Genomic DNA, 55433 nt, shown 5'->3' with positions numbered 1-55433 from the left:
CAAATGGATCTTGGACAAGTCTGGTCTCAGTGATGCTCAGCTACCAATCATCTTCTTCTTCTTCTTTTTTTTTTTTGTGAGGCAATTGGGGTTAAGTGACTTGCCCAGGGTCACACAGCTAGTAAGTGTCAAGTGTCTGAGGCTGGATTTGAACTCAGGTCCTCCTGAATCCAGGGCCAGTGCTCTATCCACTGCGCCACCTAGCTGCCCCACACCAATCATCTTCAATGTAACCCCCAGTCTCTTGTGATCAATCAAAAGTTCCCTATGTCATTTCATAAAGGAGCCAGAGCACATAGGCAGCTCCTTTGGAGGGTGCTCAGTCCAGCCAATCTGAGATTTCCCTGATGGGCCTAGCTACATAACAAAGGAATCTTACGTTTGAAATACACATAAGACATACCTAGAGTGGTATGGGATAAATTTTGTATGTGTATGGCTATGTCTTTATATGGGCATTTGCATTTTTCTTTTATTCTAATTTTTAAAAAATTTTATATCACTCAGGGGACATGTGAGATTAACTGCAAAGAGGGGCTAGATATCATTGTATCATCAGTCAAGTAGCAAGATAAGAATTAAGCCTACAAAAATTACCATCCTGTCTGTAGTTCACTTTTTTTTCTTTCTTTCTTTTTTTTTTTTTTTGCGTGTGAGGCAATGAGGGTTAGTGACTTGCCCAGGGTCACACAACTAGTAAGTATGTGAAGTGTCTGAGGTCGGATTTAAACTCAGGTCCTCCTGAATCCAGGACCAGTGCTTTATCCACTGTGCCACCTAGCTGCCCCTGTAGTTCACTTTTTTTTTTTGGTGAGGCAATTGAGGTTAAGTGACTTGCCCAGGGTCACACAGCTAGTAAGTGTCAAGTGTCTGAGGCTGGATTTGAACTCAGGTCCTCCTGACTCCAGGGCCGGTGCTCCATCCATTGCGCCACCTAGCTGCCCCTGTAGTTCACTTTTAAAAAAATAAATAAACCCAGTAGTCAGAATGAGAAAGAGAAATTCCATTCAAAAATAACTACAAACACTAAAATATGCTTACCATTTGACCAGTAATACCACTACTAGGCCTTATGGCTTCAAATTATCTGCAGCAATTCTCTTGGTTATAACAAAGAACTGGAAGCTAAGAGACTTTTTATTTAGTTATTTACAAATTAAAAGATATGTAAATGGGGATTGGTCAAATAAGGCCTAGTGCTCATGAGCATGTACAGTGGGGGTTACTTGATACAGTTCTCTGGTGTACTTTGGAGCATACATACATTTTAAGTAATTATTTCCTGTCTGCTTAGCCCATGGTTAAGAAAGGATTTTTGATTGGCTGCTGAACCAAAACTGAGCAAGCATTCAAAGGGCATTAACTGGCCAAACTGACACCTCTTTCCATTACTGACCTGTGTTTGATAGAGAAGTAGGAGCTGCTTCAGCTGGGTAGGGAAGGGACCTTAGAGTTCTCTCTTACTTGGAGCTAGCAGAAATCCATGAGAGCATGGACTAGCTTTGATAAGTGAGGTAAAGGAGAATTGGAGAGGGCTTTGACCTCTTAAACTCTGAAAGATTAGAAGTCCATATTAGGGGGGCAGCTAGATGGTACAGTGGTTAAAGTATTGGCCCTGGATTCAGGAGTACCTGAGTTCAAATCAGGCCTCAGACACTTGACTTACTAGCTGTGTGACCCTGGGCAAGTCACTTAACTCCCATTGCCCCGCAAAAAAAAAAAAAAAAAAAAAGTCCATATTAGAGTTTGCTGCCTTTGAAGCACCAATGAGTGGCCTGTAGGATAAATCCTAATAGTGAATAAGACCTGGCAGCTAGGATGTCATTTTCTGGAGCAATTTTATCCACTGGACATGCTGCATTTAGAAGTTAAATTGGGGAGCAGCTAGGTGGCGCAGTGGATAAAGCACCAGCCCTGGATTCAGGAGGGTACCTGAGTTTCAATCTGACCTCAAACACTTGATACTTACTAGCTGTGTGACCCTAGGCAAGTCACTTAACCCCCATTGCCCCCCCCAAAAGAAGTTAAATTGGTGGAGTAAATGTAGCAAGTGCTTTAAGTTTGAGACTACTCTCTCCAAGGACTAAGGTGGTATAGGGGGAGAGTATGCCCCTGGTTCAGCATAACAGTTTATATTTCTGTTCTTGCCATATCTCCTCAGTAAATATCCCTTCATAAACACTATTTGGGGCAGCAAATTTGGTCTCAGACATTTACTAGTTGAGTGACCCTGGGCAAATCACTTAACCTTGTTTGCCTCAGTTTCCTCATCTGTAAAATGAGATGAAGAAAATGGAAAACCACTCCAGTATCTTTGCCAAGAAAACCCCCAATGGGGTCACAAAGAATTTGGACATGACTGAAACCACTGAACAACAAAAAAACCAAAGACTAATTAACATTAGTTCATTAAATGATATTGGAGCACTAGAGGTTATTGATGATATGAAGAGTATTAAATGTAAATGGCAATTGATATTGGGTATAATATACCGCAACAGAAACTGGAGATGCACTAAAGCATTAAAAAGAATCTTGAGGGAGAAGTGTAGCTAGCCTTGCTCTGGGGAAGTGTCAGTCAGTCAATAAACATTTATTAAGTGCCTACTGCATACCAGACACTGTGTTAAGCTTTGGGGATACAAAAAAGAAGCAAAAGAGTTTCAGTCCTTAAGGAACTCAAAATCCAATGGGTGAGGGAAAAAATAGCAAACAAACAAGCCATATATAGGATAAGTAGAAAATGGTTGCAGGCGCTAGAAAATTACCCCCAATTTTATTCCAGATTTTTGGAACTCTGTCCCAGCTAGAATAATCCAAAAACTCATACTCAAGTTGGCCCCTTTCTAACTAGAGCAAAGCAGAATTCTGTGGTCCCGCATCTGACCTTGGGGAAATCAGTTAAATTGCTTGAGAGGAGGAGTTATTTCATTTGTGTTTGTAGCACCTAGCCTGGTGCCTGGCACATAGACAACTAATAAAAGTTTGGTAATTAAACTCCCTCATCTATAAAATGATGATGTTGGATTAAATGTTTTCTGAGATCTCATTCATCTCTAGACCCACAATCCTATAATCTTTTTTGTTTGTTTGTTTTGAGTTTTTTTGGTGGGGCAATGGGGATTAAGTGACTTGCCCAGGGTCATACAGCTAGTAAGTGTCAAGTGTCTGGATTTGAACTCAGGTACTCCTGAATCCAGGGCCGGTGCTTTATCCACTGCACCACCTAGCCGCCCCCTCCTATAATCTTAAATTGGAGATGCTGTGGGCCTTGGATAGGAAGAGATGCAGAGTATCCCAAAGCCAAGAAATTTGACCCTCCTACAAGTGCTTCCTTGGGTAATCTCCCTCATCCTGGGCCCTCTGTATTACAGTGGCAATCTGAAGTCATAAATTACATAGAGACAAGAAAATCAAATAACATGAATTATTTCCTTTTTATGAAATGTAAATGTCTCTTGTTTCTGAAGCCTCTCAAATATTTCTCTTTATTAATCAATTACTCTTTCTTAGGTCCATATGCTTTTTTTTTTTTTTTTTGGTGAGGCAATTGGGGTTAAGCGACTTGCCTAGGGTCACACAACTAGTAATTGTTAAGTGTCCGAGGCCAAATTTGAACTCAGGTCCTCCTGAATCCAGGGCTGGTGCTCTATCCACTGTGCTACCTAGCTGCCCCGGTCCATATGCTTTTAGTTCTGAAGAATTAAATATAATATAATATCTCAAGTGAAGGTATCATGTCTGTTATCAACAAGATACATAAATATTAGGAATATTCTGTGTTTAACTTCCCACAATTTTCTATGGAGATGTCTGAAATGTGGGGAAAGAAGTATTTAAGCCTCCTTTTACTAGCCAAATAAAGTAGCCCCAGACACATATCTAGAAAGAACAACAGAAAATCTTCATCAGCATTCAGTTCTTAATAGAAAAAAGGAATATTTGAACAAAAAATATTTTGTGTGGGCTCATTTTCTCCCATAACAGTTAATGAATATTGTAAATGATGACATATTGTAGAAATAATCAGGTGAATCTATGACTCCTCTCATGAAAGCAAGTATGCTTTCTGGCCCCTTTCAGTGGGATGTCCTCTGACTCCTTGCTGAAGGACATGCACTATGCTGAGATGCCACAGCAAGTCCTGAGAGGTCCCCAGTGACTGATAGTGTAAAATGGGATTGTGTTCATGATTGGTGACCAAGTGACATGGAAACAGAACCTTCTGGAACCTCCTCCTTTACTGAGATATAAAAACAATAGAAATAACACTGTCCTCTTTCTCTTTGGGGCCCTTCTGTCTGTGTGCATGCTTCTTCTCCCTTGAACTTCTAGAAAGGGAGAGAGGTATTTCTTTTTTTTTTTTTTTTGGCAGGGCAATGGGGGTTAAGTGACTTGCCCAGGGTCACACAGCTAGTAAGTGTCAAGTGTCTGAGGCTGGATTTGAACTCAGGTACTCCTGAATCCAGGGCCAGCACTTTAACCACTGCGCCATCTAGCTGCCCCAAGAGAGGTATTTCTTTCTCCTCATCTCTCCTTTCTCTACCTCCCCCCAGGAAGCAACACAGTTACAAGCACATAGCAGCAAGAATACATGATTGTCTGGGTGAGTCTGCATTTCTGGCCACCTTCTTCCACTTTCTGTTTTCTTACCTGAGAAAAAAGGATATTTCCAGTCCTACCTCATGATTTCAAAAGTTTGAGAGTTTCTGGAGCAGGTGCTGGCTACCCAGCAGAAAGTGATTTCTACCACAACATGATTCTCAAAGGAGAAGATGATTAATAATGGCATCTTTCTGAAATCTCAAGAACTAAAAAGCCATTCAGTCCTCTGCCCCCAAGATGAACTCATATATGAGCTCAGAGCAAGAGCCCCTTATTAGCAAGGGATTCCAGGATTATGGGTCATGTTTGAGAAATGGTATAAAAGACATGATCAAGGATATATGTGACCAGAGATAAAATGAGCTGGTCATGTAGCAATATAATCAATCAATCAATAACATTTATTAAGAGCCTACTATGTGAGGGGACAGCTAGGTGGCACAGTGGATAGAGCACCAACCCTGGAGTCCGGAGAACCTGAGTTCAAATCTGGCCTCAGACATGTGACACTTACTAGTTGTGTGACTCTGGGCAAGTCACTTAACCCCAATTGCCTCACAAAAAAAAAGAGGGTCTTCAGCCTGTTGGTACATCATTTATGGAAGATTTCTAGAAAAACATAGATAAGAATTCCACCAGAAGAGAAGGCCAGGAGGGATAGCACTCTACCAATGTATGAAAATCAAGGATCCACTGACGTCATGAAAAACAAGTAAGTAATATTTAACTAGAAATGACAGGTATAGTAGAAACTCGGACTTTAAAAATAACCAGAATGTTTTATTTGAAACCTATGTATATGTATGTGTATGTATACAACAGTGGGAAAATTGTTTTTAGTTGGCACCTAAGAATCATAGCCAGATATGTGATATATATAGCATCTGAAAAAGGGATTAGTAGTGTTCCTATTAGAAGGCAGCTGAACTCTTAGTTTTTAGAGAAACTATATGTTGGAAAAACATAAAAGCAATGGTTTTGCTTTGTGGTTAACCATAATAGCCCCTTGAAGGATTATAATGAGTCATATTGTGGAACAACCATGAAGTCATGAGATTTCTCTGTCAACTGAAATATAGTAGCAAAGCTACTGGGTTTTGCTGTTATTAGATATAACTAATAAAGGTGAGAATGCCTGCTAAGACACTGCACCCATTGCATAGCAGCCCTGGGGAAAGCAGCTAAATGACATCAGAACACATTAGTGGTTCAACAGCATCAGAAGCATGAGTTGCCCTTCCACATATGTGCCCTATCCACATATTCTCCCTATGTGTGTGTTCCTTATGTGTGATCCTGAAACAGAATCACTTTTTCCCCTAATGGTGTCTATTTAGAAGAAAGTATACCCCAGATTTATGGGAGGAAATGTTCTATTACTACTTTTCTTAATATGCTATTTCATCAAGCTACAGTCTTGAGTAGATATGGACCAACCGTGCACCTTGAACCCAAGGTAGCTCTGGGAGAGGGGATGGGAGAACCAATTAGAAGGGGCATGGTAGTAGAGTGCTACAATGGAATCTAGCTGCCGAGTGGGATCTTAGAAATTAAGTTCAACTCAGCAGAACATTGTACACAGTAACAGCAACATTGTGTAATGATCAGCTATGATTGACTTAGTTCTTCTCAGCAATACAATGATCCAAGACAAAGCCAAAAGACTCATGATGGAAAATACTATCCATATCCAGAAAAAGAATTAATGGATTCTGAATGCAAATTGAAACATTATTTTCACTTTGGTTTATTTTTTTTCACTTTGTTGTGTGCGTGTGTTTTTTTTTTCTTTTTGCAAACTGTTTTTTCTTTCACAACATGACTAATATGGAAATAGGTTATACATGATTGCATATTTATAACCTATATCAAGTTACTTACTGTCTTAGGAAGGAGGGAGGGTAGGAAGGAAGGGAGAGAGAATTTGGAATTCAAAATTTTATTAAAAATAAATGTTAAAAATTGTCTTTACACATAATTGAAAAGATAAAATACTACTAAAGTGGAGAAAAAAAGAAATTAAGTACAATTTCATCTGATTCTGTAGTAGGTTGTCAACTGTTTGTTTGGGTAACTGATCCTCATACACCAAACTCCATTCCCATCTCATATTTTGCCTTTGAAAATCTTCCAAATTATGCTTCTACCACAGGAAGTTCTTAGTTTGATGGACATTCACCAAGGTCAGAGCTCAGAGGGACCCGTGAAAGAAAGAGCAGAGCCAAGACACTAACCTGGCTGACTTGGGGGTCTTCCACAGGGAATAACCAACTACCACTATTCATCTCTTAATCCTCTAACTAACTGAATGATTCCACTTGTGGAACCATGTAGGCAATTTTGGGAACACAACCAGTTGTTTCTCCTTCAGAGAGTCAAATTCCCTGCTCTGGAGAGAGAACGTCGTATTTATTATGAAGTGATTCTCCTTCCTTCACTTCTCTGCTGTCATCTTCTCTAACCTCCTGACTTCTACATCTTCACCTACTTTTTTTCTTTTATTTTTTTTGTCTTGAAACCCATCTTCCATTTTTGAAGAATATAAGCATGCATTACAATCATCATGAAGATAGAGACACTTCCCCAGAATTCACCAGCACTGACGTGGCATTTTGTCACAGTAGTTCTATGACAGATTTGACCACAGGATTAACAAACAAGAATGAAAGATGAATGCAGACTGAGTATAAGTAAAGTACAGCTTGTTGGCCATATGCTTATCTTGGCCATGGGTTGAGATTTTATGTTCTACAAAATGAATCAGGCAGGCAGAAAGGAAGGAAGGAAGGAAGGAAAGAGGGATCTATTAAATGTTTACTATGTGCCAGGCCCTATGCTAAGCTCTGAGAATACAAATACAAGCAAAAAGAAAGGTAACTTGGGGTAGCTAGGTGGCACAGTGGATAGAGCACCAACCCTGGAGTCAGGAGGACCTGAGTTCAAATCCGACCTCAGACACTTGACACTTACTAGCTGTGTGACCCTGGGCAAGTCACTTAACCCCAATTACCTCACTGAAAAAAAGAAAGGCAACCTTTTGGGCCCTTCCACCAAATGGAGGCTATAGGAGGAACTCATCAATGAGAAAAGTCCCTAGGGCAAGCCTCATGGAGGGCTATATATAGAAGGCTGAGAGGCTACAGGGGTAGTTGGCTACTCTAAGGCCAGGAGGCCCCAGGGAATGAGGGTAGTTCCAGGCCAAGCCAGCAGTAGAGGGGACATGGTGTTGAAATACAGAAAAAGTCAAGACCAGGGCCAGGAAGGGAATGAATGAATCAGAATCCTATTTTTTCAATTCTGTAAGTTCCACTGTGGTTTTTTGTTTTTGTTTTTTTCTTTTTCAAATTCTTTGTTAAAAGGGATTGCTCTCTGGGCAAGGAAATAGAGAGAACTATATTTGGAAATGAAGATGTTATTTTAAAAGGCAGAGATTAGGAAAGAGATATAGGGAACTGGCAGATGAGGAAGTTCCCCATAGCAATGCAAACCAGCATCCTCTCTGCAATTGTTAGAGAATTACCTAGTATGCTGAGAGATTGTAACTTTCCCAAGTTACACAGCTAGTATGTGTCAGAGGCAGGGCATGAATCTTGAACTTCTGGGTTCTGAGACCAGCTCTCCCTGTATCATACTACTTCAATGTAAAAACAAATGATATAAATTAAATTTATCAAATAATCAAAATCACTGATATCTGATATCTATGCTTCTTGCACTGCCCTCTTACCTTGCTATGTCTTATTTACTCTGGCTATTACAAAATCAAAATGACAGCCTAATATAGTAGACAGAGGGCCAGATTTGGAGTTAGGTAGTGACAAGGGTTCAAATTCCACCTCTGACACTTATATACTCTGTGACCACAACCAAATTGTTTAGCCTCTTTGGCCCTCAATTTTCTCTTTGAGTTATCTACCAATTGGTAGGAGCTATTTTGCCCAACAATATGCCAATAAAACTGGCAATCTAAAGGAAATGAATGAATACTTATGTTTTTTTGTTTTTGTTTTTGTTTTTGCTTTTTTTGCGGGGCTATGGGGGTTAAGTGACTTGCCCAGGGTCACACAGCTAGTCAAGTGTCTAAGGTCAGATTTGAACTCAGGTACTTCTGAATCCAGGGCCGGTGCTTTATCCACTGCGCCACCTAGCTGCCCCCGAATGAATACTTATGAAAATATAAATTGCAGGGGCAGCTAGGTGGCACAGTGGATAGAGCACCGGCCCTGGAGTCAGGCAGACCTGAGTTCAAGTCCGGCCTCAGACACTTAACACTTACTGGCTGTGTGACCTTGGGCAAGTCACTTAACCCCAACTGCCTCACCAAAAGAAGAAGAAGAAGAAGAAGAAAATATAAATTGCCCACATTAGCAGAAGAGGCAATAAAGAATCTAAATAACCCTATCTTAGAAGAGTTATCTACTAAGTTATGACCAGGTTATAATTGCTTCAGTTCCAATGAAATTGCTCCATACCAATGAAATGACAGACCTTTGGCATATTGACACATTAAAAAATAACAGTGTTCACAATCAGAGTCTAGCACATCAAGGGTGCTTAACAAGTTTTGAATTTAGGTAGCTACCTGGCACAATGGATTGAGTGCTGGGTCTCCTGGGGGACAGGAACAGAATTACAATTCTGATCAAGGCAATGATCAACCACTATTCCAGAAGACCACTGATAAAGAAAGCCACTCACTGCCTTTGATACTAAATATGGAGAATGAGACACATGGTTTTGGACATGGCCAATATGAGAATGAGTTTTGCTTGAATATGTATATTTCTTCCAAGGATTTTGTTTTTCTTTTTCATTTTACATAAAAAGACTCAAGTAAAAAAAAGAGAGAAAGCTCAAAATAGCGTGCTTCAGTCCGTGTTCAGTCAATATCAGTTCTTTCTCTGGAGGTGGATAGTAGGCTTCATCATTAGTCCTTTGGGATTGTCTTGGATCATTGTATTGCTGAGAAGAGTTAAGTCATTCACAATTGCTCATAGAACAATAATGCTGTCACTGTATACAATGTTCTCCTGGTTCTGCTCACTTTACTATACTGTTTTTCTTTTTCGAAGGGAAGAGGGACAAAAAAACCCAAACCAAACCAAAACAACAACAACAATAACGGGAAAATAAATTCTGGTAAACGGATTTTTTTTTTTTTTAGTGAGGCAATTGGGGTTAAGTGACTTGCCCAGGGTCACACAGCTAGTAAGTATTAAGTGTCTGAGGCCAGATTTGAACTCAGGTACTCCTGACTCCAGGGCCGGTGCTCTATCCACTGAACCACCTAGCTGCCCCTTTTTTTTTTTTTTGCGGGGCAATGGGGGTTAAGTGACTTGCCCAGGGTCACACAGCTAGTAAGTGTTAAGTGTCTGAGGCTGGATTTGAACTCAGGTACTCCTGAATCCAGGGCCAGCACTTTAACCACTGCGCCATCTAGCTGCACCCCCCCCTTTTTTTTAATTTAAAAAATCTTGTACTCACATTGAGAAGTTGGGTCCTCAAAGGAATGGCTGCTACCTCAGGTTCTAGGGGCAACTAAAAGGGTGATTGCTCCTAATACTATAGCTCATGGGCTTTCACCATGATGCTTCTCATCAACAATTAACCAATGTACTCAATTAGGCATTAGACAAGGCATTGACTCATAGTAATAACAATAGTTACATAGAATTTCTAAAATCTGGAGCACACTTTCCCATTACCATGCACAGAATTCATGGAAGTTGAGGAGTGGGGGAAATGAGTATATATCTCTAAAAGGTAATGGCAGTGAGACACATATGTAAGGAAAACATGTGGCAAAGACAATTTGGAACAGCAGAGCCTTGGGGTCTTTCCTTTTTCTAGATAGTCCATATGAAGTTTGCTGTGGGCGTGGCAGTGGGGATGAATTGCTCTGTTGTTTGACTGAGTTCTCTTTTCAAAGGGCATGGCATCTCTGTTAGATAGGTCAATCCTCGGTTGGGCTAGACCACAGCTGCTCTGGACTTACTTCTGCAAATTGCTTGGTCACTGGGCTGGCCCTTCAGCAGGTATGATATCTCTGTTAGAGGAGTCAATCTGTTAGAGTCCCTGGACAGCTGTAGGCTTCACCATCTCCAGCCTAAATTTCCATGAGGTTCTAGACTTACACAGATCAGGTTTAGTCTTAAGGGATCCTGACCCTGAAGAGAGAGGATCAAGCTCATTGATGATAATCTCTAGTTTATTTTTGTCTCCACCTCAGAGTTCCAGGAAAAAATCTCTTAAACAAAGCTTAGGTCTAAGGTCTTTCTCTATTCCAGAAAGCATTTTCAATTCACAAAATAGATTTCAATTATGACAGTTATTTATTTCCTCCACAACAAAAGAAATACTTAGAACACAAAAACCTCATAAGCAGGCATTAACGAATATTAAAAATGGCATGGTATGGTGACTGTAGCACCTATTAAACTCTCCATGGGAGGAAATTCAACTCTGTAGGCCTGTTCAACAGGTATTTCATATTGATATCAGCTCTACACTGTCTGAACAACTCACAAGACAAGAACTTCTGACCAGCCAGGGTAATTATACTTTTTAAAAGTTCTTCAGTGGGAGAACCCTCTTGGAAGAGGTAACCTTTTTCCAGACTCTGCCTTGGCTGAACTTTTTGTTATTTTAACATGTAGGTAGCTGGCCCCTTTCTTGTGATTAGGGCAGGGAAAGAAAACCCTCTTAGACTGATATGAAAATAAAGTATTTGGAAGGCTGTGAGGGCAAAGAAGAAAGTAGAGAAAAGATGTTTTTACATACTATCAACCTTCAAAGTTTGACATTTAAAATTAAATGTGTGGTTGCCTTATTTCTGTCCCAAGTGTAAGGAAAATTAGCTAGGGTTTCTAATACATTTGCTACTTATAAATTAGAAGCTTTAGCATCAATTTTTGTTTGTTTGTTTTTGGTGAGGCAATTGGGGTTAAGTGACTTGCCCAGGGTCACAAAGCCAGTAAGTGTTAAGTGTTTGAGGCCGAATTTGAACTCAGGTACTCCTGACTCCAGGGCCAGTACTCTATCCACTGCATCATCTAGCTGCCCCTAGCACCAATTTTGGGCATTAAGCATTTATTAAAGTATAGTAAAAAGAGAACACCTGGGTCAGAAAGTTAAGAAAAGGCCTATCTAGCCTAAAGTTCCAGCCTGTCTTGGTTCTTCCTCAAGTTCTCCTCCACAACCTTGTTGGAAAGACAAACTGAAGAAGGAAGAGAGGAAGCTTTTTCTGCATCCAGAGGAGAGGTGGTTCATACACACTGCTTCAAGCTAATTGGCCAGCATCACCCAAATCCATTGGTTCACTGGACTTGAGGGTGGTCCTGTGTCGAGGTCAGAGTTTACACCCTCTTGAGAACATACCCTCTTGAGGGTCAGGCAGGAGTGGTTTTAACTGAATTAACTTTAAGTGAGTTAATCATCCAAGTCAGTCAGTCAGTCCAATAAATCCAATCAATCCAAATCAATCCCCTCAAGCTGGGGCCTTTGGGCGTTCCAAAACCCATTATTTTCTCACAAAAGGAAGAACTGATATTGACTGAACACCAACTGAAGCACACCCTTTTTCACTTTCTTGCATTTTTTTCTTTTATTCGAGCTTTCTTGTCGAAAAGGACTAATGTGGTAATGTTTTACAACATCACACGTGTATAACCCATATCTGATTGCTTACCACCTCAGGGATGGGGTAGGGAAGGGAAAGAGGGATAAAAATTTGAACTCAAAACTATAAATAAAAATGTTTATTATTTTAAAAAAGTTTTTAGAGATATTTTAGAGAATGGGAATATCAAATTATCAGGGGCCAGAGAATTTAGTTATAGTTTTTGTGCTAAGTCGGGGAGGGGTTCTTACAACTCTGCTAGGGCTCTGTAGATAGATTTCTGAGAGTCTGTGAACATGGGTGGGAAACATCTATGTTTATTTCTATATAATTAGTTTCCTTTTTTTTTTTTTTTGTGAGGCAATTGGGGTTAAGTGACTTGCCCAGGGTCACACAGCTAGTAAGTGTTAAGTGTCTGAGGCCGGATTTGAACTCAGGTCCTCCTGAATCCAGGGCTGGCACCACCTAGCTGCCCCTATTAGTTTCCTTTTTAATCGTGTGTCTTTTATTTTACACATTTAAAATTTCTATTCTGAGAAGGTGGTCCATATTTTTCACTGGATTGCCCAAGGGCCCCATGACAAACACAAAAAAGTTAAGAACTCCTGCCTGAGGGCAATGAGGGGTAGGATATCGTCATATAGGCATATTAAACAATGTGTGTGGGGGGGCAGTTTCTTATGAGTGGTTATTATCTTAAAAATATCACTCTTCTGGTTTGAATAGTCATTTAGTCAAAAAGCATTTATTTAGTGCTTACTATGCAACAGACATTATGCTAAGAGCTGGGGTACAAAGAAAAGCGAAAAACAAAAAAGACAACATATAAATAACTAGATATAGATGGATGGATAGATAGATCAGTATCTATATCCATATTTTGTATGTACATAGTTATAAATATAAAATATCTATATCTATGCTATAAGGATCTGGCATATATACACCGTGCCTGGAATATCATCTCTCCTTATGGAAAACCTGGGAATCTCACTTTGGGGAGTATCATGAAGAGGTGTTAAGGGAAGTGTATTGGAGAGACAAGCTATGTAGCATGTATCCACATTCCATAACTGGTTCTGGTCAGCTAACCACTACATGACAAAGATGAGGCTCTCTGATAGGTTGTAGAGGCATTCAAAAAGATCTATCAGTTTCAGCCAGTCTCGCTTTGCCTCATCCACTTCAAGGGATCTCAGTAACTAATACTAGTGCATCCACTCATGGCATCTAGTGAAGGGAGTGGAGTCTCTGAACTTGGGAGTTTTAGGTTGGGAGAATAAGCCACAAGAATTCAGGAATCAGAAACCACTTCTAGGCTTCTCAATCAGTATAGCATCAATGCCTCAGGAAATAAGGAGTAATTTGGGGGACAACCTTTGACACGTTAGCCCAATAGCAGGATTTATGTGGCAGTTGTGCCACATCTGGACGTGAATTTGGTGGAACCAATGCTAAGCTTCAAGCTTATTCTCCCAGAAGCCAAGGTGGTGTAGGGGAGAAATCTTTGTATGTTTTTTCTTGTTACATCTTTGAAGTAACTATTTCTGTTATGTTGTTGTTAAGTCATTTCGGTAGTGTATGATTCTTTGTGACCCCATTTGAGGTTTTCTTGACAGAGATATTGGAATGGCTTGCCATTTTCTTCTCCAGTTCGTTGTACAGATGAGGAAACTGAGGCAAATGGGGTTAAGTGACTTGCCCAAGGTGGCACAATTAGCAAGTGTCTGAGGCCAGATTTGAACTTAGGTCCGGGCCTGGTGCCATTAATTTTCTTTGTGTCTTCAAGTCAGTCTTTTTTGGCCTCAGTTTTTTCATTTGTCAAATGACGGGATTGGAGATGATCTCTAATGTCCCTTTTAACCTTGAACTTTGATTTTATGTACTGGAGACTTGGAGATTAGCTTTTTCAAAATAGAGCTTAATTTCTAAACCTTTTGCTTCCCTTTCCTCTCTCCTTCAATTATTACATGAAAAACTCAGAATGTATCACAAGGATGTACCAGTACAGTTCCTTGCACAGAGCAAATGTTTAATAAATGTTGGTTGAATTGAATTAGTGCTGCTGAGCAGAGCTGGAATGCTGATGTAGCAAGAGCTGTGCTGGGTGTATTTACTTTGGCTCTGTGAGGAAAGACACATGCTTTGGCCCTAACCTATGGGTGTGTATGACCAGAGGATCTTGGTTGGTTCTCCTATGTCTCTGCAACTAGGGGCTGCGTCATAAAGGATTGGTGAGTGAGTCAGGAAGGACCACCCAATCTGTGGGCTGTAAAGATTAAGAAAACACTTCTCTTTTGAGGAGGCCTTTTGGCAGGGGGATGCAGTCAATGTTCCTTTGGACTTCCATGGTTGGGGGTGGGTGGGATTTCTCCTCCCTATTCCAACATCTTTGGCAATTACAAAAACATGGCAGTGAGAATATGTACCTGCCTAGGTGTCCCTCAAGTCTTTGCCTGGATCTTCTGTTTCGTGGTTCTTTTCCTAAGTCCTGATCACTTTCTTGGTTTTAAAAGTTTACTTTGTCTTTATGAACTGTCATAGCCCAGCAAATTGCTAGTCCTGGTTGCACTTATTGGGAATACAGTGTGAAGGAGAAACATCCCTAGAGAAGAGAGACATTGTTACAGAAGCCCTGTCTATGGCTTGATACTTAGGGTTAGCAAAAAGATAAAGAGAACTATAGAACCTTTGATACCACTTCTCTGACTAGAAAAAGAAAATTTATACTTTGGAAAACCCATCTAGGTAATCAGTTAAATCAGTAGGGTGAGAGAGAAACAGGAGAGTTTAAACAACCCTATCATCACTTTAACACTGCTACAATCATCTTCCTCCTCCTCCTTCTCCTCCTCACTTACTATGTGCTAGACAACATAAATGCTTTACAAATATTATCTTCACTTGATCCTCACAACAACCTGAGAGATAGGAGCTATCATTGTCCCCATTTTATAGATGAGGTTAAATAACTTGCCCAGGGTCACACGGCTATTAAGTGTTTGAGGCCAGATTTCAACTCAAGCCTTTCTGACTCCAGGCTTTGTCCTCTAATCCATTGCAGCAGATCTTCTCTATTCTTCTCCCAATACCTTTACCTTCCTTTCCCCCAAACCTTTTCTCTAAGAATGCATTCAGATTTCCCTCCCCATTCACTTCTTCCTTCATTATCTGCTTTTTTACTTTCTCCCCATTCTTTCTGCCTTTATTTATTTATTTTTTAAATTTTATTTTATTTTACATATAAGGTATTTTTTTTCTGTTACATGTAAAGATAGTTCTCAACTTTTGTTCATACAAGCTTTACAATTTCAGATTTTTCTCCCTCCCTCCCCTCCCTCCCCCCTCCCCTAGACAGCAGGTAATCTGATATAGGTTATATCTATATGTCTATATATCTATATATCTATAGACATATAGATATACACACATATATATACACATAATAACATTAATCCTATTTCTGCATTAGTCCTGTTATAAGAGAAAAAAATCAAAGCAATGATGAAAAACCTCAAAATAGAAAAAAAACCAACAGCACCAAAAACAAAAGAAATAGTATGGTTCATTCAGCATCTATACTCCACAGTTCTTTTTTTTTTTTCTTGGATTTGGTCTTTCTGCCTTTAAATACCCACTCTCCCTCCATACCTCTCTGGGTCAGCTTGGCAGCCTACCTAGAGAAAGAAGATCAGTAGATGGAGGATGGAGGACCAAGAAGGAAACATGGAGTAGGAAACTAAATTTCTGTATATCTCAGAACTTGGTCAGTAACAATCCACGGCCCAACTCCCTGTACCTGGGGAAATTATTTATTTATTTATTTATTTTTGTGGGGCAATGAAGGTTAAATGACTTGCCCAGGATCACACAGCTGAAAATCATTATTCTTTAACCTCAGGGATGCAATGATGTGTTCTTCTTGGGTAATAGAGGGTTATTCTTAGCTGACTCAGGCACATGTCATTTCAGAGTTAGATCACCAATTCCTATCCATTTTCAATACATACCAGGTTTCATCACCCTGACTCAGTATCATGGCTTAAGACCTCATCATTCAGCTGAAACCATTCTCTCCAAAGTTAGTAACAATTGCCAAATCTAGTGGTTTTTTCTCAATTCTCATTCTTCTTGACCTTTCTCATCTTTGAAACTATCCATCACTCTCTTCTTGATACTCTCTCCTAAGTTTTGTTGACACTGATCTCTCCTGGTTCTCTTCCTACCTATCTAACCACTCCTTCTCAGTCCCCTTTTTGAGCTCTTCCTCCAAATCATACATACATACCAACTGGGTGCCCACAGTGCTCGGCTCTCATTTCTCTTCTTCTATTTGATAAACTGCCATGGTTTCAATGATCATTTCTATGTCGATGATTCTCAGATCTACTTATTTAGCCTTAACCTCTGCTGACCTCCCAACATAGTGATACAAACTGCCTATTGAGTATATCAAACTGGATGGAACATTGACATATTAAACTCAACATGCCCAAAACTGAACTCATCATCTTTCCTTCAAAAACTTTCCCCTCTTCCTAATTTCCCCATTATTGTTATTCTACCATCTACATAGTTACTCAAGTTCACAACTTGGATGCCATCTTTGACTTCTCAATCTCCCTCCTCCCAAGCCCATATCCAATCTATTACCAAGGTGTGTCGGTTTTACCTTTGCAACATCTCTCTCATACGTTCCCTTCTCTCTTCTTCTTTTTTTTTTTTTTGGTGGGGCAATAAGGGTTAAGTGACTTGCCCAGGGTCACACAGCTAGTAAGTGTCAAGTGTCTGAGGCCAGATTTGAACTCAGGTACTCCTGAATCCAGGGCCGGTGCTTTACCACTGCCCCATCTAGCTGCCCCCCCCCACTTCTCTCTTCTAACACTGCTACCACCCAGGTGTGAACCTTCATCACCTCATGCCTAGACTACTGTAATAGCTATTGGTTGATCTGGCTTCCACAAGTCTCTCCCTACTTCCACTCTGCCATTAAAATGATTTTCCTAAAGCCTAGCTTCTTAAACTCTGAGTCGTGAATGTGGGGGCCACAAAAAATTTGATAACAGTAAAAGGTTATGTGTACCTATTTTATATACCTATATACCTGGAGTTGAGTAAAAAATTCTTGGGTGAAAAGGCATCATGAGCGGAAAAAATTTAAGAAGCCCTGTCCTAAAACACAGGAAAGTCCATCTCACTCCCATACTCAATAAACTCCAGTGACTCCCTATCCCTTCTAGGATCAACTATAAAATCCTGTTTGGCATCATCCAAAGCCCTTCGTAATCTTCCCTTCTCTTCCCTTTCAAGTCTTCTTAAACTTTACACACATGGCAATTGATGGCCATGTGCCCTCTTCTTCTCTTTCTTTTGGGAGACCATCTTCTCTTTTGGAAGCCTGTCTCTTGCATACACATTACCTCACCATTGGACTTCTAGCAAGGGAGGTGAAGAAATCTGTCCTCCCCAGCCAGCAGTAATGGCAACAATACTGAGAGGTAGATGCTTTGGTTATTCCCATTTTACAGTTGAAAAAACTGAGGCAAACAGAGGTTAGGTGACTTTCCCAGGACCAGAAGTCATGTCTGAGGTTGGATATGAACTCAGGTCTTCCTGACTCTAGGCCTAGCACTATAGCCACTGCACCATCTAGATACCTTATCCTCCAAAGCAAAGCATGGGATGGAGCGTGGCCCTGACACAAAGTCCCAGTTCAAAAACTAAACTAACACTAGAGAGATGCTTAAATCAAAGAAAAAAATCAACCAGTATCAAAAATTACTGCAAAATGGATGGAATAACTCCAAAACATTGCAAGTGTCAAGAAAAAAAATGAATACTGAGAAGAAACGAAGCAAAGAAATTTAAAAATGAATAAAAGCTCTGGAGGAAAGGGTTAGAAGGAGCCTAAGCAGACAGAAGTGACTTGCCCAGGATCACACAGCTTTGTTTGATTTCCGGATTGACTAGAAATTCTCCTAGGAAGGTACTGATTTGCCATATTGTGTTAAGTATTCCTTGATAAGCAGCAGTAGAGGACTGAGTTCAATGGGGATGCACTAAAAGACAGAACAAGAGATTCTGAACTTTTGAAGAAGCATAGGAGCCATCTAGTCCTGACCACACCTGAAAGGATGCTTACTCTAATGTTCACGATAGGTGTTCATCCAGCCCCTGTTTGAGGACTGCCAAAGGGAGGAACCCACTACCTCTTGAGCCAACCGATTTTACTTTCTGACACTGTTAGGAAGTTTTTCCTGATGTCAAGCCTAAAATAGCCTCTTGGCAACCTCCACCCTTTGCTCCTGGTTCTACTTCATGGGGACAAAGAACAATTTGAATTTGTCTTCCATATGTCAACCCTTCAGATCCTTCCAGACAGCATCCTGGTCCCCATGGAGTCTTTTCTTCCCACTTCTTTCAAATATCCTTCTAATGCTTGGTAACTAAAAGGTAGTTGAACACTTATGAATTATCATGAAAAATCTCAGTACTGGAGAACTGGTAAGAAACATACCTCTCTCCCCTCAGCACAGGGGTAGGGGATTTACGAAGGTGGAAACCAGTCAAAAGGGACCCGTGTCAGTTGGTTTTGTTTGAATGCCTTTTCTTTGTTACAAAGAAGATATTCAGTGGTGAGGGCAGGGGAAGGGAAGGGGAAAAGAACTAAGGTATGAAAACAAGAGACAACCAAAATCACACAAAGACTAGAATCCAAGTCTCCTGACTAGAGCTAGTATTCTTTCCCCTACATAAGCTGCCTCCCTGCATTTCCAAGTACCCAGTACAAAAGTTTCCTAAACACAAGAGAACTCACTTCATAGATGGGACTTAGCATGGTTGTTTATAAAAATCTACACCCATGTTGATGTTCCAGAGATGGGGCAGGGCAACCAAGTGGACACAAATAAGGTCCCCATGATCTCCCCATACAATCAGTATCTCTGACACACAGAGAATCTCCTCTGCTTTCTTTGTTGTTGTTGTTGTTGTTGTTTTAGTGAGGCAATTGGGGTTAAGTGACTTGCCCAGGGTCACACAGCTAGTAAGTGTCAAGTGTCTGAGGCCAGATTTGAACTCAGGTCCTCCTGAATCCAAGGCCGGTGCTCTATCCACTGCACCACCTAGCTGCCCCTCCTCTGCTTTCAAGGATGCAGTTTTGGACATCTGGAATCCTCCTCCTGCAATTGTTTCTGGTGGTAGAAGCACCTCCTTCAGAAGATCAGCCCTGTGAGTAACAAAGGGAGCCCTAAAATTTTGGAGCAAATGTCAATGAGGTAGATGGGAAAAGAGCTCTGGATTTGGAACCAGAGGACCTGAATTCAAATCTCAATTTGACTCAACTCTTTGGACCTCAGTTTCCTCATCTGTCAAATGAGAGGGCCAGAGTAGCTAAGGTCTAATGCCTTTCTAAGCTCTACAACCTATGATGCCACCCATGCTGCAAAATGTCTTAAGTAAAATAGAAGTCTGGAGAACAGGAGGTGAATGAGGGTTAAATGAAGAAAGGGAGAAAAATTACCCTTTACAACTTGGCTACAATCTATCCTTCTGGATTTACTTAATATCACTCCCTTTTATGAACTTCATTCTACACAAACTTACCTCCTTATATTCTCCATACAATGAGTCTACACTGATCCTTATGGGTATGTCCACAACTGTCTGCTGGATGGTCTGTCAGAGCAGTGGGCTCTCCACCCTCAGCCAGCCACTGGCTGCGTTAGGTGGTGCTACACACACTTTTTAAAAAAAAATGTGAATAAAAGTTTTTTATTGTTTTCCAGTTGGCTAGTTTTCAACATTTGTTTTTATAAGATTTCCAATTTCAAAATTTTCTCCCTCCCCCCTCCCCTAGACAGCAGATAATCTGATTTGGTTATATATATATTATATATATATAAAATAACATTAAACATATTTCTGCATTAGTCATGTTATAAGAGAAGAATCAGAGCAAAAAGGAAAAACCTCAAAAAAGAAAAACAACAACACCAAAACCAAAAGAAATAGTATGGTTCAATCAGCATCCATATTCCAGTTTTTTTTTTTTCTTTTTGGATTTGGAGAGCTTTTTCCATCATGAGTCCTTTGGAACTTTCTTGTGCTGTTATATTGGTGAGAAGAATCTAGTCTATCACAGTTACACACACTTTTCTAATGGGGTGCTCTTATCTGCTGGGGATCTACAGAGCTCTTTCAGCTATAGTAAAGTTTATACTGGATATATCTCATTTGTACATAGTCTTTTCCATGTAATCTCCCATTAGATTTTGATCTCCTTGTGAAAGAACAGGGATTGTCATTTAGCTTTTTTTTTTTAAATCCCCAGAACTTTTTTGTTTATTTGTTTGTTTTTTGCGGGGCAATGGGGGTTGAGTGACTTGCTCAGGGTCACACAGCTAGTAAGTGTCAAGTGTCTGAGGCCAGATTTGAACTCAGGTACGTACTCCTGAATCCAGTGCCGGTGCTTTATCCACTGCGCCACCTAGCCACCCAAATCCCCAGAACTTTAACCCCTGGATCAAATGAAATATTTGTTGGAAGGAAGGAAGGAAAAAGGGAGAGAGGGAAGGGAAGGAGGAAGGAAAGAAAACAGGAAGAAAGAAAAAAGGAAGAAGGAAAAGTACAGTACTTGGCACATAGTAATAATAGTTAACATAATAACACAACATAAATAAATAATAATCAAATAGCGCTTACTATATCCCAGACACTGTGTAAAGCACTTTGTAATATGAATCTCATTTCATCCTTACAACCCTGCAAGGTAAGTGCTATTATTATCGCCATTTTACAAATGAGGAAACCAAAGTTAAGCACCTTGCCCAGAATCACATCACTAGTATGTATCTGAGGCAGGATTTGAATTCGGGTCTTCCTGACTTCAGGCCTGGAGCTCTATCTACTATACCATCTAGCTGCCTGGTAGTGCTATATATGTATATATTAGGTGCTATAAAAGTGCTTTTTCCTTTCCCCACACCCACTCCCCCCTTCCAGTGCCTGACAAGAAATTTTAATAAACATTTGCTGAATTGAATTGAAGAATATGTTGAAGGAAGAAGGAAATGGAGAAGGAACAGGGAGGTAGATGGAGAAGGAATGACAATTCTAACTAACATTTATATATAGTACTTTAAGGTTTACAAAATAACTTACATACAAATATTTCTGTATCATTATATAAATCTCCATATTATATAATTATAAAATAAATCTATTACATATATGATCTCATTGGAGCCTCACAACCACCCTGTGAAGAGGGTCACTATCGTTAGCCCCGTTTTATGGATAAGGAAACCTAAAGAAGTTAAGGATCACAGAGCTATGCAGTGTCTGGCAGAATATGAACTCAAGACTTTCTGACTTGAAAGCTCATATCATATCCACTGAGACACTTAGCTCTCCAGGAATAATAAAAAAGAAAGGAAAAAGGAAGGACAGAGTTGAAGGATTAGAAAGGGGAGAAAATGGAGAATGCAGAGGAATCAAGGGAAAAGGGGGGAGAGAAGGAAAGAGGAAGACCATCACAGGAAATGAGAAAGCAAATGGCAATAACTGGTTGGGTAAAAAGAATGAAAGGAGGGAAAAAGGAGAGAGGAGACAGTTGGAAACTCACATTAGATCAGACCCAATGTCATACCCAGCTTTGGGGACAGGAGAGTTCAAGGGTGAATGCTTGCCCTGCTCCTGCTAGAATTTCCAGACCTCCTTCCTTGATTTCTCAGTATGATTTCCTTTCGGTGTCTCAAGCCTGGTACAGGTCCATTCTGCTTACAAGGCCCAAGGTTACACAGACAGCCAGGTGAGCTATGCCAGCCAGGTTAGGAGGGCCAGGCACAGGGGTGGAAAGTGTGGGATTGCTTCTGGAAGCCAAGGAATGGACCTTCCTGAAAAGCCAAAATCAAGACATAGACTGGAGCTGGAGGAGCATTTTGGACTACAAGCTCAGTGGTGAGCTAGGGATTCAAGCTTCAGATCACCCCGCCACTGCTATTCTGGCCCCCATGGGGTCCAGGAGCACTGCTCCCCCAGCCCCTTCTTAGATCCACACTCAGAGTCAACACTTCTTACAAGACTCAGGCATCCCACCTCCCAGTCCATCTTCCTACCTCTCAATAGGACCCAGAGGTTGGGACCCTAGCCCCTTGCTCTTCCTGAACCCACTAATTTGGATTTTCCTCATCATGGGACCCAAGAGTCCTTGTGCTCCCAGACCTCTCCCCCCGCTTCCTACACACACTCCCTTTTTCCTTATTTCTGCTGGCGGATTTTTCTTCCCCTCTCTTCATCAGCAACCTTGGTTAAAAGTCTGGGATGTAGGTAATATTAACTTGTTCACCAAAAACAATAACCTTGAGCTGGGGAATCCTCTGAATATAGAAAGATCTCTTTCTTTTAGAAGAGATTAAAGAATTCTTACTTCACAGCAGGGAGAGGACAGAGGGAAATAGTTACCTTGAGACTTATGACAGGATGAAATATACACAGGTTCAATAGCAATTTAGACACATACACAGATGACAGAACTCTAATGGATTATTAAATTCAAAATGGGAAAGGCTGGCTGACTCCAGATTAACCCTCTCAGGCTACCGTGCACTGGGCCTCTCAGTATCACCTGAGACAGAATGCCCGAAAACTCTTACAAGAGACTGACCACTCCAACAAGCATTTATTGAGCTAGCACCTTTATGCCCAGCCATTTAAAGGTACAAAGAAGTATCAGGCATGATCCCCCTTTTTTAAGGAAGAGAGTCCAGCTCAAGAGACAAAACTTAATATATAGGAAACAATTAGATACTAGTTAAGTACTAAGCTCTTAAGTGTAGTTTAATAGTGAGAAGTGACTGATGGCTTTTCAGTACTTGTACTGGGCCCTAAACAGACAGAAAGGAAGGGAGTAGGGTGGGAAGGAGAGAGAACAGCAATAATAAAAGATAAGGAACAAAGAGTGAGGAATGAGTATGAGAAATTGAGGTCAAATTTATAATAGTGTGTTCAGTTCTGGTGTGCCACATTTTAGAAAAGGCATCAACAAACTGGAGTACCTACAAAGATCTGATGAAGGGCCAGAAGTTTAGCATTGAGAATAACCTAGTATTTATGTAGCACTATTGTTATCACCATTCTTCCATCTGTTATCTCAGATGAGGAAACTGAGGCAAAGGTTGCTAGGGTCAACCAGCTAAGCATCAAAGACTGGATTTGAACTCAGATCTTCCTGACTAATGTACCTCTAACTCGATCCACTGCACCACCTAGCGGTTTCTGAAGGTTTAGGGAGATCAGAACAGCTGCACTTCCAGAATCTGAAGAGCTTGTTCTGCCCCAAAGTGTAGAACTAAGTGGGTGGACATAAACACCATAAATATAGGCTTAATGTAAAGGAAACAATTAGAAAGTGTTATGGGTGGTCTCAGGTTTCTACCACCTCTACCCCTACCCCACCCCAGCCACTAAGGTCTTACGTTAAAAGGGTTGACCACTTGTCAGGAGTGGATTGACCAGATGATACCTGAAACCCTCTTAGTTCTGGGATTCTGATTCCCAGTGAGCGAAAAGGTGGGGAGTAGTGGGAGATAAAGAGGAAGGGACTAGTTGTGTGACCCTGGGCAAGTCACAACCCCAATTGCCTCACAAAAAAAAAAAAGAGGAAGGGGAGGAACAATTTATAACAGAATGACAATTTTATCAATCTAAGTTGGGGAGAGCAGTTCTACCTTCCCCACAGACTGAAAATTCAAGTTTTAGTACAACACACTTCCCTGTCAAGGTGGGACTATCCATAAAGAAGCCAGAAGGGATAGGCTGGGGGGATTAAGATAAGAGGGGGTAGGGACCCTCCTCTGTGGCAGCAAGAGCAGGCAGGAGTGAAGGCAATGGTAGGGATAAGGAATAGAAAGAAAATGAATGAAAAACGAAAAAAATATAACCCTTATCTAGGTAGAAGAAAGAACTGGACTACTTGGGAACCCAAGATCCAGGGGAGATCGGTGCCTGGTTGATTAAAAGGTTATTATGCAGGCTAGGAGCCGAAGAGTTCATGGACTCTGGGGCTGGCCAAGCTGGGGAGGGAGCAAGAGGCAGTGGAGCGGGCAGGGGCGGGGGACTGGGCAGGGCTGGGGCATCGAAGCGAGGCTGGGCCCCGGAGGAAGCCAGTTCCTGGCAGCTGGAAAGCAGTTCGGACACAACTCCCTTCCCAGCCCCCGCTTACCATGGGCCTCCCTCTGCCCTGGCTCTCCCGTTGCTGCTGTCGCCTCCTGCCCTCTCGGATTATGGCCCCCCACACCTCTCGTGGGGCCTACTCCCAGAGTCCTGGGCCACCTACAGGGGAACTGGCTACAGAAGAGACCAGGAAGACCCTACCCCCCCAACAGGGTAAGAGGGGTAGGGGGCAAGGGGGGGGGCAGTGCCACTTTAGACTGGTAGAAGAGACATTAGTGCAATCCACACCCCACACCCCCTCTGGACCCAAGGATCTAATTCTATGGTCCATATTATAGCCCTTTCCCCTTGAGCTTTTTCCCAATAAGAGATCTAGCCCCTCCACCAGTCCCCCCTACCCACCCCCCATATATCAGAGTCCACAAAGTCCTTGAACAGGTCGCTGGTTTAAGAGTTAATTATTCGTCAGAGGGGAGGTGCAGTTTTCTCTCTTCTCCCAGAAAGGCCATATTGTCCCTTTCAACCAGACAGAAGAATACCTGCCCCCAATACCTATCCCCTTCAGTTGTCCTACTATGGGGCAAGGGGCCAGGCCGGGATTCACGAAGGGGTAGCAGAGGAAGCAGTTTTTCTTTAACTCAGCATCAGAGTTGAGCTCCTCTGCATCCTCCCCCCAGGGTCCAGGCCACAGAAGAGCTGAGCTGGCCCAAGCAGAAGAACTGCTGGAGCAGCAGCTAGAGCTGTACCAAGCCCTGCTGGAGGGACAAGAAGGGGCATGGGAAGCTCAAGCCCTTGTGCTTAAGATCCAGAAGCTCAAGGAGCAGATGAGGAGGCACCGAGAGAGCCTGGGAGGTGACGCTTGAAGGGACCCATGGAAAAGAACCCCTTTGCCCCAGGGACCCATCCTGTTCCCTCCTTTCTGGAGCAGAGAGAACACCCAATGAGGGGAAATGCTCTTCTGAGGAGGGCGAAGAATGGGAAGGGGTGCTCAGGGGAAGCCAGCCCTTCCTCACCGTAGTAACTGAATTCTCTCACAATGATCCTATTTCCAGTCCCCTAAGATGACTTCCATTCCTCCCCCAAGGCTAAAAAGAAAAAGACACCACCCACTCCTACCCCTTAAATAAAGGAACAAATCCCTCAGACACTCAAGATGCTTTTTTGTTTCATTTTTAGTTTTGTTAAAAAAAAATCCGACAGGGCAAATCAATAAGGGAGTTTGGGGGATGACATGAACAGGGCCATGGGGCGGGAGGCTGGGGGTAGGTGGCAGTAGTGTCTCCTTCACCCCCGCACCCGAGTGTTCAGCTCCTGGGGAGGGAGAGGGTATCATACTCCAAGGACAGGCCAAGGCCTCTACCGAGTCTGCTCAACTGAAAATTCAAAAAAAAAGAGAGAAAGAAATTAAGACTGGGTTAGAAGTGGGAGTAGTGATAGAAAGGGAAGTGATACAGAAAAAGAATCATACAGAGATGGGGTGGGGTGGGGTGGAGGGGAAGGTGATGAGAAAGGTAATGAGAATTAAGATACTCTAAAACTTAAAAAAAAAAAAAAGGCTGAGAGAGATGAGATCATGGGATCAAGTTAATTAGCAAGAGGGAAAGTCCAATACTCACTGTAGGAAGAAATGTCTATCTCATCAGGCAGTTCACTGATGTTGACCTCGAAGCGATCCTGGACATCATTGAGGATTTTGGCATCATTTTCATCTGATACAAATGTGATGGCCAAACCCTTTGTACCAAACCGGCCTGCCCTAGCCACCTAGGGACAAGGTGATAAATCAAGGAATATCTTGAGGAAGAGACAGGGCATAGAAAAGATGGATATGGGACAGAAAAGTGAGGAAGGGACTGGAAGGCCAAGAATAGGGAAAGGATTAATAAGTATCACCCAGGGGCAGCTAGGTGGCACAGTGGATAAAGCACCAGCCCTGGATTCAGGAGTACCTGAGTTCAAAATCCAGCCTCAGACACTTGACACTTACTAGCTGTATGACCCTGGGCAAGTCACTTAACCCCCATTGCCCCGCAAAAAAAAACAACAAACAAAAAGTATCACCCAACTGCAAGGCTTACCCTGTGTAAGTAGGTGTCTGAGTCCTCTGGCATATCATAGTTGAAGGCGATGTTTACTCGTTCAATATCCATGCCCCGGCCAAACAAGTTAGTAGCCACAAGGATACGACGCTGGAAATCCTTGAACTGCTGATACCGGGACAACCTAATTGTGGGGAGAGGGGAAAGAGAGCAAAGAGAGATATTAAAACTGCCCTTGTCACTCCTCTGGCTGCACCGCCCCCCCCAAGTCCTCCCCCCACAGGTGCCTGCTCACCTCTCCTCTTGGGGCATCCCACGATGGATAGCAATGGCAGGGAAGTTCTGTTCCACTAGGAGCTGGGCCAGGGCAATGCAGCGCTGCACAGATTTCACGAAGATCACCACCTGTGTGTGGTGGGGTGAGAAAAAAAGATTCAGTAACCATCCTACCTCAGGAGACCCAATCCAATCCTTTCCTGCACCACCAAACTACATTCCTGCTCCTCTGACGGCCTTGAACAGTCTACTTCCACTCTATTTCACTTGATTCTGAAAACTATCATGTAACTTGAGGAATAAAATCATGCAGATGGGAATGATTCACTAGGTATTAGATCTAGTGTCTCCCCTAGAGGACACCCATGGCATCTATGTTTTCCTTCAATGACTTTTCTCCCCTATGTTCCACCCCTCCCACCTTCAGGCCCAGCTGACCTGGTTAAACTCCAAAACGTCCAGGAGGTCGAAGAGTTTTCGGTTCTTCTCATTGTCCTTCAGCTTCACGTAGTACTGCTGCAGCCCATGCAGCGTCAGCTTCGTCTCATCATCCACGAAGATCTCCATTGGCTGGGGGGGAGGAAGGGAGGGGACGGAGGAGGGAGGGCAGAGTGGGGGTGTTAAACCTGAGGGGGGTGGGGTGGGGTGGGGATAGGTGACTCCCAATACACCCCATGAATGGGATGGGGAGAAGAGAGTTAAGATGTCAAGTTCCCTTCCCATCTCCAACCCCACAGCCTCCCAAATTTAACATGGTTTCTTCTCTATAAAACAGAGTTTTAAATATAAGCCATCCTAGGATGTTATAAACACCCATGAAAAGCATTATGGGGCAAGAGGACAAAGGATAGAACGGATGGCTCTTGGATGGCTCAGTGAGATCATCCAATGACAAGAGGCTATTCATTTAGATAGATAAGATCACCTCAGTTTGCCTGGGAGAAGGGGACAACAGTGGTATTGATCTCAAGAGGAATATGATACTACAATCAGATAAATCTGAAATGGTAAAAAAGTAATGATACATTGACTTAAGGGGAGATGGTCAAATCTCTTAAAGATTAGGATGCCATGTTAAACAGCTGGTTAAAGGGAAACGAAAGTTACTGAAAACAAAAGACTACATTGCTTTCACCTTCCAGCCAGAACCATCTAAGATGGGGAGACCCTTTACAAGACTGGGATTCTCTAGAATCTCAAGTTAAATAAACTCCAGCAGTAAGGGTACCCAGGCAAAGAACTAAACCCCCTATTTTTATATAAGAATTCTCCTTTATAGCTCCTGATCTACATACCCCCTTAAAGGGGAGGACAAAACCACCAGAGGTAAATGACAGATTCAACCTCAATCCCCATCTGCCTCTTCAACCTCTCTAGCTAGCCCTAGGTTTTGCAAAGGAAGCGATGGTCTAGCTCACTTAGGAGCAGGAGTTTAAAAGCCTCCTTGAAATTCATCTCTGTTACCCGCAGGGGGTAACAGTACAAGAGAGGCATCCCACATGAGGGAACAAAACAGATAAATCCCCATCCCCAAGCCTTACCCCACTGCTCTTTCCCCACTCTGAGAACCCACAGTTCCCACCTGGTTACAGCAAAGTATAGATCTTCACTTGTTACCTTGCCCTTTCCCCCTCCCGGAAAAAAAAAATAACAAAAATAACCAAAAAAGGAAACAAAAAAACCAAAAAATTCCACCACCCACTCAGGAGCACCCCCGCAACTCGCATGGGTGAAGGGAGCGCGGTACGCTTAAGGTTCAGGAAAAAAAAAACCGGGAACGGAAAAAAAGGCTGGTTTGGTCCTCTGCTTCCTGGACACGGTTCTCCCGCAGCTTCCGCTGCCGCCTTCTGACGCTGGATGCCATCCGCAATCCCCCGCCGCGCTGAGTCTCTGCTGCTGGCTCACATCTCCAGAGGGTCCAGATGGGGGAGGAGGAGGAAAGGGAAGGGAAGGAGTAGAAGGGTCGGGGGTTGAGGTGCCGAAGGCCCCCACCCCTGAAGGTGGGTAGGGGGCAGACTCATTTGTGACTTTTGCTCTTCTGTTGGCCATGCCCTGCAGTCTGTCTGTCCCTCTCTCGCTCTCCTGTCATCAGGAAATGTGTTTGGGGGAGATGAGTTTTTGGGGGGGCCAAAAGGCTCCAGTTGTGCTCGATGCCACCTTGAGGGTGTGTGCTTGTGAGGGACAAGGGAAATAGTGAGTGGTGGGGTAGGACATTCTGTCCCACCCTGCCAAAGGGAAAAAGAGTTTTGCTGTTGTTGGGCTTTTCTTATTTTGTTGGGGTTTATTTGAATTCTACCCGATCTCGTTTTTATCCCGACCAAGTCTTCCGGAGTTTCCCTGGCACCCGCGCAGACCTTATCACTGGCTGTCTCTATTTCTGTCTTTCCAGGGAGGACTCAGCCCTGGGGGGTCATATGACTCCATCTCAGCACTGGGAGGATAGGGGAGAGGGTAGACTGGAGAAGGTCGAGGAGAGGGAGTAGGAGGAGACTGCGGGCAGGGGATGGAGGGAGAGAAGGTAGAAGGGTATTTACGTCTTGCATGAACTTGCGGCAGACAGGGCGGATCTCTTTGCTCAGGGTGGCACTGAACATCATGACCTGCTTCTCATGGGGGGTCATGCGGAAAATTTCCTGGACATCCCGACGCATGTCTACAAAAGAGTAGTGATGAGCAGGCTCAGTGTAGAGCAACACAGAGGAAAGCAAGAGAGTCCACTACCTGATTCCCAGTCTCCTGCTCACACTTAGTCTAAACCAAACCAAATCAGTATATCACTCTCCCACACACCCTTAATTCTACCAAAGTATCTTCAACATTTCCTTCCAAATCTTGCCCAAAATTCACCTTCCAGGAAGTTCTATGGTCTGAAGGCATCCCTTCTCTAACATATGGAAAGAAAAAAGCCTGAACCATTCCCTCTTTATTATCCCCATCACCAAAGCTGCCCAAAGTACCATGCTGACTTGCTTGTACTCCCCAGATCCCCTTTCATCATGAACCAATGAAAACATTCACAGATATCCAAAGAATCCCAGCTTCCAGAGCCATCAGTCATGGGTGATAGATCAAGAGTCGTCCTGGCACCGAGGTGCTCCATCTTAACATGAACACATCATGTGGCTCCAAGGGTCAAATACCCTGACCTTCAATTTCCATGAGGTCCGGCCCCAGTTCTGGGATCCCTCTATTCTTCAGGTCTTCCACTCACCGAGTTGTTCGAGCATTTTGTCACACTCATCCAAGATAAAATGTTTAATATGTTTGAGATTGAGGCTTTTATTTCGGGCCAGGGCTAAAATACGGCCCGGGGTCCCCACGACAATGTGTGGACAGTTCTTCTTCAGCACCTCCTCATCCTTTTTTATTGATAGACCGCCAAAAAACACCGCCACCTGCCATACAAAATTAAGAAGGTCACCACAAAGAATAATTATCTTCCTATTTCCTAAACAGCCACCATTTCCCAGTCTTGACTTCTTCCCTATTTAGCTAAAACCTTTTCTTAGTGTCACATAAAAGCTTTAGAAATTATCTATTGCGCTCATTTTAGACATGAGGCAACCTAAACTCAGAGGGGCTGACTCATTCAAATAGTTAGACAGTGGCAGAGTGAGGACTAGAACTCAAATCTTCTGACTTTAGCTAGTATTCCTTCCATACCCTTCTTGTAATTCTGAAAAGTCCTGCCTTGCTGAGATTAGGGTAAATGTACTGAGGGAGCAGAGAACACTGAAAGGCAGAGCTTTTGGTTTGCTGCAAAGTTATTGGACACAATTTACCCCAACTGAGACAGCCCAGTTCTGACTGGGAAGAAGTAAAATCAAGCAAACTCATCTGTACCTAAGCAGACAGCATGCTTTCTACTCCAATACAGTTAAGTGAGAAAAGTATAATGGGAACCTCTTAGGCCATCCATCCATCCAGTGGTCCAGATAGCCAGGCCTCAATTTTCTGCTATCCTAAAGAATGAAGACATCATGTACCTTCCAAATTCACATATACCATTAGGGACAGAGAGCTTAAAACTTCCCCACACCACACACCCTAAGCTTTTATCCATACTACCACCTCCTAGAGCATCCTAAATGGTGATCAGGAAGGGAAAAGACCTAAATATAATAATGAGGCGCAAGGAGCAGTAAAGTGACTTAAAGGTAGAGAAACAAGAGAAGTAATGGGTCAAAATAATAGTCAACTATACCCCAGCTCACAAACCACTTAACAAAGAGACTGGGAAGGAATTAAAAAAGGTATTGGAATTAGGAACCTTTGGCTACTGAAAATCTACCAGTAATAAAGATAAAGGGCTTTTTGGGAGATTATAAAGCAATCTAATGAAAATCTTACCCACATCCAACTTTTCAGGAACTTGTCTACCACATTAAGACAAACATACCTCAAGACAGTATTTATTCTAGAAATGGCTTCTGATTCATTTTAGGATTAGATGGCCTGGGTTTCTACTATGTCTCCAAATATACCTGATGGGTTCTTATTACTACTCTTCCTCCACCCTTAGTTTCTACCCTTAGTCCAGTCTCTTCCCTATCAATTACCTTGACATTAGGCATGTATTTGGAGAAGCGTTCATACTCCTTGCTGATCTGAAAGGCCAGCTCTCGAGTGTGACACATCACCAGCACAGAAACCTTAGACAAGGACAGACAGATGTTCAGCACATTGTCCTTTCTTTAAGAAAAGACAGACCATAACAAAAAATAAAACTAAGCTTATTAAACAATTCCAATTCTGGGGCCTAACAATTTAAATGGCTTGTGTGCACTCAAAAGCAAAAGTGCCCTGTAAATTGCAGGCATTCAAGAATCATTTGTTAAACCATTTTCATATGTATGTTTCGCCTTCCAAACTAGACCATGATGAGTTCCTTGAGGGCACTGTTTCCCCCTGTCTTGCCTAGTACAACTCTAAGCACTAAGCAGAATTTCAATAAACAGTTTTAAAAAATAAATATTAATTAAAGCAAAAACCTTTAAAGTGAATTTGGTCTTGAAAAAAGGTCTATACATTTTAACATTAGGTTTCAAAATCAGAAAATCCCAGTCTCCCACTCCCAACCTCTCCCAGCCCCCCCAGGACCTATCTGCCATCAGTCAAGGGTGATAGATAGAGGTCATCTCAGCACTGAGTGCTCATGTCTCTGAAAACACATCATGTGGCTTAGATAGGAATACTCCTTTCTCTTCAATATGCCTTCTTCACTGATCCCCACATAGTTTATACCTGACCAGTGACTGGCTCCAGCTGCTGCAGCGTGGCCAACACAAACACAGCTGTCTTTCCCATGCCTGACTTTGCCTGGCATAAGACGTCCATTCCCAAGATGGCCTGAGGAATACACTCATGCTGGACTGGGAAAAGAAAAGGGAAGATAATGGATTAGAGGTAGATCTCCCCTCCCAGACACAAATCCAAACCACTTACACATCCCAAGATTTGCTAGAGGCAGCTAGGTGGTGCAGTGGATAGACCTGAGTTCAAATCCAGTCTCAAACACTTACTAGCTCTGTGACCCTGGGCAAGTCACTTAACCTGTCTGCCTTAGTTTCTACATCTGTAAAATGGCACTCACCTCCCGGAATTATTGAGGATGAAATAATATTTGTAAAGCATCTAACAGTACCTGGCACCCAGTAGGCACTTAATAAACGCCTATTCCCTTTCCCTTTTTTTTTAAGAGTCCAGGGTAGTTCCTGCTCGAATCCTTTGACCATAACAATTTCCTATGCTTAGTCAGAAAAAGGAATAAAGAAGTGATTTTGAACAAAGAAGTTTGTGGTAGGTTTAGGCAATAACAATCCCTAGAGAATGGGATTAGGAATTCAGTGTTAAGCGAATGAATCTTTTATATTACTCGTCTATCTTTCTATTCCACCATAACTCTCTATGTCTCAACCCTCAGAAAGCTGCTTACCTCTTCCAAATGCTACCATATTCCATCATAATCTCCCCACCCCATTTCTACCAACCACCCACACCTTACCCCACCAATCATCTGCTAATTCTACCACCATTACCTCCAGCTCTACCCCTCATTCTAGTTCAGTAGACATTCTCACTCTAGAAACCTTTATACTTCTGCTAACATCAATTCTCTTGGCAATTCCCCAGCTCTGCTCCCACTCCCCAAAACTCCGCTTCCTATTTCCTCAATGCTTCTTGTTCCTAGATTCCCCATCAGAAATCTTTCTCCTTGGTCTCTAGACTTATAGTGCAAGGAGAAAAGATGCTTACCTTCAGATGGATGCTCAAAGCCACAATCTACAATGGCCCGGAGCAACTCTGGCTTAAGTAGAAAGTCACGGAAGCCAGAGCTATGGATGGAAACATAGGAACCTTTCACATCTTTCTTTGCAGGGGCCTCAGCTCCATCCCCCCCAGCTGCTGTCTCCACTTCATCATCTTCATAATCCAGGAGTTCATTGTCCACATCATTCTCTGCCATTGCTAGGTGAGGGGAAGGGGATGTCTAGATAAGCTCTGGGAAAACTTGGTGCACAGAAGCTGGGGTGGTAGAGATTCAGGGAGCAGCAGGGGAAGATGAAGACACTGGATTCAGAGTTGAGAGCTAGGAAAGATAAGGGTGAAACAAGATTTTGATTTAAAAGAAAAAAAATCCCACCAACCTCCAATTTTCTCCATATTCCTCCCTTTCTAAAAATGTTGAGGTATTTCTTCTGGATAGAGAAAAACAGACAAGCTGAGAATACAAAGGTTAAGTCCGAGGTCAGGGAGAAGTGATTTATTATTTTTATATTTTATGGGAAAATTTGAGGTAAAAGACATAGAAACCAGAGTAATAGGAACAGATAACGAATTATAGAGTAGAAGGAGAGTGGCTAATTTAGAACTGCAGAGAGCTAAGGACATTTTTTTATATGGGGAAGGGAGGGGCTGCAGCTGAAGCAAAGACCCTGTAACAGCACTAATATCTAACGACTTATAGAAGCAGTACCCTCTTCCCACCCCCCAAACCTTCAGCAACCAGTCAAAGGTAAAAAAGTATGATGTCCATAGCATCCAAAAGGACTTCTAATCTCTAAACGAGCACATCATGTTGCTACTTGTTACTCAAGCCCATGCCTGTCCAAGTCCTCTTGGGCAGAAACCGAGCAGAGGTGGGGAACCTCTAAGTCAAGAGGGGAAAATGTTCTTCTCCATCAATGGCAAAAATGGGGTGAGAGGTTAGGGGAGCTCTTCGTCAATAGAGCGTCAATTTCCCCTCCAAACTCTAAAGATTTCCCTAGCCGATACCTTTTACTGGCTTGAATCCAGTGAGGAAGGAGGAGCGGGGAGAGACCTGTTGGCAGTTTATAGAAAATGAGCCCAGAAACCTGCCCCTCCCAACTGTTCATAAGGCGATCCAGGAGTAAAGGCTCCATGGAGAGTGTTGCTCTGGACAATAATTTGCAATCTCCCTACACTAGGGTGCTCACAAATATCCCCGCTGAAGAGGAGAGCAGCGCCCTTCCCAATCCCTCCAGCGGGAGTGGAACCGCTCAGGGGCAGGATGGCGCCAAAGCGCGAGGGATTACCCCGGAGAGGACGCAGTGGCGGGGACACAATGGCGCCACGGCCGCCATCTTGGGTCCTCCCCCTTCGCTCCCAGCCACCCCCTCCCCCCCGGGGGGCTCTTCCCTCCCGGGCGGGGCGGGAAAAGAGGCGGAAATAACGGCCCCGCAGGGGCCCGGAGGCTAGGACACCGCTCTCGGCAGGGATATCGGGAGGCCCTTGCTGTCGAACGGCCTCAAAGGAGGACGGATGGATGTGGATGAAGGCCGTGGCCGCCGCTTACCTGAGCGGGGAAGAAACGCGTCTGGTGGCGGCAGCGGCGGCGACCAAGGGAAGCGGCCTCCACTTCCGGTCCCCGCGTTCCCTCTCCCCTTTCCACCCCACTCTTTCCAGGATGCCAGTGCGCAGACGCGAGGGACAGGAAGTGTGGCTCAAGGCCCTCTTACGCCTCAACCGTCCCGCTCACTAGAGAGATGCCCGCTGGAGCGCCTGACTGGATGCAAATCAGTAATCTCTTTCCAGTTCCTCCGTTGTGGCTTTAATTCAGTTCGTGCGGAAGAAATTGCCGGTACCACTTTCTCTCTTTCGTGAACCCTCTCCTCGCCCCCACCCCGAACTCCCTCCCACTATTAGGCTTTTCTGTCAGGCTTGCTCAAAGCAGTGCTCTTCCCTTGGAACGCAATGAATGGGACACGGAAGCGGCGCCTCGTTCCCACGGGGTCCTACGATTAATGCGGTTGCCAAGGTGACCTAGGCGTACTTTCGTTTAGGCTTTACCCGGCCTATGTTCTGGTGGCCAAGGCTGGGTGTTACCCCGGGGCTAGGGGCACATGGAATGGAGGGAAAGGGACGTGGGGTTTTGGGGGGGACCTGAAAGAACAGGAAACAGGGTGCCCTCTTCTCATTTCTAACCTGTGGCCCCGCGGCAGGAAAAGGAAGCGCGCATGCTGCCATTGTTACCGGGAACCAGAGGCCCCCTAGTGCTACAGTCAGCACCACAACCAGCACTTATCGAGCGCCTCCTGTTCCGGGCGCTGTGCTAATAAGCACTGGTGATGCCGAGAAAGACAAAACAAAAACAACAAAGAAAACCAAACCACAGCTCCTTGCCCTCAAGGACCTCACAGTCTAATGGAGAACGAGCAACTTGTGTCCATACAAGATAGCTAGAGAACAAATGGAGGGTAGTCAGAGATGAAGACACTGGTCATTGGGGAGGACGAGGCTTCTTGAGGAAAGTGGTATTTGAACTAAGTGTCCAGGAAAACCAGGAGGGAGGGATGTGTGTGACTCCACAGTGTCCCTGGAAGAAGGGCCTACTTATGGATATCCCTGGTTGATGTTGGAACAGTGGTAACTAACATGCCTTAAAGTTTAAAAAGGATGGATGACCACTGTCTTGCCACTGTCGGAGGGCATAACTAGGTTAATGTGCAACAGGGAAAAAAGGGCTATAGATGTTAGGTGTCCAGAAAAGATACAGATATTGTGTCTCAGCAAGGGAGGTGAGCTTTAAGGACCCAAAGGTAAGGAAAAATTAAGCATATAAGAGCATAAATTCAGGTACAAGGCATCCCCGATTTTTATTTCCCTTGCTTCCAGTGTTGTGTCTACATCCACAAAAACTTGCCCCTTCTGTCTAGGGGGGAAATACAAATGCATTCTTGGGGCATAATCTGCAGATCGGAGAATGCTTTGAGATTCTCTCAACCTACTAGTCCATTACCAGCTGTGGGGAAGTGAATAGCCAGACTCCCTAGTTCAGTGTACTGTTGCCAACTGTCTTGACAGAGGAGAGCATAGTTTTTTTTATAACAATCTTAATCTACAATAATAGCTAACATTTATATAGCACTGTGGGAAAAGATTTACAATTATTATCTCATTTAGTCCTCACAACCACCTTGGGAGGTAGGTACTATTATTATCCCCATTTTTTACTGATGAAGAACCTGAATCAAATAGGTTACGTGAACCTAAATTCAAATGCTCTGGGTCCTCTCTATTGATTTGGCCATTTTATGTCTGTCAGGCACTTGGTAAATATGTCAGGCACTCTTCTGTATCTTCTAACCTTTATCATTTGTTCGGATGAATTGCATAAATATAAACTGTAGTGGAAAACAAGACTTGAAGTGTGATATAATTGGGGGGGGGGAATCAGTGGATTTAGAGTAAAAGACCGGTACAAATCTCAGCTCTGCCACTTATTTAAAGCTGTGTGAACTTGGAAAAATAGTTTTCCCCTTCTTGGAATTAGAATAAGATGCTTTACCCTAACATTTCCAATAGGTTTGATAAGTAATGAAGGTGAGGGGGAAATGAAAAAAATGGGGTTCAAAAAGGACTCTTACAAGTTTTTCACAACTTATTTTATTGACATTTGCACTGGTTTCATTTTACAATTAAATAGAATAGGAAATTGAGGTGTGGGAAAAGGAAAATGATGGGGGACACTCCCATAACAGCATTACACACAATGTAAGATGTTTCTCAATAGCAAGAGCCAGACAAGTCTCTAAGAAATTTCAAGGTGAAAGAGAAGAGAAAATGGAAAAGTAAAGGGGATAATGTAGAAACAAAAAAGGAAAGAGTAGGAGAAAAAAGAAACTCGTGGAGTCATAAGATTAGTGGGATGATGGAGGTCAGCTAGTTTTCATCATTGATCACAGGAGTAACATGCAGGGAAAGCCAGACACTTGAAGGATGTTCATTTGAATCAGAAACGAAATCAGCTGGGGAGAGATTTTAACCTATCTGGTAGAAATTTTATGATAGCTACCTTTTAGTACTTTAAGGTTTCCAAAGCACTTTACAAAAGTTATCTCATTTAATCCTCACCAGAACCTTGTAAGTAGGTGCAATTGTTGTCTCCATTTTACATATGAAAAAATTAAGTAATTTGCCCAGGCTCACACAGCTATTAAAATTGACTAGAGGCCAGCTATCAAGGTCAAGGATTTAAGGTCACCACGGGGGTAGATTTAGATTCTGTGTGGAAGAGGCAGCATTCTCAGGGAAATAAAAGGACCTGGTAGGAGTTATGGAGCTAAAGATTTACGGTTTAAATGGGAGAGTTACAGGATGACTCCTTGAATTTCTGGGGGACTGATGGGAGAAAAGGGATATGGCTGGAGGTCAAGATGTGAGGTCCTGGGAAGGGGGGAGCTGACTGGTACAGAGTCCCTAAGCAGCAATCCGGTAGTTGGGATGGATCTGGGGCCTGATGTCACAGACCATGCCAAGGAGTTGAGCCAGGACACGCTCACGATTGCGTTGTTGAGAGCTCTGCATGCCCTGTACCTGGCGCCGAGTTGCTTGCTCCACCTCAGCTGACAGGTTCCCCTGGGATCCCATGGCCTGGGTTGGGGGTAAGGGGTAAGGTGGGTGGGGGTATTGGGGAAAAAGAAATAGGAAAGAAAGAGACAGAGAAGGATCCCAGAGTGTGAGGTGGTCACAGGAAGAGACAGAGAGATCAAGAAAAAAAGACCCAAATGTGGATATTCATTCCCCTGAATCCTCATGTACAAATGATGCGCATGCTACAAAAGCTGTCCAGGCAAAGTAGAGACACACAATCTTCATTAATACCTCACCCCATAATAACCCAGAAATGGAATTACCCATCAACTCCAGCATTATCACCCAGACCAGAAAGATTCCACATTTCCTATCCTAGATAACTGCCATCCCCCACACTGGATGTAAAAAGCCCAAACATTGCCTCATAAATTCTGTGCTTCGCTTAGAGGTCCCCCCCCCAAAAAAAACTTCTCTTCACATCACAAAAATATTTGAAAATGCTATATACCTCACAAGGGACCCCACACCAGTAAAATTCTCTTCACCCCCAATATTACCCTGATTTCCTTTTTCAATCCACAGTATACCCCAAATCTTACCGCTTGCTGTTTGCCCTGGAACTCCTGCTCCCGTTCCCTACGGTATTGCTCTACCTCCATCTGAGCCTCTTCCTTGGCCTGCTTCAGACGCCGAGCCTTCCCTGGAGTGAAAGAAGGGGGGAAACAGCCCCAGAAAGGTAGTTAAGGGGCTTCATGATCACCCTGGTAGTTCAATCCCCTACACGTCTCTCCAAAAGAGCCCCAGCATCTTGGGCCTACCCCCACCTCACATCCCTCTCTCCCCCCTCCCCAATCTAAATGTCCAGTCCTTCTAAGCCCAGTTCCCTGCCAAGGCTCTCACTCTTTCGGGCATCTGCCACCTTCTCAGCCGCTCTTTTCTCAGCCTGAAGCAGCTGCTGGATGCCCTGGGACTGACTGGCCATCTCTACTTGTGAGCAGTGATGCTACCAAAGGTACCAGCTTACTGTCACCACCTCCACACCCCCCCCCCCTTCCAGCTATTCCTCTTTCCTTCCGTTGGGTCTTAGCGTCCCCCTGCTCTTAGTTCCCTCTTCCTCCCAATTCAGGCTAATCCTTTCATTCCTCCTCTCTCTCCTCCCCCCATACACCTCATTCTCTTGTTCTTGTAGTACCATATGAGATCACCTGAGGGCAACAGAGACCAAACTGTGGCCTGCCAATGTCTCCTCGGCAGGGTTCCTATCCTTTCTGGTTTTTTGACAGCATGGCTTCTACCTCACTCACGCCTCCATTCTATGTCTTGGTGGGTAGGAGTTTCTATGGAAGGTAAAAGAGGAGGTGATTGAGATTGGGGGCCATGAGCATGAAAGACCTAAAGGTCAAAGAATGGAACTGGGAGGCAGAGATCCTTACGGACTGAGAATGGAGGATGGTTAATCTGGGTTTTCTCCAAATCTCAGCAACTCCCCCAGTCCAGGATAGCCAGCATTTGTATAATGCTTTAAAGTTTGCAAAATGCTTTACAAATATCGCCTCATTTTCTCCTTACACCAACCCCAGGAGGTGCATGCTGTTATTGAGCCTACTTTACAAATGAGGAAACTGAGGCAGACAGATTAAATGGCTTCCCCAGGGTCCCACAGCTAGTACAGAAGATGGAAATACCTAATCTTTGACACTAGCTGTGTGACCTTGGGCAAGTCACTTAAGGAAAAGGAAGAGGCATTTATTCGATTAAGTATTATGCTCACTATGTATCAGGCACCACACTAAGTAAGCACTTTATTAATATTACAAATATCATCTCCTTTGATGCTCACGACGATCCCAGGAGCTAAGTGCTGCTGTTGTTCCCACTTTACACATGAGGAAACTGAGGCAGACAGATTAAATGCCTTGCCCAAACTCACGCGGCTAGTTAGGTGCATGAAGCAGGATAGGAACTCGGGTATTGCTGGTTCCACCACTCTACACACTGCACCACCTAGCTGCCGGCTACTTCTGTCGGCCTCAGTTTCCTCATCTGTAAAGTGGGGATAATAAGCCCTGCCAGGGTTGTCGTGAGGATAAAAATAAGGTATCTGTAAAGCGCTTTGCAAACGTTAAAGCGCCATCTAAGACTGGGCTTGAACCCCAGAACTCGAATACGCTTCCTGCTGAGGCCCCTCGCTCCTCTTCTTCCTCTCTTCTGCGTCTTCCTCATTTCCAGCCCTTCCCCACGGTCTGTATCTGTCTCTCCATTTCTCCCTTCTTCCACCTCCCGCTAGCTCTTTCTGTGCCTCCTTCTTCTCGTCTGCGAGTCTCTCCCGATTTTTCTCTCCCTCCCCCCCCCCCCCCCCCCCCCCCGCATCTTCTTCTTAGGTTCCTCCTGTCTGAAGGCGGGCGGTACTGAAATCACTGCAGACCGCTGGTTTACTTCATCCTTCTCCAATTCGCGCGGGCGCCGAACCCGGGACGGCCCCGCCCCGTGGCCTTGCCCCTCCCAGCCCAGCGGAACCTTTCTCTTGCGCCCTGCGTTGTTCTACCGAGTCCGAACCTCGGCGGGTGTTGCCGTCCGTCTCCCTCGCTCGTTTCCGGTTCGCTTCCGCCCTTTTTCCTTCAGTCTACTGGGGCCTTAGGCGGGGCCCCGGCTCAGTTTACCTGAACGTAAGAGGTCTTACCTTCCCTCACCAACCCTCAGACGGAGAGCTGGTTCCAGGCCGCAATGATTTCTACCAAGCCACCCAGGGCCTAGGTTCCCGGACTCGTCTGCTTAGTATCTTCGTGGCCCGGAATCGAGTCTTTCACCCATGCCTCAATTTCCTTATCCGTCACGTGATTAGGGTTGGGCCAGATCAGGGGTTCTTAATTCTGTGTGTGTCGTGGACCTTTTTGGCTCCTGGTAGAGCCAATGACTCTTTCTTTGAATAACATTTTTAAATTACTTAAGAAAAGACCTTAGTCTTTTTCAGCTCGAGGTTAGCGAAAAGAGAGATGTCATTCCCCCCCACCCCACTTAGGGAGCTTGCTTCCATCTTGGATCCTGAGAGTCGACCATCGCCAGTTTGACACCTTCAGAGCTGTCCTATAAGGGCCCGACTCACCACTAGGGCATTGTCTAGCAGGGCAGTGTTTGCACGATTTCCCTGGGTGGTAGGGTCTCTAGGGGTCACAGCACTGGGAGGTATGGCGGGCAAAGGCTTGTTGGAGGGGTAGGGGCTCTCTAGCGCCTACCTCCAGCCCGAGGTGGCACTGAGGAAAGGCCCGGGCCCTGCTCACCCACGGATACAGATGTCTTAATATCTAGACAGATCATTATCAAACTCGATGATTACAAAATTCATGTTTGTTTACTCTTCAAAAAACTTTTTTTAACAATTTTTTTTTTAATGTTTTGCATGACTTCACAATGGATATGGTATTTCTTGCCTATTCAATGTGATAAGGAGGGGCTGCAGAGAGAGAATTTAGAACTGAAAATTAAAAAATGAAAAATTATATGTAATAATAATTTTAAAAGGTACTTTTTGGCCCAAAGGATTCCAAACAATTTTACCTCTTCTCCAAAATTATGTAGCTATTTACCACGCACCCTACAAAAAAGATACTTAAGTTTTGAAGAGGAAACAGTTTTTATTTCAAGATTTAAAGTGGAAGGTAGAAGTGTGCAAAAGTGGGAGAAATAGGGAGAGGTATGGGGAAGCAGGAAAAATAAAAGAGAGCATGGAACTTATGGTTTGGATTTTTTGTTGTTGTTCTAGTTGCCTTATTTTCTCTCTTTTCTCAGTCCAAGATCCATCATGGGTTCTTCCTCTCACCGCCGTAGGCGTGAGCATCGTTTTCGAAGATATCTGAAAGCAGGACGACTGAGCAAAGCTCAATCCCTCTTTCAACGCCACCCACAGCTGGATATAGATGCTGGAAGGCCACCACCACTCCACCGAGCCTGTGCCCACCGTGATGCCCCTGCCCTTCGACTCCTACTCCACCTTGGGGCTGACCCCACTCGACAGGACTGCCATGGGAATACTGCTCTGCATGCTGCTGCTCGACTGGGTCCTAGGGGTGAGTCCAGCCTTGATAGGACAGCTAAAAGTGTCTCTGTCTGCTCTTAGAATCTAAGATGAAAGTAAGACCTTTGAGATGCAAGATATTTGCCTGGTCTTTGGAATAAATTTCTTCTGCTATAAAGTGGGAATAATAATGATAGTTATACTACTGACTTTACAAGGTTGTTTGTTGTAAAGGTCAAAATAGATAACATGTAAAGGTAGTTGTAAACCCTAACATATAATATATATGTGTGCGTGTCTATACATCTGTGTGTATATATAAGTATATGTAGACACATATCCATGATGTACACAATATATGTATATTTATGAATCTGTAGTATATCTATGTGTACATACTTATTGGATATAAACACATGTATCCAAGATGGGGTTCAAATAAGATTTTTACATCCATTCATTTAGTTCCTGTTTGCTTCCCAGATGGTAGTAATTTTTCTAACCTGCTTTTTGTGTCCAGATCTATTTGTATTCTCAGGGCCCATTATCTGGCTCCTGATAGTGTTCTTCTGGGTAATTTTTCTCACTCTCCAGAGCTCCCCCCATTATATAATTTCTCTAGTGCCGAGATAAGGCAGGTAGTTGGTGCAGTGCCAGGGCTGAAGTCAGGAAGACTCATCTTCCTGACTTAAAATGTGGCCTCATACACTTAGTAGTTATGTGACCCCGGGCAAGTCACTTAACTCTGCCTCAGTTTCCTCATCTGTAAAATGAACTGGAGAAGGAAATGGCAAACCACTCCAGGATCTTTGCCAAGAAAACCTCAATTGGGATCATGAGAGTCAGACACAACTGAAATGACTGAACAACAACAGTAACAGAGCCCAGATAGCAATTGGCAGTGTTCTGATCATTTAAGATGAGACCCACAGCAAACAACTTTGCCCTTTGCCAACAGCCTACAAGGACTTCTTCCTGCCTCTGATGACACAATGTCCTACTGCCATGAAGATGAAGAACAAACAAGGGGAGACCCCTGGGGAACTTCTGGGCTGGGAAACCCCCCCAGACCCCTCTGTAGAAGTGGAGGAAGAAGAGGAAGAAGCTTACAGAGAGAGAAAATGGAGACAAAAGCTTCAGGAGGAGCAAGAGGATGAATGGCAGGAGATGATGGGGAGGTTTGAAGGTAAGGATACCTCAGACTAATGCCCTCCAGGTAGTTCAGTGGTTCCTGCACCTCCCCCACTTCCATATCCCTCCCTGCTTAGCTACTCCACACTCATTCCCTTCCCTTTCATATTTTCTGTCTCCATCTCTTTTGTCTCCTAACTGTCCACTGACTTCCTTCCTCTTGGCCTTATTGTTTCTCTTCCTGCCCCCTCCCTTTTATATCTATTGCTCCCTAAAAGGCCTTTCCTTTTATATGCCTGTTGTTCCTTAGGTGATGAAGATGCCACCTTAAACATCCCAGAGCCTGAGTCCTTCTCTGCCTGGATTGAACGCCTGGCCCGAGAATATGCCCAGAAACGACGACAGAAACAAGCAACAGAGAGGGCCCAGCATCCAAAACGTATGTCAGCCTCTTACCACAGCTGGCAGCAACAAGAGAAGGAATGTCGACTGTTCCAAGAGCAGGCCAAGGCCAAGGAAGAAGAACTGAGGGAGAGCCGAGCCAAGAAGGCCCAGGAAGCCAGAGGGCATTGTGGGGGAGACCCCCAAAAGACAAAGCCCAGGGGAAGGGACAGATTTTTGTGTTTTGAAGATATACCCTGGCCCTGCCTTGGGGGAAGGGATCCTGAGGCAATGGCAGCAGCCCTGATGGCTAGGGGCCCCCCACCCACAGATCAGGGAGCCCTAAGGAAGTATTTGAGGGCTCAGCAAGTTCAGTGGCATCCTGACCGATTCCTGCAGAGATTTGGAGGCCAAATTGAAGCTAGGGAAAGGGAAAAAGTGATGGAGATTGTGACAGCTCTGTCCCAGGCCCTCAATCGACATGCAGAAGGCCTAAAGTGACCCAGAAGAAAAAGACAAAGAATGGGTACATGAATAAGGCAGAAAACAGGATTCAGGGGCTAAGGACAAAACATGGGGCCTAGAATGAGGGGAAAATTAGGTGTCGGGATAGACTAAGGGGTGGGAACTATAGAAAAGTATGAGGCTTGAATGAGAGCAGGTTGTGGGTTAGAGCTGAGCTGGAGCAGTCGTGGGAGGCTGCTACCACTAAATCCCTTCTCTTCCTACTTATTTCCTAATAAAACATAGTTCCTCATCTTACTCCTAATCTCTCCTCTGCCTTTTTCCATCTCTGTGGTTTCTATCACCTATGACATCTCCCTCTTGCTTACTAAGCCCACAGTGCCCATATGCCAGAGATAGACATGTGCGTGTGATGTGCTCTTGTCCTGTGATATCACTTCATCCTGGCTGCTCTCCTCCCCAGCCAGATCAAGGTCCAGAGGCTTTAGCTTGCCTTACCAAAGCTCATGTATCTCTTCCTCTCCCCCCTCACTTGCCAAAGTCACCTCAACCCAATTGTTTGTGGCCGGAGAAACAGGCTTGATGTGAACAGGGCAAAAAGGGAACAAAACTGTGGTCTCTTCTCTCCCCCCCCCCCCCAGAACCACATCCTCCACCCCCTTACCTTCTCCCCCCTCCCCCCTCCAGGGCTTTCCCTTTGCTGAGTCACTAGGATTTGAGGTGGGGGGCCGTTGAAGCTAGGAGACCCACCAGGAAGATTGTAGGAGGGCAGAGTTAGGGGTTGCCAAGAGCAGAGAGGGAAGCAGCCCCTCTGCGGGGGAGTGGAATTTCGGTTGCTAAAAATAGCATCAGGGGAAGGAGGAGGAAAGGGCCAAATTATGTAACCTGGGCTGTCTGTTCTTGAGTAACCCGAGGTCCACACCCGAGAACTGGGCCCAACCTTCCTATTCTCCCAACTGGGAACTAAGCATCCAGACCAGACTTCTCAAGGAATTCAGACATCAGTCCCTGGGAAGTACCACCAGCATACCTTCCAGCCCCACTGCCTTTCAGAATCCAGGGAATTGTTCTGGTTCTCCCAAGTCTTCTCACCTCCCTCCCCCCTTCTTCCCTTGCCTTACCCCTCCCCTCCCATTTCAGGACTGATTGCCCAGGCCCAGCTCCTGCTCAAGGACCCAGGAACCTTGGTCTTTTTCCCTGGTCTATAATTTCCGGGGTAATATGGGTCCAGTCTATACTGTATAGATCAATATCTCCTCTTCCCGGAAACAGTGGTTGAAGCTCTGTAGGGGGAAGGGGGCTTAGAGTTCAGGTGGGGATTCCCATGGGGGCACTCCTTACTCCCTCCTCTGGCCTCCCCTCCCACCCCAGCTTCCAGGAAACAGGAGGTGGGAGTGGAGATCAGACAATACTGCTTCCCTTTCAGCCCACTCCCCACCCAACTCACGAACTCTAGTTCTGAGAGAAGGAGTTAGAGGAAAGGAAAGAAAATAATAGTGTCTAACTGTCTTGTTATGCCTGTGGGTGCACATGCTCGTCTATCTGTTATGTTAGAAACTTTTAGATACAGAGCTCATATCTGCACAGGAGAGCCCCAGAGAGACAGAGCTAGGAATTGAGCGTTAAGTTGAAGGTGCCTCTGGGAAGACCAGTGATGGGGAAGTGGCCACAGGGTCTCCGAGAGGATGTCAAGTCTACAATCGCCCTTCGTTCGCCCTGCTTGATGTCTAATTAATCGCTGTGCCTTTTTGATTCTGTCTTATCTTTGTCCTCTTCCAGGCCACCCAATTTCAGTCCCTTATCACCTAGACTGTTGCCCCGGCCTCTTTCCACAGTTGCCTAATTGATTTCCCTTCATAGAGCCTCTTTCCTCTTCAATATGCCTGCCAAATTAATATTCCTAAAACACAGGTCTGACTAGGTCACTGCCCTGCTTAAGAAACTGCAGGATAAATAAACTGAAGAATAAAATAGAACTGGTCAGCATTTAAAGCCACTGACAGTCTGGCTCCAGCCTGGCTTTTTCAGGCTGATTACACCTTATTTCTCCCTCTGTCTCTCTACTTCAAGGCCAATGGTTCTACTTTGCTTCCCCAAAACACAGCTCTCTATTCTCCATCATGGCACCTTAGCCACAGGCCATACATGTTCCATGCCTAGAACGCTCTCCCTCCTCACCTCTGCCTTTTGAAACTCCTGGTTCCCTCCAAGGCTCAACTCAAATGCCATCTCTGACAAAGGGCCTTTCCTGATCCTTCCAACTATTAGTGTCCCTCCCCTCAAAGGATTTTGTATTTACTTTATATACGCTTTGTGTTTTCTTTTTTCTTTTCTTTTTTTTGGCAGGGCAGTGAGGGTCAAGTGACTTGCCCAGGGTCACATAGCTAGTAAGTGTCAAGTGTCTGAGGTCAAATTTGAACTCAGGTCCTCCTGAATCCAGGGCCAGTGCTTTATCCACTTTGCCACCTAGTTGCCCCTGTGTTTTCTTAAATGTCTACATTTTGTTCCTCTCCCTCCCTCCTTCCCCGACTCCCACTCTAGTAGAATGTAAGCCCCTTAAAAACAAAGACTGGAATCTTTGGATCCTCAGCACTTAGCAGCAGTGCCTGGCACATAGTATGTATTTAATAAATGCCTTTTGGATTTTAATTGAACTGAGTGGGAGTATGGACGTTATTTGAATGTGGACATGTGGATATGGATGAGATTTTCTGACAGAGACAAGATTGGGTTGTAGGACATAAACCTTTTGAAGGGACGATGTGGTCTCTGGGAAATTGAAGAAGGTTCTCAGAGGGAATTGCTATGACTTTAGAAGGGACTTAGCTTGAGCTGTGAGCAAGCTGGACAAGCAGTTTTTCATGCAGTCTCTGAAGCCCAGAGACTTCAGACCCAGTGTGCAAAGAGCCCCAGGGTTGGGAACAGTAAGGTTTATACCCTGGATAAGAGGGGACAGGAAATACTGGCACCTGGACAATCCCTACCCCTTCCACCCAGAAGAGCTTTTTCTTTATTTCTAAGCACATTGCCTCCTCCCTTACAGGTGTTATGTAAAATAATATATATCCAGATATCTCCCACTACCCCCAATTCCCCAACTCTTCTCAAGTCCCACTCTCAAAGTGTCTGGCCCCCCAGCCCTGAAGGGGGTTCCCCTGAGATAAGGGTGAAGTTCACTTTCTCTCACCACACAGTTTCCGGTTCTGTGTCTCTTGCTTCTGAGGCTGATAAAAATACTGGTCCCCTAGGGGCCCTTAGCTTCCTCCGACCCCCTGGGGCCAGGCACCCAGGCATCCTGTGCCCCTGTTCTGAGGGGGGGGGCAGGGATCCCCCTGATTAGTGACTCAGGTTCTTAACAGCTAAGAGATGGGGAGGGGTAAACTATGTCCTTGTGAGCCCCAGGATCAAAGCCAGGAATTTGGGTTACAATAGAAGTTGTTCAGTCAGACTGAATTTGAGAACCAGGAAGAACAACATTAGAAATGAGGCTATTAAAAAAAATGAGGCTATTGTCAACACTAAGGTTTGGGATTACTACTGAGGTTGAAATTGGAGTTAGGGGAGAAATTGGTGGCTAATATCTGGATAAGGAGTAGGATTGGGATTGAGGCTGAATAAGGTTTAAAATGGGGAAAGATAGGGCAGCTAGGTGACGCAGTGGATAGAGCACTGGCCCTGGAGTCAGGAGTACCTGAGTTCAAATCCAGCCTCAGACACTTGACACTTACTAGCTGTGTGACCCTGGGCAAGTCACTTAACCCCAATTGCCTCACCGCCCCCCCCCCAAAAAAAGCTTACTATAATAAAATGGGGAAAAATCCCAGAGCAAGAAGTAGGTTTATAATGAGGCAGATATTCTCTCTCTTTTAACACATCACATATTACCTTGCATTAAAATTATTGGCATATATATAATTTCCACTTCTAAATTCCAAGCACTATGAGGACAGCTGTGTCTTATTCATCTTTGTATTTCCTGTGGGAGCTTGCCCATAATATACCTTCAATAAACCTTTATTGAATGAATAGGTAGGGTTAGAAATGGGTTTAATAGGATTAGTGTTGGGAGTTCAGTTTAGAGATAGCGATTAGGGTTTAAAGTTAGGGTTGGAGTAAAGGTTGTATTGGTATTGAGGGTGCAATGCAAATTGGATCTGGAGGATGAATACTGAGATTATGGTGGGGTTGCGTTGGCTTTGATTTGGGGTTAAATTCAGAGTTGGGGTTGAGTTAGAATTGGGATTAAGTATGGAGTTAAAAAAATTTGAGTTAGATTTAGATAAATGTTATGTTCCAGGCTCAGGTTGGGTTAGTCTTATTTTATTTCTCTCCAAGACTCCAATGATATAATTAATTTCTTGGCAAAAGCCTCCCTGCTCAGTGTCACCATAAAGTTAGGTTGGAGCCAGCTCTCCACATTATCACTCCTCACACCACAGGGAAACCTCCCCAGCCAACCACCTGCATCTCCATTTCTCTATCCTTCAGTCTCCCCTTCTCTCTCTCTAGGTTCCCCCTCTCTTGGTCCTTCAGTCTTTGTCTCTGTTTCTCTGTGTCCCTCGGTCTCTCTCTGATCTCTTTCAATTCTTCACATTCCCCACCTTCCAGGTCTCTCAAACCCCCTTACTTCTCATCCTTCAGTCTCTTCAGTTTCCTCTATTTCTCTCTGTACCTTAGTCTTCCCCTCTACTCTGTTTTTCAATCTCCTTTCTGTCTCTCACTGATATTTGGATTGAGTGTGCATCATGCTTATTTGATTACATTCTTGTCGGGGGTCTCCCTGTCTTTCTATCTGTTCACACTACCAGAAAAACTCGGGCAAAAAAAAAAATCACAGAAAGAAACAGGAACACAAGAAGACTAAAAGAAACAGAGATGGTGGAGAGATAGTGAGATAAAGAGACAGACAAGCCCAGATAGAAGGAAAAGAAAAAGGAAATAGGTAAGGGAAAGGGAGACGTAGAAAATGACAGACTTGGAGGCTGAGGGATCAATAGATTTGAGAGACAAGAATGAGCCACTGTCTCTGTGTGTGTGTGTGTGTGTGTTGTCAGAATGGAAGTATGCGAGTGAGTTGAAGTACATTATAACCAATTTGACTTCTATCATGTATGTAGCTCAGAACATGAAAAGACAGTTTTGTGCATGGGAAGTCTTGTCAACTGAATGCTGCTCACACTAACTAGTTTGCTTGGCATATTGTGTAGCATAAATTAAGATCAAGAGGCTTATATAGAATACACAAAAGATAGCCATGCCACCTGTGGGGGGTCAGAGTAGGCGGGGAAGACCCCACTCAATCTGGAATAGGGAACCTATGTCATGTGTGACTATGTGATTTGTTCTTTGTTGAATTTCAGGCAACACATGCTAGAGACAGGTAGATTTTATCTGGGCTAAGGAATATGTAACTTGAAACATCCCGGAGGTTTGTATGGCAAGTAGGATAGATATAAATAGTGGGGAATGAGGAGGAAAATGGAGGTGGCATAGTCTGGGGGGAGAGTGAAGGGGTCATGAAGGAGATAAAGATCCAGAAGATCTCTGGGGGCTCACCCAGTTCATCCCCCCTCCCCCTTCACATTCATGTTACCTTCCCCCGAACCCTCAACCCCATTCTCTTTTCCCAGAACCCAGGTCTCCTGGCCCCCAGCCCTCGGTTCTCCCTCCCAGCCTCAACCTTTCCTGCCTTCGGCAGAAATACCAGCTCCTTCTTCTAAGCACCGGGGGCTTCCCCGGGCCAGGCTAGGGCCCTGAGCCCTCCCGCCCTGCCGCTGCTTCCTCTATAAAGGGACCCAGGCGTCCGGGCCCAGGAAGCCCAGCTCATAACAGGTAGGGGCCCCTGACTGAGACAATCCTGAACTCTGGGCCATTCCTCCTGGCCCTTAAAACCCTCTGATTCCATGTTCCCTCACCATAGCTTCCTGTGTCTATTATTTCCACCTGCCCCTCTCTGGGTCTGCTTTGGGCTGGGTCTCCACCTCATTCTTTCTGGCTCTCTGACTTTCTCTCCCTTCAGTCTCTTTCTATTTGCTTCTGTTTCTGTTCCTCTCTGCCTGTTTCTGTTTCTCTATCTCATTTCTGTCAATTAGTCTCTCTTACTCTGTACTTCTGTTTTCTCTCTCCATGTGTCTCTGTGTCTCTGTCTTGGTATCTCTGTCAGCTTCTTTATGTCAGTGTGTTTTCCATAACTTCCCGTTTCAGTCTCTGTGCTTGTTTCCCATTTCCTCTCCCTCTCTCTCCCCCTCCCCGGCCCCTTCTCCACTTTCTCTTTCTCTCTCCTCAGGTTCTCCCCATGACCTCATCTGGAGTCCTGTGCCTCCTGGGGGCGCTGAGCCTCCAGGCGCTTTGGCTGCAGCCACCAGGGGCTCAGGTGAGAGGCAACAGGACAGGGGATGACCTGGGGGTCAGGAGCTTTAAAGGACAAGGGAGAAATCTTGGCTCTCTGGTACCTTCTTAATCATGTTCTTTCGTAGGGGGCTCCCAATCCCGATAACTCCCACTCATCTAGCCCAGCCCCACCTGAGACAGCTCAGCATCTCAGCCAGAAGAGCCTCTTAAGAGATACCCTCAAACCAGCTGCCCACCTTGTTGGTAAGAATCTAGGAGTTACAGCTTCTCCACTTCCCTCCAGCTCCCAGTTTTCTCCCCACTCAATGACCTGTACATCTGTTCTCTCCATCCCCATAACACTCCCTGACTTCTGTGTCTCTCCCCTAGGAAACTTCAACACCCAGGACTCTATACATTGGAGAGCCAACACAGACCACGCTTTCCTCCGACATGGCTTCTCTCTAAGCAACAACTCCCTGTGGGTCCCCACAAGTGGCCTCTACTTCGTTTACTCCCAGGTTGTCTTCTCAGGAGCCAGCTGTTCTTCTAAGGTTACTTCTACCCCATCCTACCTGAGCCATGAGGTGCTCCTCTTCTCCTCCAAGTACCAGGTTCATGTACCCCTCCTGAGTGCTCAAAAGTCTGTGTGCCCAGGGACCCAAGGGCCCTGGAGGAGATCAGTCTACCAAGGAGCTGTGTTCCTGCTCACCCAGGGCGATCGGCTGTCCACTCATACAGATGGTGTCTCTCACCTGCTCCAGTCCCCTAGTAGTGTCTTTTTGGGGGCCTTTGCACTCTAGAGAAATAGAAAAATAAAGAGGAAAATGGCTTCAAGGCCCATCTCCATGCCCCTCCCCTCTATTCCTACAGTTTCAAGGGTCCACACCACCACTCCCTGCTTCCATTCATTGCTTCAATTCCTTTCAAGTATTTTCTTCTCTGCAACCTCCAGAGATGGAATTCTGGATGGTCTGAAGGCACCCCAAGATGGGGGTCGAGGTGAGGGCAATCAGACCTCCCCCCGCACAACCACTGCCAGATGCTAGACTGAGAATTTCAAGTCTAACCAGAAATAGCCAGACAAAAGTAATTTGGTTGGCTGGCAAGTAGTCTGACTGGGGTTTAAGCCTGGCCATGGAAGGGAAAAGGGAAGAAGGGGTATATGGGATGGGTATCAGGGGTTGCTTGGGACAGGGAATGGGAAAAATTATTTATGAATGGTGATTATTAAATTATTTATTTATAGAGCAGCAGAGAATAGGAAGAGGGAGACAGAAAAGGGAGAAAGATATCTCAGGAAGATATACCAGGTGAACACAGGCTAAATAGAGAAAAAGTAAAAAAGGAATAAGGGGCGGGGGAGGGTCAGGTGAGATGAAGAAGGGCTTATAAAATGGGGGCAGCAGAGGGCTAGGGACCCTACCTGGACCTATGTCCTCAGCAAAGTTCAATAAATGTATTTCCTCTGAGATGTCTGTCTGTCTGTCTGTTTAAGGGATGGGGTTACATAGGGGTCTTTATGGATGGGAACACAAAAGGGGAAGATACTAGGGACCATGTTGGAAGGGAAGGATACATGAGGAAACATGGGGACAATTGGGGAGAAACATACATAAGGCTACAGGGGGATGAAAGTAATATGGGAGGACTTGGGGACCTACAGCAAGAAACTAGAAATTCCTGTGGGCCAAGAATGAAACCGATGATGTGAGTCCAGAGGTCAGAATGAAAGTAGAAGGACCTTCCCAGGCTTCGTCTCAGCCCCCTTGGGACGTCCCTGTTCCTTTCAGAAATTCAGATCCCAAACCCCAACTTTCTCCCTTCTCCTCCCTCTCTTCTCAAGGGAGCTCCAAACACTGAGACCTCAATTTGTTCTACTTTCAGGGTCCCAGATATCTGAATCCAAAAACCTTAAGCTCACCACTTAAGCCCTAGCCTTTCTTGAATAGTGTCTCAAGATCTAAGGGGCCAAAGGCCTGGGTAATTAGAATGGGGATTTAATTCAGGACACCTTCCCACCTACAGTCAACACAGGGGCTAAGGGGTGTGATATCCCTGGACGCTTGGGTTTCCTCAAGTCCAACTTTCCAATACCCGCCCCCATTGGGAGGAAGAAACCGAGAGGAGCTTGAGGAAGGTCCACAGGGCCCCCACTACAGCTTCCTCCAGATGAGCTCATGGGTTTCTCCACCAGGGAAGTTTTCCGCCCGCTGGGTGAGAGAGCCTTCTCCTCCGCCCTCCTCACACCCTCCCCTTGGGGCATATAAAGGCAGCTGCTCACTCACCCAGTTGACAGAAGCTCCCATACTGAGAACATCAGGGGACTAATCAGAGAGGGAGAAAGACTTCTCCAGGCTCTCTGAAATTCTTTCATCTCTTAAAAAAACCCAAACCACTGGGCACTCTTTCTCTCTCTCACACACAACTACAAATTTGGACTTCAGCCTCTCCCAAAACAACACCCCTGGAAACTGAGCAGCTCCACAAAACAGGAACCATGAGCACAGAGAGTATGATCCGAGACGTGGAGTTAGCAGAAGAGGCTCTCCAAAGGAAGGCGAGGGGGCCCCAAGGCCCTGGCCGCTGCCTCTGCCTCACACTTACCTCCTTCCTTCTTCTTGCTGGGGCCACCATTGTCTTCTGTCTGCTGCACTATGGGGTGATCGGACCCCAGAAGGAAGAGGTGAGAGACAGATATCTTATTCTAGGGTCTTACAAACATTTGGCCACAGAAACAGGAACAGAGAGAGGTTAGGAGAACCAGGACAGATGGGGAAGATTAGGAGATAAAGAAAGGGAGGGAGAAACATGACGAGATAGAGATATGGGTTTCTTTTCAGAAAGATGGAGAAGGATGGAGAGAAGGGAAAAGTAAATAGGCAGAAACTTAGAGAAACAAAGAGATGGAATGAGAAGGGGGAGAGATATGAAGGGAAAGATATGAGAGGAGAATTATGAGAGGCATGTGTAGGTGCATCCCAGCCTCTCTCTTTTTAACTTTTTTGGTCCATAATTCATCACTGACTTCTCCTTTCTTTCTTCTCTAGGAGTTCACAGATGCCTTTTTGGGCATGAAACCTCTGACACAGAGAGTCAGTAAGTATCCCAATCTCCTAAACCTTCATTCCCAAATGGGACATATCTGGGATGTGGCTGGAAATAGGGATGGGGGAATAGTTCTTAGGGGACAGGAAGCATTTCTGAATTTTGGTTTCTGGTGGGCGGGTGGCAGGGGGGATGAGAGAGCTAAAGTTCAGTTTTAAACTTTCATTTCTTGCTTCTCTTTTCTCCCCCATCCCAGGATCCAGTCAGACCGAAAGTGACAAGCCTGTAGCTCATGTTGTAGGTAAGAACCCGAAACTTTGGAATTGGGGCCAAATGGGGCCTGGAATCAGGGGTTGGGCTGAGAGTCAATATGGAACTTTGGGGATAAAGCAGAACCTCTGGGAGAAGAAATATTGAGAGGGGAAGAAGAGGGACAGGGTGGAGATGGCTAGAACTGGAAAAACAGAATGAAAAGAATAGAAAGAATTCAAGGGATAGGATTCTATGGGGATAGATAGAACCTTAGGGATATGACATAACGCCTTGAACTTTAGAAATAAGATGTGGGGAACAAAATGTGGAAGATGAAACTCAGAAGAAACATGAATTCAACTTTTTCCTCTTCTTTCCCTATAGCTAACCAGCAGGCAGAGGGACAGCTCCGGTGGTTGAATGGGCTTGCCAATGCCCTCCTGAACAATGGCATGAAATTGGAGGACAACCAGCTGGTGGTGCCAGCCACTGGGCTCTACTTGGTCTACTCCCAGCTCCTTTTCAAGGGCGAGGACTGTGGCAGTGAACCTCTGCTCCTCACACACACCATCTCACGGGTTGCACTCTCCTACGAAAAAAAAGTCAGCCTCCTTACTGCCATCAAGAGTCCATGCCAGAAGCAGGGAGCTAGGGAAGCCAGTCCCTGGTATGAACCCACCTACCTGGGTGGTGTCTTCCAGCTTGAGAAAGGTGACAGGCTCAGCGCTGACACCAACTATCCAAAATATCTTGACTTTTCTGAGTCTGGCCAGGTCTATTTTGGGGTCATTGCCCTTTGAGAGAAGTGAAGTCATACCCCTATCCCTATGCCCTTCCTCACTCCTCACTCACCTTTATCAAACTTTCTCCATGTCCCTTGATCACCTTCCTTTTCTGGGCCTGGAAAGTGGTGTAAAGACTGGGAACTAGAGTTTAAAACAATCTAGAATATGACAAAAGACATTGAGAAAACAAAAAATCAGAAGAGAGTAGTACTATAAACTGGTATTGGCTGCATATCAAGGATCATAGAAATAGACATCAAGAAATCCATATGCTGAAAGAAATTTAGAACCTAGCTCCAAACTGGAAACCCAGGACCTACAGTGGAGTGCCCAGGACATAGAACAAGGGCCAAGCTTTGAAGCCTGACCTAAGGAAAAGGGCCCTCTTTCCTCTAGAACACTTCCTCTGATCTAGACTTCTATCTGACCTAGACCCAGAAATGAATCACAATCCAGATCATTCCTGTTCTATTTATTGTAATGCAGGAGCCCTACCTTTTGCCCCCCTGTGGTGGCTTCTGTCTGTTATTTATGACTAATGTTTATTTATTTATTTATTATTTATTTATTTATTTATTTATTCTTGAATATATTTATTAAGGAGGTTAGCATTCATGGGGGACCCAGATGTTGAGATTTCCCCAGCTCAGGAGTATTTTCTGTGAAAATGGAGATGAACTGAGGGGTACTCCTATCCTGGCCCCTCATCCACCCTCCCATCTGCCTATTTAAAAAAAATGTATCTGATCTTATTACATTGCTGATTTAGTGGCTGTGTGTCGCTGTGTCTCTGAACCTCTGCTCCCCAGGGGAGCCGTGTCTGTAAGCGCCCTATTTGTCAGTGGCGAGAAATAAACTGCTTTGAAAAGACTAAATTTGATGAGATTGTTATTTATTGCTTATTTATTAAGTGATGAATGTATTTGGGAGTTCACAGTGCATTGAGTGATTTAGTTGTTTTATTTCTTCTATCTGCCTCATTCCAAGTTGGGAAAACCTTCCCCTCTACCTCCCAATTCCTTATCCCCAGGATTCAAGAGCCTTCTCTATAATCCTTTCCTTGTTTCTAGTTCTTAGGTTCCAAGATTATGGAATACAGGGGATCTCATAGAGAATAAAGACTCATACTCTGCTACTTAGAGACAAAGATAGCCTCCTACTTTCATTGCTTCCTTTTTTTTTTTTGAGGGGTAATGGGGGTTAAGTGACTTGCCCAGGGTCACACAGCTAGTAAGTGTCAAGTGTCTGAGACAGGATTTGAACTCAGGTTCTCCTGAATCCAGGGCCAGTGCTTTATCCACTGTGCCACCTAGCTGCCCCTAGCCTCCTACTTTACCAAGCCAATTGAAATCTTTCTACAGGAGCTTCCTCAACAGTACTCTTCAAAAATTCCAATGATTATTGTTTACCCTCTCCTCCTTTCCTCTAGACAAAGAGGAAGAAGCATTCCTCTTTCTCCATAAGGTCATATTCCTACCTGT

At 44.3% G+C, this 55433-nt stretch overlaps 6 protein-coding genes and 2 non-coding genes across 15 annotated transcripts; 4 read left to right on the top strand and 4 right to left on the bottom strand.

Moving 5' to 3' along the window:
- Positions 1-24447: 24447 nt before the first annotated feature.
- On the top strand, positions 24448-25260 carry MCCD1 (mitochondrial coiled-coil domain 1). Its single transcript, XM_044000456.1, has 2 exons — positions 24448-24605; positions 25071-25260. The coding sequence occupies exons 1-2, from the start codon at positions 24448-24450 to the stop codon at positions 25258-25260; spliced, it is 348 nt and encodes a 115-aa protein (XP_043856391.1).
- A 291-nt stretch (positions 25261-25551) lies between these two features.
- On the bottom strand, positions 25552-34660 carry DDX39B (DExD-box helicase 39B). Of its 3 annotated transcripts, none has more exons than XM_043964300.1 (11): positions 34529-34660; positions 32968-33301; positions 31957-32084; positions 31272-31364; positions 29924-30107; positions 29247-29365; positions 27151-27282; positions 26732-26841; positions 26476-26620; positions 26014-26161; positions 25552-25770 (listed from the first exon to the last, which is right to left on the bottom strand). In XM_043964300.1, the coding sequence occupies exons 2-11, from the start codon at positions 33176-33178 to the stop codon at positions 25754-25756; spliced, it is 1287 nt and encodes a 428-aa protein (XP_043820235.1). In that variant the 5' UTR covers positions 33179-33301; positions 34529-34660; the 3' UTR covers positions 25552-25753. The 3 variants fall into 3 exon arrangements, with proteins under 3 accessions (XP_043820235.1, XP_043820237.1, XP_043820236.1); XM_043964302.1 differs by lacking the exon at positions 34529-34660 and adding an exon at positions 34269-34364; XM_043964301.1 differs by lacking the exon at positions 34529-34660 and adding an exon at positions 33988-34220.
- Positions 29758-29836, bottom strand: LOC122727074. The gene has a single exon (XR_006353033.1). It is a non-coding gene; the product is annotated as a small nucleolar RNA SNORD83 (small nucleolar RNA).
- LOC122727073 lies at positions 31818-31893 on the bottom strand. The gene has a single exon (XR_006353032.1). It is a non-coding gene; the product is annotated as a small nucleolar RNA SNORD83 (small nucleolar RNA).
- A 31-nt stretch (positions 34661-34691) lies between the features above and the next one.
- NFKBIL1 (NFKB inhibitor like 1) lies at positions 34692-43834 on the top strand. 5 transcript variants are annotated; one of them, XM_043964308.1, is made up of 4 exons: positions 34692-34813; positions 41335-41612; positions 42519-42746; positions 43002-43834. In XM_043964308.1, exons 2-4 carry the CDS (start codon positions 41348-41350, stop codon positions 43571-43573), a joined length of 1065 nt encoding a protein of 354 aa, XP_043820243.1. In that variant the 5' UTR covers positions 34692-34813; positions 41335-41347; the 3' UTR covers positions 43574-43834. The 5 variants fall into 5 exon arrangements, with proteins under 5 accessions (XP_043820243.1, XP_043820241.1, XP_043820244.1 ...); XM_043964306.1 differs by lacking the exon at positions 34692-34813 and adding an exon at positions 40093-40214; XM_043964309.1 differs by lacking the exon at positions 34692-34813 and adding an exon at positions 40176-40391.
- ATP6V1G2 (ATPase H+ transporting V1 subunit G2) lies at positions 36603-38610 on the bottom strand. Its single transcript, XM_043964310.1, has 3 exons — positions 38449-38610; positions 38148-38248; positions 36603-37605 (listed from the first exon to the last, which is right to left on the bottom strand). Exons 1-3 carry the CDS (start codon positions 38528-38530, stop codon positions 37432-37434), a joined length of 357 nt encoding a protein of 118 aa, XP_043820245.1. The 5' UTR covers positions 38531-38610; the 3' UTR covers positions 36603-37431.
- A 5136-nt stretch (positions 43835-48970) lies between the features above and the next one.
- Positions 48971-51209, top strand: LTA (lymphotoxin alpha). The gene is made up of 4 exons (XM_043963693.1): positions 48971-49369; positions 49824-49910; positions 50014-50131; positions 50258-51209. The coding sequence occupies exons 2-4, from the start codon at positions 49833-49835 to the stop codon at positions 50668-50670; spliced, it is 609 nt and encodes a 202-aa protein (XP_043819628.1). The 5' UTR covers positions 48971-49369; positions 49824-49832; the 3' UTR covers positions 50671-51209.
- Positions 51210-52367: 1158 nt separating this feature from the next.
- Positions 52368-54357, top strand: TNF (tumor necrosis factor). Of its 2 annotated transcripts, XM_043963805.1 has the most exons (4): positions 52368-52553; positions 52918-52966; positions 53172-53216; positions 53552-54357. In XM_043963805.1, the coding sequence occupies exons 1-4, from the start codon at positions 52368-52370 to the stop codon at positions 53965-53967; spliced, it is 696 nt and encodes a 231-aa protein (XP_043819740.1). In that variant the 3' UTR covers positions 53968-54357. The 2 variants fall into 2 exon arrangements, with proteins under 2 accessions (XP_043819740.1, XP_043819741.1); XM_043963806.1 differs by lacking the exon at positions 52918-52966 and having other exon boundaries at positions 53123-53216.
- The last annotated feature ends 1076 nt before the right edge of the window (positions 54358-55433 follow it).

The sequence above is a fragment of the Dromiciops gliroides genome, chromosome 4 (genome assembly GCF_019393635.1).
Source record: "Dromiciops gliroides isolate mDroGli1 chromosome 4, mDroGli1.pri, whole genome shotgun sequence".
NCBI classification, from domain to species: Eukaryota; Metazoa; Chordata; class Mammalia; order Microbiotheria; family Microbiotheriidae; genus Dromiciops; species Dromiciops gliroides.
The sequence above is the reverse complement of the archived record's forward strand: the minus strand, read 5'-3'. Positions and strand labels throughout refer to the sequence as shown.

Coding starts and splice junctions, on each gene's coding strand:
- MCCD1 (XM_044000456.1), top strand. CDS start 24,448: ATGGGCCTCCCTCTGCCCTGGCTCTCCCGTTGCTGCTGTCGCCTCCTG. Junction 24,606..25,070: donor AGGAAGACCCTACCCCCCCA/ACAGGGTAAGAG, acceptor TGCATCCTCCCC/CCAGGGTCCAGGCCACAGAA.
- DDX39B (XM_043964300.1), bottom strand. CDS start 33,178: ATGGCAGAGAATGATGTGGACAATGAACTCCTGGATTATGAAGATGAT. Junction 32,085..32,967: donor CTTTGAGCATCCATCTGAAG/GTAAGCATCTTT, acceptor TTCTTTTCCCAG/TCCAGCATGAGTGTATTCCT. Junction 26,162..26,475: donor CAGACACCTACTTACACAGG/GTAAGCCTTGCA, acceptor CCTTGTCCCTAG/GTGGCTAGGGCAGGCCGGTT.
- ATP6V1G2 (XM_043964310.1), bottom strand. CDS start 38,530: ATGGCCAGTCAGTCCCAGGGCATCCAGCAGCTGCTTCAGGCTGAGAAA. Junction 38,249..38,448: donor GGTGGCAGATGCCCGAAAGA/GTGAGAGCCTTG, acceptor CTTTCACTCCAG/GGAAGGCTCGGCGTCTGAAG. Junction 37,606..38,147: donor TCCAGGGCAAACAGCAAGCG/GTAAGATTTGGG, acceptor CCCCCAACCCAG/GCCATGGGATCCCAGGGGAA.
- NFKBIL1 (XM_043964308.1), top strand. CDS start 41,348: ATGGGTTCTTCCTCTCACCGCCGTAGGCGTGAGCATCGTTTTCGAAGA. Junction 41,613..42,518: donor TGCTCGACTGGGTCCTAGGG/GTGAGTCCAGCC, acceptor CTTTGCCAACAG/CCTACAAGGACTTCTTCCTG. Junction 42,747..43,001: donor GATGATGGGGAGGTTTGAAG/GTAAGGATACCT, acceptor GTTGTTCCTTAG/GTGATGAAGATGCCACCTTA.
- LTA (XM_043963693.1), top strand. CDS start 49,833: ATGACCTCATCTGGAGTCCTGTGCCTCCTGGGGGCGCTGAGCCTCCAG. Junction 49,911..50,013: donor TGCAGCCACCAGGGGCTCAG/GTGAGAGGCAAC, acceptor GTTCTTTCGTAG/GGGGCTCCCAATCCCGATAA. Junction 50,132..50,257: donor ACCAGCTGCCCACCTTGTTG/GTAAGAATCTAG, acceptor TCTCTCCCCTAG/GAAACTTCAACACCCAGGAC.
- TNF (XM_043963806.1), top strand. CDS start 52,368: ATGAGCACAGAGAGTATGATCCGAGACGTGGAGTTAGCAGAAGAGGCT. Junction 52,554..53,122: donor TCGGACCCCAGAAGGAAGAG/GTGAGAGACAGA, acceptor AGAGAGCTAAAG/TTCAGTTTTAAACTTTCATT. Junction 53,217..53,551: donor GCCTGTAGCTCATGTTGTAG/GTAAGAACCCGA, acceptor CTTTCCCTATAG/CTAACCAGCAGGCAGAGGGA.